The sequence below is a fragment of the Pinus tabuliformis genome, chromosome J (genome assembly GCF_031772625.1).
Source record: "Pinus tabuliformis cultivar Carrire ecotype Pingquan chromosome J, CPIR1, whole genome shotgun sequence".
Taxonomy (NCBI): domain Eukaryota; kingdom Viridiplantae; phylum Streptophyta; class Pinopsida; order Pinales; family Pinaceae; genus Pinus; species Pinus tabuliformis.
Window position 1 is genome coordinate 703082082 of NC_142295.1, and position 72089 is coordinate 703154170.

Sequence of the window (72089 nt, forward strand, 5' to 3'; positions counted from 1 at the left end):
AGTTATTGGTAAGGTATATGTGATGAAATAGGCTGTTGATACGGGATCTTGCCTGATCCAAATGGAATTGATGATCCACTAGGATAAGGTACATTGCCAACATTTTGACTAGCTCTGGTAGTGTGAGTTTGAGGCGCACTCTCATAAGCTCCACCCGAAATAGGAGGTACATAAGGTGGAGGTGGCTATTTCCCCCCATGTGGTGGGATAGGTGATGGAACATATTTTCCACTTAATGGAGGACTTGAGGAACTTATAGAGACATTAATTTACCCCAACTGTAACTATCGGTTGTACAAGAACTGACGAAATTGCAGATGGCACAGGAGTTTGAGAGGCCACGTTTGAAACAAACAGACCAAAAGTAAGCATGGTGTCCAATGACCAAATGGGATTGCGATAAAGTGAAGACACACTTAGAGTACCTGAAACCAATTGAGCCAAAGATGTATAACTAGTTGGAAACAAAAGCTCACTGATTTTAGGGGGTGGGGGAGGTGCAACACTTCCCACATATGGATAACCTTCAGGTGGAAAGTCATATTCATAATCATTGTCAACACCAGGAGTATGAGTAGATGAGACTTCCGGAGGACCTTGAGAGGAGGGTGGAAACTCAGGTTTTGAAGCCATGGGTGGAAATAGTTGGCGAGGAGGAATCCAAGACGGTTGTGGAGATAACTCCAAAGGTACACTAGGATTATCGTATGGACTATAAGGCTGTTGAGGAGATATAACCAATGGATCAAAAAGCGGATTTAGAGGGAATAAAACAAATCTTTATGGAATCTCAGGAGTTTCTGGATCAGATTCTTGAGATGATGATGAGTCTAGAGGGGGAAGATGAGAAGCAAGGGGTTGAATACCTGGTATAATTCCAAGTTCAAGACCTCGGGCTTCAAGTGACTGTGAAAACTCAGGATGAACTCCTTGTGATGACCCTTCAATGTTAGATGATGAAGGGAAAATGTAAGTTGAACCCGGTTGTTCATCCATGATGACCTTTTCTCAAAAACAAATAAGGGGTGGCTGATTTGAGCGTATAATTAAAATTTACTATTAATTAGGAAATATGAGGCCAAGGATAACTGCATAGGTAAGTCATGTTATCATGGGAAGTTAAATTTTAGAACTTAAAAACAAGAAATAAATAAAAAAGGGTGTACAACGCAAGAGGGTTTACCAAGTATCCATGAACCGTTATATACACCTTAGCTGAAACCAAGGACTTAACGTACGATGACCAATTTCCTCGAATGTTGTGTCAGTGTACCATGTCTATAAGGCGACTGACTCGGTTACTTGTGGGTAAAGGATAAAAACCTAGTGGGGTCTCCCAATATATACTCGATGGTATGGGGAGCACATGTTCGTGTTAGCGCTGTCTAATGCATAACTGTTCGATGAGAGCATTCTTATATACTTGCCATACTGGAGTGCCTCCCATATACCCTAGAGTACTGAAGAATCTTTGATATACTTCCATACTGGAACGAGATTTCACCCCCGGGATACAATGCAGACAGTTAATGACAACTGTTAGATTTATAGACATCATAACACATCTCTAGCCTAGACCTCCAAATGTTTGTGTTAAGTTCCAGATGCTCCTTAGGTTAATTCAGTAAATTTTAATGTTTTTCTTCAATTAAGTTTCAATTTTGGGCTCAAACGATGTCACCTGAATCCTAAAATGCAACTATATGAGAAAAAGAAAACCTTTAATTTCAATGAATTCTATATTAATGATGGAAGAAAGTTCAAGAAATTAATGCATCGAACCAGAGAATGCATCGAACAATATGCCTCCACTAGCTTTTCCAAATGCAAAATGCAAGAGAAAAACTAAATTTCACTTCCACTAATGAATATGTGATCTATTGAAAGAAAAAATGACCTTCACTTCACTAAGATGCACTTTACCTATATGATGTTCTCTTTTATTTTCAAATTCTTACATGCAACTAAGCTTCAACTAAAGCAAAAATAAGATTTTGATTCAAAGTAATCCTAATGCAAACAAGGAACCAATGAAAGTAACACCAAATTCAAAAGCACTCAATGAAAATGTCTTTCACTTTCTCTTTCGAATAGATAATCAAATATACTCATTTTAGTTTGCAAGCCAAACAATGTAATATGTGATTGATAAATGAAAACGATGGATTTCAAATGCAAGATGACCTAGTACACATGAAAAACAACTTTGCACAAGTCAAACTAAAACCAATGTAAGTCAATATTTCAAGTGATTTCACCAGATGAATAGACCTAATCATTTAGCAAAACAGAGACCTAAAGACACTCACAAGTGGCAAGTGACAATCAAACAACCTATAAACCCTAAAATCAATCCAATTGCACTCAAACACTTGAAAGTTAAAAGAAGTAAGAATTTGCTAATAAATGAGGTAATCAATCAAAACATCAACAAAATCCAGTCATGCAGGACAAAACAAGACCTCAAGGGCTCAGACACACTGGGGTTTGACAGAGAAACCCTAGGTTTTTGCCAATCTCAGGGATCAATGTGACTGTTATGGACAAATTGGTGCTGAACAGGGGATCAATGCGAATGTTTTAATAAAAAACGTGTTGGCAGTGTGACTGTTAGATCAAAAAGTGCATTGGGTGAGGAATGAGGCAACAAATAAAAAGAATTTCCAAAACACTTGTAGACTGAGCACTTTAAGATAAAAAACAATGATTGTGTAGACCTATACAAACCCAAACTAACTGAGAACATGATGGTCGGTCAAACTGATCAAGAGATCAATTGAGAAAGGAGAAGGGAAAGGCTATAACGTCCCCAATGGATTCACCATTTTTTTGTGAAGGAAAATCCCCTCTGCGGACAGAGGCGATCCCACTAGCTCAATGAGTGGGTCTAGCAACAAACTAAACAAACTAACATACACTTTCCTAGTTTATGTTTAAAAAATGTATAGAGAGGGAGAAACCTACCTCGTTCTGATGCTAATCGCTTGATCCTTGGAGATGACTTTGAATCTTTCACTCCAGGCCTCGCTTAGTTGTTCTTCATGTCAGGACACCTACAAGGAAGATAAAAATACTATGCAAGATACAAGAGCATATATGGCATACATCAAACATAAACTACTTAACAGATCAAGGAACATTAAGCTAATAGCATAAAAATTTACATAATTATGGAAAGTGAACATCAGATGTATATATTAAGAAGCTAAAAAGGGAAGCATATAACCTATGCCTTGATGTTGGAGACCTTGTTTTGGTGGATGTCCAAGTCCAAACAAAGACTCTTCAAGCACTCCTTCTCAAAGCTAGAAAGGGTAGCATGTAACCATAATCTCAACATAGGGATGCAACAATCAATGACCAACCATTTGGGGATGGAAGGGAGTGAATTTATAGGAAGGGAGAGGGAATTAGGGATCCACAAAAGAGGGAGTAAGGTCCACATCTCAAGGGGAAATCCCATGATGATAAGATCAATAGGCCCAAATGAGAGAGCTCGACCATGTCAACAACAACCAATATCCAACTCACTGTTTCCGAAGGTTCTAGTGAGCGAAGCTTCTCCTCCAGTTTGGGAAAACCTACCAAAATAAGCCTACCATTAGCATGGGTAGCTAGTGGAGGAAACACGCTAATGCCAAAAATCAGGTTTTTAGGAAACCTTTTCCGGAATGGGTTCAGGGCAGTTTTCCTTTGATTCTTCAAGGAGGCTTTGGTATGTATATCATGATGGATATACTGCACAATAGTAAATGTTTTGGAACTTCAAGATATGGAACGAGAAGTGAACAGGAGATATGACAAAATAAGGTGTAACAGAAGGCCATTCTTAAGAAGAGTAGGAAGAAGAGGAAAGTTGTTGAGACACAAGTCTTAACAACAACTACTATTTCACTAGCACCTACGTTGGAAGTAGTTTAGAAAGGAACATCAACGAAGGATAGAATGGATATCTTGATAATTGACTCAATATACAAGGGATTATGATTTTTCTAGTGTGGATAAGTCATATAAATTCAAATAATTCATGAGGAAGAAATATGAAAGAATACAACAACTGGAACAATATTCCTCACGGGCTCAAGCACAAACGTAACACAAGTTTCCTTGGTTACATACCAATATGAGTCTAAAATTAAGTAGAGGGATGAAAAGATAGGAAAATTACAAGATAAAATAAAACAAATTGAAGCAAATGCTTTGGATCTTGTTAAATTTAAGCATGAAGCTCATGAATTAAACTGACAACTTCAACATGAGAAACAACTCCTCTGCAACAAGTCAAGCATAATTTAGGCTCAAGAAAAATTGGTCAATTCTTTTGATGATGTTATTATTGATATCGAAATCCAATATGATGAAAAAAAAATAAACTCAATGAGCTTTTGTAATGGAAAGAAGATCCTAAGAGGTTCTATCCAAACTGGCATAGGATTGATGAAATGCAAAAGTCTACGATGCTTCATATTTGGAAAGATGAGATACATTTGGTTAAGAGATTGGTAAGAGACGTTGAAAGAATTTCTAATTCAAATTTTCAATCTATCATTCAATCAGTCAAGGGAGCAAAGATATTATCACATGATTTAAAAGAGACTCTCATTGAAACATAAATATTAAAAGTGAATTGGAAAAATGACAGCGTAGAGTCCAGTAAAAGGATTGAAAAATTGACAAAGGTAGATTTTAAGTTTACCTAGGAATTCATTATTAAACCACATGGCTACCTACTGGTAACCAAGGTTATTATTGAATAGGAAACTCAACTAATTCCATCATTGTGAACTCAAGTAATTAGCTATCAAGTGAGCATTAAACCTCACTCTCCTCCCAAGCTGACACATCTTCTTGAAGTCTATCATCAATGAAAAACACCCATTGGCTCCTCATCTACACCTATCCCTCTTAGTATAGCATTTCATTTCAAATTGTAACTAAATGTATATTTTCTTCTAGTTTGTTTTTTCTTTATTTGAGATAATACCAGACATGCAACTATTCTCTCCTTTTGTTTGGAAAAATATTTAAACCACTCCGGGGCTCAGGACTGGGGGTTTTGAAATTTTGCAAGAAAAGCCTTGTTACACTTTCATAATTTGCTATTTTTTCTATATAATCTCTGAACCACTTATGGATTCCACGTTTAAAAGGAGTAAGACATAATTGGTACTTTTATCAGCTTTGTTTTCTTTCAGTTTATATTTGGAATCTCATCTTATGTATTGTTATTTATGCTTATGATTGATTAATTGACATATTGTCACTTTTGATATATTGTTTTCTATTGATTACAAGTATAAGTGAAACGAAATCGTATGTGAATGTTCTTATGAATTATTTCAATTAACTATTTAATGAATTAATGAATTCATCTTTATGTCGCTTTAATTAATAATATAGCTTGGGAATCTATATTTTCAGTTATGAGTTATATTTATTTTTCACATATGTATATAAGCACCCGGGTTAATTAGCATATGTTATAATTTAGATTATATTATATTTTATTGTTTTCATTAAGTTCTACCAATTCACTTCCATTACTTCCCTTTAGTCTTTACATCTTTCAAGTCTCCATACGGGTAACTGGGCCCAATTTAAAACGAGTCAGAACCACCAGCCTAAACATAAAAGAGTTTAACATGGTACTTTGACTGGTTGGTCTCCCAAATGTTGATGAGGAAAATTTCAGCCATCAACATTTCTAGCGCTAGAAGGAGGGACATTATATTGTGAATGGCAAGAAGATATCATCAACAAACTACAAGCCATTCAAAGAGTTCATCTATTCCCTTAATCTCTCCATCAACTTCTATATCTCCTTCATGTTCACCTCCCCCACGATATGAAGTTGTAGAGCCTTCTCACACACTTCCTAGTATTGCTCATAGATATTCTAGTGAGCCTTCAGTTAATACACCCTTACCTCAAGGTCCTACTATATCCCTTGAAATTCAAAGAATTATTCAGAATATTGAAGTATTATCAATTTCGGGAGATCATCCCCAAGTGTCTGAAGCTTCTGAAGGAAGTGTCACATCATCACCAAAGAGTTTTGGCATCCTGACCAAAGCTCAAAGTGAGGAACTAGGATTCAAACCCTTTGACTTTTCACTAGACACTCATCATCGAAAGAAAACCTCTCATAGGTTCTGATTTGACATCTACTAAAACTATTACTCCTAGTTCACCTCCTACTGCACCTACCATCACTTCAACCACTTCTCATTCATCATAGACTCTTCCTCCCTAAACCTCATCCACATTCCTTTCTTCAACTCAACCTATAATATCCTCCATTGTCACCAATATAGTACGTCGTAAATCACCTATTATAGCATCATCACCCGCTGCCACTACTTATACATCTGTAATTTGTACAACCTCTACTAGTACTGTAATGTCACAAAGACCATGGGAAACCCCAAGAGCTATGGATATTAGGGGTCAACATCCTCCAATTCCTAAACTCTTTGAACCATGGCTACAAAAATTTAATCTTGATAATGGAGTTCCTCCCAAGGATCATATTATTAATTTTATGCTAGCTATCAATATTAATGATGTTTCAGAGGAAGATGTAGTCTATAGACTTTTCCAATATAATTTTAAAGGTAAATATGATTCCTGGTACTTCTTTCTACCTACTAACTCCATTACCAATTGGAATACTTTTGAAGAATTATTTTAAAGAAACTCGGTGATGATAAGACTCCAACCTCATTAATAGTTTAATTATCTAATATAAAGATGGGTCCTATTGAGAGAGTCAAAGATTTCAACTCAAGATTTAATAAAACTTTAAATAAGATACCAGGTACATCCAAACCAGGTGAATATGTGCAAGTTTATTGGTATATAATACCTCTTCCATCTTCGATAGATCCAGAAAGACTTCTCTTGCAGATAATATGAAAGAAGCGTTAAGTGTTGAGAAACAAATGCTCGCTCTTGCCAAAAAAGAACTTGTTAGAGGAGAAACTTGCCTCTTAATCAACTAAAAAGGTCACATTTAAGGAAGATGAGAAGAAGGAAAGAGAACTAAGGACATGTTTGATATGGAAGGACTTCAGAAAGTTATCAAAACCTTGTCAAACGAAGTCTTCGATCTCAATAAAAAAGTTGCAGAAGAATCTTCTTCCAGATGACCTTTCAGAAGGACACAACAAGATCCTCCTGTAAGTCAAATTTTTGTTGTAGAAGTAGAAGAGGAAGAAGTGTCTTATGTAAATACTTCCCAGGACTTCATTGGTTCACTTTCAAAAGATGAATATGAAGCTCTTCCTATAACTATGAGAAGAAAAATCTCTACAAGTACATCTACTGCCAATCAAAGGCCCGGTGCAAATGCTTCTTCATCCAATAAAGGTTCTCCTGCAACTTATTTTTTTACTCCAACAAAGAAAAATCCTTCTCCAACCCCTAACTCTCCACCTCCTGACACTAAGGGTGCCACTCCAGACGAGTCTTCTCCTAAAACTCTTGTAATTTATCATATCATAGAATATAATATCATAGAAGACATGAAGAAGACGTAGTCTAATATTTCACTATATGAGGTCAACAAACTTGAACAACAAAAAACATTTTTATTAAACACTTTGACTAATACTTCAAAGTCTCCTCTACCAACTACTGCTATGACCACTAAACCTACAAAGACAAAAACTAAGCCAAAGCCTCCTTCATCCTTTGATAAAATGAAACAAGCCGATGCAATTCTCATAGGCGATAGGTCTAATTATACCCCACCTTTTTTGTTGACGCTTTAAATATTTAATAAGAATGCACATAATTGTTTGGTCAATTTTAGTGCCTCTTCCAACATCATGCCATATTATGTCCGCTTAAAGTTAAATGTTAGGCCCCAAGAATAAGTTACTCAAATCATACAAATTGATAGATCGAAAGTCAAGGTTATGGGTTAAATAAAAGAGGTCCTAATTAGGTTAGCATCTCAACCTAAAGTCTTTCAGATCATTGATGTTATAATAGTTGATATCCTTGAGTCTTGTGGTTTTATCTTGAGTAGAGACCGGTCATAAATGTTAAAAGGTTATTTTACAACTGACTAGTCACACCTTTGGCTACCATATAATGGTAAGACTAATAAGATAAGAGTTGATCGGGAAAAACACATGAAGAATAATGTCACTGAGCTAGAAGAAGAAAATGAACCCATTTATTTTACCAATAATATCCTTTGAAATTATTGTACAAAATTGTATTTTGGTAATTTCACCGGTCAATTATCTCCTTTTCCATCTGCTTCTATATGCTCATAAATTGAGAACTTTTCACATAGTGATACTTCTTGTTGTGTAAATATTGTATACTCCCATGTAAATAAACCTGTAAATAATCAATTTTGGACAATGTATTTTGATGGCTCGAAGTCTAATGATGGTGTCGATGCATGATGTATTCTAATTAATCCTAATGGGGAGAAAACTATTCTCACCTACAAGTTATAATTCAAATGCACAAATAATGTTGCTGAGTGTTAGAGTCAGTATTTGCGTATTACCATTAGTGATCAAAACTCCTCTTTTATATCATATTAGGGTCCCATTTTGAATTTTTTTCATACCACCTAGAGCCTCATTCAAAAATTTACTCACTGATTGTAGTCCTAGGTCAAAATCCGTACTCTCTCTCAAAAATCAATATTCGCTGGCCCACCTTCATGTGTCTTACTGAGCATACATTGACCTTAAAGGCTCATTTCATCATGTTTTGTGTCAGTCAAGTCCACATGAAGTTTGCTTATTCAAGGTCCAATTAGGTCACTAGGTTTCATTATTTCAAGGTCCAATAATAGTCCATTTCACTGCATAAAGCCAGTGAAAAAGTATGAGAGTGAGAAAAATAATATCCTTTTGTGATTTAAAGAGGATTGGTAAACATGTGGCTATGTTTGCCCAAGTTCTAATTTTTATTTCAACTATCAATTCTATTTTAGATTGTAATTTTTTTTCAAAAACAAAGATGTAATATTTTTTTTCCAATTTATGTAATTTTATGTTCATTATATGTAATAAGTTACTATTCCTAAGTTGTCAACTAAGAAAAATATGTGCCAAATCCATCCAAAGAAAAACCAAATGTGAAGAGTGCCAACTCTCCAACATCATCCACCTGCAAAGAAGAAAGTCAGAAAGGAAATTAGCAACCATTTCAAAAAGGAGAAAAGAAACATTAGAAAGTGGGTTTTTAAAGCTAATGAACAATTTCACTCATGTATAAAGGCCTTCCTAACATCTAAACCAAGTCCATTTGCCTCCTATCATTGCTTGGGAAAACCCCAAAGCACCATTCCTCACGATTTTGGGTGAAATTAGCGAAAGAGAGGCAGGCACCGCGCACGGGCTACAGGCGTTGCGCATGGACTGAAGGCGTTGTGCACGGGCTTAAGGCGCCGCACACAGGCTTAAGGCGCTACGCACGCACTAAGGGCACTGCGCACAGGTCAAATTTTTCCCACAGGATCTCAAACTACATACAGAGGTTCTGAACCTTCAGTACATGGTTTCTAAGTCTATTATCAAGTAAGTACAACCTTTTTCATCCCTCCTTACACCTCTCAAAGTCATCATTCATGCTATGAAGTTTATTGCTTAAAATTGGGAATTCTAAAGCCTTGCAAACCTTAGCTTTTTTCCTACACCCCTAAAAACTATTCCTAAGACCCTACTACCCTTCCCACATCACAATAAACCCATCCCTGCCCCTGTGCTACTAAACCCCTATCCCAAGTGCATTTTTCCTTAAACCCTAAGTCGTATGCAACTAAATCCATAGGAAACCATACTACATACTTGTAATGAAATATAAAATCCTAAATCCCATACACTTTTCACTCCCCTATCACTTCCTTAAATTCCCTAATCCCTTCCTCCACTCCCTGAATTTTTCCTACCCCCATTTCCACTTTTATTTCCTAATCCCTAGTGTTTCAAGCAAGAGGAAAGAAAACACATAATGGAGGAAGAAAATAAATATTTTTTAGAGGAAGAAGACCAAGAAGAAATAAAACCACACAAATGAGGAAGAATCTTGAGGTTTGAACCTACCAACACCAGAGAGTTAATGGCCTCACCTATGACAGTCACTTCCTTCAAGAATTTGGGATGTTTTGATTTTTGTGTGATGGTACAAAGAGTCGAAAGCCATCCTGTTTTGACTAGAGTGTTCATTTCAAATCTTGAAGACAATGAAGTGACCCTTGCTAGGGTAACCTTCACCATATCCTCATACATTATTATTACTGCTACTGGAATACCTAATGTGGGTGAAAGGTAGTTTAAAGCTCAAAACCTAGATCATCAGTATTATGAGCCATGTTTGAAGCCTCGGTATAGAAATGAGAGAAAGAGATTCTTCCCTTTCAGCCACCTTCTTGGTACATACGCTCCCATGATCAAAATCATCATGAAGTACTTCACTTGTGAAGGCATATTTTCTAGACTTTATTCATACCATATCAAATTGCTCATGCACTTCACAAGAGTTAGAATGCTCAATATCCATTATTATTTGTGTAGTAGAATTGGGAAAATGGCATACACAGTTCAGGGAAAAAGGTATAAGCAACAAATTAACATTCTTTTCCATCACTCTCTAATCAAGATCATTGTCCTCCATCACCTTAACCAGCTAAACATTGCATGGGACACTTTCATTTCCAATCATATTTTCATTGCTCCAAAACCTCCACATGCTCAAGATATGCCATCTTCATCTCATCCCACTAATCATCATGATGAAGACACACCCCCTCCATCTATGCCAACTACATCTATCCCTCCATCATCTTAGGCTATTTCACCACCATCATCACCATTTCATAATCATACAGGGTTACCGAGTACAACTGAGGTCATCAAGCCTAAGAGGAAATATTTGAGCACATTGGCATATACTTATCAGAGAGGCCATAGGAAGGTGTTTTCCCCACAAATTGTGGGAGGTACCCTGCCTTCTTCATCAGAAAAATAGGTATAGAAGGGCAAGAAAAAGATGACAGAGGTAGAAATCTAGCAGGAGGAGGAACTCCATGAGACAGAACAATATTTTGAGCTTGTTGATCGAAGTGAGCAGGATGACTATGAGGACATGAGCCTAGCCCTCAAGGGGAAGGATTCCAAGATTAGAGAACTCCAAACTAATCTTGATAGGGCCAGATTTGTCATTAACTTCTACAAGGAGGAGAATATGCAGTTGAAGACAAAACACTTCATTAATGAAGTGAAATTCATAAAAGCACAAAGAGAGGCAGAAAAGGCTAAGGCCTTACTTGATGAAGCATATGGAGAATATGATGATGAGCTGGAAGAACAAGTGCCAAGAAAAAGGCCAAGGACCAGAGGCCTAAAAAGAGCATTGGAACTAGAAAAACAAAAAGACACTGAACTAGCAAATGAGCTTACCCTAAATGAGAAAATGGCCATAATGATCAATGTAAACAGGCAACATTGGATTGAGAGGGTTAACAACCATATTGAGAAGCTCCTAGACAAGGCCAAAAGAGACAATGACATACAGAGTGTTGAAATATGGCAACAAGAATATTCCAATTTAATTGTCCTTGAATTAAATTGTGAATTAAAATCGAATTTAGTCTTAACAGCTACTTGGAAATAATTAATTAATTTATTTTGAATTAATTAGTTGGAGAAATTCAAGTTAGAAATCTTTCTGAAGTCATGCAAGAGTTATCCCTTAAATTAAGGAGATAAGATTGAGTTATATTTGAGTTGTAATTAGTTAACTCAGTTTACTGAGTTAATTCCAGTTAAATTAGTTCCAAACTGTTTGAGAAAATAATAGTGAGTCAACAATCAGTTGATGAATTAATGCACTCAACTAGTGCTACTCTAGTTAACTGAAGATTCCCTCATCATAAACTCATGCATTTCTATTCTGAGAAAGACCCAGTTGAGATAAATGTTCAAGGAAAATGTACCATCAGTTGCATGTGCTTTCTCATGGAGAAAAATCATGCATGCAGTCAAGGATTTATCCTTGAGGATTGCGCAGTTTTGAGAGGAGATCATCCACTTGGTAAAAGGCTAATCATCCACAAGGAACAATGCAAGGTGTTACACAACAATTTGTCACCATCCCTGCTACCCGTCTCCCGCATCTTGGAGGACTCATTCCGGGACCTATCAGAAGCAACATGGCCTACAAACACTTGCATTGCATTCCCCTGAACATGAGCTTTGGTTTCCTTGAAGACATCTCCTTCTAAAAAACCCTAAAAATAGCCCTTTTTCCATTGGCGCGGTTCCATATTGCATCCCTCGTGCTAATGGGGGAAATCATCCAAAGAGGGTGCGCCAGTTGGTGCCCTGTCACAGAGTCGCACCCGCGCCAACCATAATCAGTGGTGTTTTTTAACAAACAAACGGTGAAGTTTCACCCTAACAAATTCCTGGACTGAATCTATCTTGGGTTGGGTGGGTTGGCTATGGATTTCCATAGAGAGGAAGTGGTTTTCCACCACTCATGGAAGCTTCCTTGATGATATGGCCAATCCCATGATTCTTGTGGATGATCCCAACTCCCCTTCCTCCATCTATAAAAGCTTGTCCATTTTCCTTGGCAAAGCTAGTTCCATAGTTCCAAAGATTGAGAATTGTCAAGTTTCCAAGAGCTTCATGCTGCAAGAGCCTTATTAATTCCCACAAGGCCAAATCCAAGCAAGGAGATTCTTGTCCAATAACCAAAGAGGGAGAGGCTTGTCCCTATTCCCAATGAGCTTTGTAAGACATGTGCTGCTGACTACCCAGCCAAAGGAGAATCTAGCGTCAGAACTTTGGTTGTATTCTTCTTTGATGAATTGTTAATGAACGACTATTGGTTATGGTTCCACTCTTATTGTTATTTATGATGATGAGTTATATCCTTTCTGACTGATATATAATTGCATATGTTGGATTTTATGTTTGTGTTTGTGTCGTTTCTTGTATGTGCAGGTGTCCATTTGTGAAAATCGTGGGGATTGTGATCTACCAGAGCGAAGGGACAAGAGCACCACCTCTTCTACAAGCACTAGCATTGGAATCTAGGTAGGCCTTCATCACTGGTCTATTAATTTGCAATTAGGAACTTGCACTGCATTGTATGATTGTTGCTAGACCCGGTCTGGGCTAGTAGGGATCACCTCTATCCGCAGAGGGGATTTACCTCTACAACAATTTGGCGACTTCGCTGGGGAGCTTGTCTTGCCTTTTTGGTTGTTTCTTGATTTTTACCTGCTTGGTCAACCTTCTGGGTTGAGTCCTTTTGCTGTTTTTTGCTTCTAGGTTTACCTAGTTATCGTTGGCCTAGTCTTGGATTGCTTCTTTTTTATTTTTGCATAGCAAACTCAACTGGTGCACTTTTTTAGGTAACAGTCGCACCAATTGGCGCTAGTTGCTAATATAGAACCCGCACCAATCCTTAAAAGGCGCTAGTTGCAGCCTGACAGTCGCACCAGGCCTGGGAACTTTTAAAGTTTGCTTGTTTTAAGCCTTCTGAGCTTGGTCTTTGTTTTTGGATACATTTTTTCGACTGCTTGAGTGTGTTGGAGTCTTGTTTGACTAGTTTTAACCTTTACTCTTTGGGTGTTTGCCATTTTCTATCGATTTCACATTTTAGCCCTAGGGCATCTAGTGGCTTTGTGTGTCGAGCCTTCCTTAGGAGTTTTTGGTCTTCTATTAGTACAGTCAACTTTCTGATTACTCCCTTGCACTCGTTTAGTGGTTGTTAAGCATTTTTTTGCGTTATTTGAGTGACTTACCCCTTTTTCACTTGGATTCCGCTTAGTTTCACTTTGGGCCTAGATTACACGACTCATTGGTGTCTTTGGGACTTTTCTTGGTTTTGAAGGACTGCTTTGGCATTTAGGGATCTAATTGTGTTTGCATTGAGTGAAATTTGTGTTTTTACTCTTTTATTATTGTTTCTCAAAGTTTGTTTAGTGCATCTTGCCATCAATTTAAAAAAAAAAAAAAAATCTCTTTTGCTTTTCATTAGTTAATGTGAATTAGAGCTTTTCGTTGTTATTAGTGATTAGTGACTTTGAAGAAAAGTTTGTTAATTTCCATTAGCTGCATTAGAGATATTGTTGATTGTTCTATGATCATTTTGTTTGTGTGAAAGCTCTCAACTCTCTCATAGTTAGCATTCATCGAATGAAATGATATATTGTGGCATATAGTTTGCATTTAGGAAATTTTGAGACATTACATACGATAAGGCCTGAAAACTGAAACATAATCCAAGATCAACTTTAAAATGTGTTAGCACTCGAATCTGCCTCAGGCTGAAGAAGGAAAAACTCGAGGCAACATCAAACCAAGCTCAGCCTCGTAGCTAGCCCTACGAGGACAAGAGAGGGCTCTCTCCGGGTCTATCTCGATAAAATGATCAATAGAGTCCGAGATGACTTAAAATGGGAACTGATTTTAGGCTAGTAAATGAATTTGAAAGAAATATTTGATTTTTAGGCTGGGTTTTCTGGGTTGTATGGGACCAAGGAACAACATGAACAGAGAAGTTAAATCAAAGACACAGATTATCTCCTGAGGCAATATAGGCAAGAGATTTAGCATAAAATTTGAAATACTGTGGAGTGGGTGGACTGTTGAGAGGTTGAAAAGGGCATAGAAGATGAATCCTTGTTAAACAGAAGAAAACATTAAATATGAACACTTTCCCAAGGCAGAGCAATAAATTGGATTCTGCCTTTCTCACTTTAAAAGCATTCAACTGGAAACGATTATGAATGAAATATGAAACAGAAACAAGAGACATATGAAACAGGAGAAGAAACACATGCTAAATTCATACCGCAAGAATCTCATGAAACAGAGCTATACCATTCAATTATTTCTCTGTCAAATCTGTACAATGAAGCGCTGGGTTTTTTCCTCCCACACTTTCCTCAGAAAATTCTATCCCCCTTTACAAATGATTTTTCATACAATAAATAAACTTTACTGTGGGAAATGGATCGACCCAAAGTGGGGGGTTATTTAATCATTGCTAACAGAAATGAAAAGCCAACCATCTGTTCTAAAGAAAAGGAGCGTTACACTTGAAAACTGTTTGATAGCCCACGAAGAGGCAACACTTGTAGCGTAGATACTTTGAATCATAACTGGAGTCCAAAAATAGACCGTCTGTTCCTATTTCTCTGCTGTGACAGATGTCTTTGTTTATTTTTGGCTTTTGGTAGGTGTCGATGTCTCTAAAAGCGTTTCATTTCTGGAAAATGCTTAACGTTTCTGGCATTATTCCTTGTCTGCGTATTGTTCAAAGGTGATGCCATCCGAAGGTCATATAGAACAATACTGCGATCACTGGCAGTTGTCACAAATATATCTTTCTCTACAGGATATATGTCGATATGAACAATGCTGGCATGACTTGAAAATGACTCCAATTTACCAGTTACTCTATCACCAAAACAAACACCAAAAGCGAGCAACAGATCAACTTTATCCACTGCATAATTGGCATAGACAGTCTCGTGCATGCCCAACATCCTCGAGCGTTTCTCATGAGAAGATGAAAAAAGATCCCAAGCCCATTAGAGTACTGGCCATCAGAATGCATCTATAAGTTTCCATAGATGCACCTCCTGGGTAGGCGAAGACATGCTCAACACGTGTTTTCGGTTTGAAGAAATTTACTTGTGTCACCACTGTTTTATTACACAGCGCACTTTTTTTCTTTTTTGGTTCAATTTGATGCGTTAAATTAAACATGACAATCCATTCGACTTATCGATAGATAGGGCTCAATTTGACAAGTTACTATTCCACTGAAACTGCGTAATAAGTTGGCTATCAAAGGAGTATAACACTTAGTAGCCCAATCTTGCATGCTTTACATTCTTTTCCCGGTTTGCTCTATTTCTGGTAAGGTCTAACTCAGTTGTTCGAGTGTGAGCCAGGTACCCAGTTTTTAATGAAATACCGGCAAGTGGAGGAGCAAATTTAGGTGTACTATGACTCTAGCATTGGCCTGGTTTCGAGGATATAGAAATTACTTGTAATCAGCCAAATTTTGCATGGAATTGTAGCTACAATTGGACCAATACTCCGCCACAAGCTTTGCAAATAATGATGATTTATTTTCCATAAGTTTTGCAGGTTCATCATATTTTGCAGGTTTTCCATCAGAGAGGGTCAAGACCATGTCACCGTCAATGACTGTGGGCACCCTGTGGGCAATTGTTATGACAGTGCAGTTGGAAAATTCATGTCTGATGACTTTCTGAACAAGTGCATCTGTGGCAGAATCGATGGAGGCAGTTGCTTCGTCCAGAACCAGAATTGGGTTACGTTTTAGGAGAACACGACCTAAGCACAAGAGTTTCCTTTGACCAGCACTCCAATTCTCCCCTTCGTCACTTACAGAAGAATCAAGTCGGTGCGGTAAATCTTCAAAGGACTTGCCCATTTGACATTTTTGTAACGCCTCCCAAATTTCATGATCTGAGTACAAGCCTAGGGGATCCAAATTACTTCTTATGGTCCCCTTGAATAGGGTTGGCTCTTGAGGAATGATACTAAGCTTTGACCTCAGATCACAAAGACCTATAGAGCAAATGTCCAGGTCATCGATCAGAATTCTTCCTCCAGCTGGTTCAATGAGTCGAAATAAGGCTGAAATAAGAGTCATTTTACCACTGCCTGTTCATCCTACATGTTCTCTTCTAACTAATTGTTTGCTTCAACATTCTGGACTATCATTTGATGCATTCCCCTCAGGAATATATGGTGGAGTAACTTGTCTAAGTTTTTCTTAGAAGAGCCTCCTTCACTAACTACTCGCTTGGCAGTTTCCTTCAGTTTTCCAATTCTTTTCCTCATTTCATCTCCTTCTTCACCTTTGATCAAATTCCTCACCAGTATGGCCAACTCTTCTCTCTTCACCATTTTCTTCACCTGCATTCCTATTCCCCACTCTTCACACACAAATTTAGCATTTGTTTCTTGCTCGGCAAAGAAGGGCCAGCCCATCATTGGCACACCCAACCGCTGTGAGTTAGAAATCCTCCCACAGATGGGTGCGACAGAACCTTTATCTGAGGCGCCCAACCCACCAGCATACCTCTATCCTTGGTTTCCTCAATGAACTCTTTGGGTAATATGGCAGATTCACCATGAACTATATCTGGCCTGACAACCCACAAGAAGGATTGGTTGCTGGAAGCCAATCCCCATGCAAATTCCAGGAGTTGTTCATTAGACAAAACTGCCATGCTTCCCAAACAAACGTACATGACAGAGCATGGTTTCCGAGTATCCAACCATGTGAGACAGCAACTTTCTTCTTTCCACAAACTCAATTCATCTGAGGATCCACCCTTATCCTTACAATGAAATGACTGAGAGAGCAGCAGAGGACCAATGGCATAGACAGGGAAGTGAAGTGAGAGTGCCTCCAAGACTGGGCCTTCGAGCTCATCGAATGTGTTGAGTATTAATCCATCAGCTGTTAACGTGCCTTGGACTTGATTTATTGCATTTTGAAAGAAAAAATCCGATGGATCAGTAACTAAGCAGAAACTGGGAAGCTCCTTCAACCGCAACGGTGGCATTCCCGGGATGCAAGTTATTCTCACTTCATCCAGATACTCACTGCTAAGGCAGCTCTCATCTTATCATCAAGGTTTCTAACTGTATTCTAACTTCACTTGGCCATGAGACAGGAGGTCTGCTGCTTTCTATAATTGCTGGTGGCTCGGCTGGCAAGTTCATGTACTGCTTTATACGCTCCACAGAAACAATAAAGTTGGAGAGATTGTATGGCCATTGCACCAGAAATACTTGACAAGATGTAAGTGAGAGTGCATATGAGAGAGCAAGACCCACAAATCCAGGAGTTATGCTACTCGAAGGCAATGAAACGAGTAGAAGAGCTGAAGTGAAAAGGATAATGTTTCCCAGTGATTCCAACCTTAGGATCAACCATTCCATAGTAGCGTTGGTGTGAAAGAAAAGACTTGCATCTATATCAATAAGATTCAAATTCTTTTCCTTGAATCTTTCTACCATGTTAAATGCTCTGATTGTCACTGCACCCAATGCTGTTTCAGCAGCATTGTTCGTTACTGGTGCTTTAGCAGCGCCATTGATCCTTGTTAATTCTCTGTCATATGTGTCAACTGATTTGTAAAATTTGCTGAATTACCAACTGGAAGAGGCTTTGCCTTAGGTTGATTTCAACAGATTGCCAGCCATCATCAAGAATCAGAGACCTTGGAGGGGAAAGATTATTTGAATTTGACAAATCAAAAAACGTTGATGAGTTTCGGGCTTGTGCGCCGCGTGGCAAACCCAGTGCGCCACGCCCTGGGTGTGTGTCACGCCCGTTATAATTTACACTAGGTGAAAACTCCCAGTGCGCCGCATGCCCTATATGCATCGCGCCACCTGTTATATGCGCCGCGCTGCCTCCAAGTCACACAATCGGCCTCTAAAACTTTGTTTTTTGCCCTTCACGGCTTTCCTCTTGGGTTTTGACAATTTCTTGCAATTCAAATGGATTTGATAACTATGGGAAATATCTCATGTATCAAAAGGATTTTAATTCTCGCTTCTATCTTTGTAATGTGTCAAGTGTGGCATTTTCATTTTTAATACCCACTCTGTTCTGCTTGCTTTCCATACTGATTTTCTGAGCTTTGAGCTGATGAACTTGATTATTTTTTTACAGGGATATTGGCGTTGATGTTTGGCAAAGGAAAACCAGAGCCTACTTTGAAGACTCCATGGTGGAAAAAATACATGATTATTACAAAAAATGAATTCGACAATTTCTTATTCAAAACAGAGTTTTGAACAAGAAATGTCCTCAAATGTGTTTGATGATGAACTTTTGAACTAAGAACCTCTTCGAAAACCATCCTCATGGCCTGCGGCCGTTATTTCAGATTTCTGGAGACAAAACCCTGGACTCAAGAATTAAAATGACTCTTTTGACCAAAATGGCATTTGATGACTACAAATGACGAGAAATGAACCTTGGTGAATTTGATTCTGATAGAGGACTGACAAGACTGAGTCTAACAAAATGAACTGAATGAATCTAACAACGCATTGGAACATAATGCACATTGTTTAGAGGTCTAGGCTAGAGACATGCTCTGGCATCATTAAACCTAGTCACTTTTGCTTCCATTCAAGGTTGGGTGATTCCTCATTTTGTGACTCAATAGTGGTCTAGTACGGAATTGTGCTCCTACGTACCGTCGAGTATATGGGGAGACCCCACTAGGTTATCATCCTTTATCCATAGGAAGCTGAGTCTACCGCCCTATACCTGTGATACACTGAACACAGCATTCGGGGAGATTTCCTGCACGTACTGAAAGTCCTTGGTTGATTTCTCTTTCATTTCTAAAACCAAGGTGTATATTGCAGTTCACGGTTATTTGGTACACCCTCTTTGCCTAGTATCCCTGAGCAGTCATTCGATCTTTTCTGACTCCCTAAATTTGAAAGGATCACCAAGTGCTTGTCCTTTCACGCTTGCTTCAAATCTGAAAGTGATAGAGTCACCTTTTATCCGTTTCTTGACTCTTAAAATATGAAACGGTGAAGTTTCTTAATTTCAATGTGGTAAAAATTAAATCACCCGCGATCACACGCCCTGTTAGATTCTGCTTGTTGGCCGTTTGATTGTGTGTCTTGACTCTTTTTCAGCCCCGTGTGTGGTTTTCAGTTCTTGATGGCAACTTTTCCAGAGTTCACCAACCCAGGATTCCCCTCAGACGGGAATCCTGGTCATTTTCCTCCTTTTGGGAATGTTGGTGCTCCTTACATGGAAACGTTGTCCCTTCCTGGGTTAACTGTTGGGTTGCCTGTTTGGTTGTTCTCAACCTCTCTGGTCCCTAATTTCTTAACTACTGGTCAATCAGTTCCTCCACCCGAACAACATCATGTTGATTCCAAGGTGGACCTCTCCCCTTCTTCACATGTTTCTATGTCCTCATCTTCCACTTCGCTTGGTGAAAGTCTTGATTCAAGTAACCAAGTGACTAAGAAGAAGAAGAAGTCTGATAAGTGTGAGGCCACCTGTGCAGCTACTGCTCTGAGTACATCTCATGTCGGACCTCCTTCCGCTCCTCGGCGGAAGGATAAGTTTCCTTGTAAATTGTGCAAGGGAGACCATCTTCTTCGTGATTGTCCTTGCATTCCTAGGGTCTTAGAAGCATGGTCTCACGATCCGGCTTGCCCCTCATCGTCCTCTGAAGCTCATGGCGATGCCACCCTCTCAACTGACAATATCCAAAAGAAAGGGAAGATTCGAATCCCTTGTAGACTATGTGAAGGAAATCATCCCCTTCACCTTTATCCGCTCATGGATAAAGCTTCCGCTGTTTTGGAAAGTCTTACAGCTCGCTTACCCCAACTTCCCGTTGGTTATCAAAGTCTCTCTTCAGATCGTCTCCCTGTCGACAAAGAGATTGACTTAGATTCTTCTCTTGTCTGGGCTCCTCTTCTCGAACTTGGCTGTGCTATGCCTGGTCCAGACCAATCGTTGGTCGGTGAGAGTGTCAACTTGGGTTCCCCACCCATTGATCACTCTGTTTCAGAAGAGCATCATGCTCATGTCCTTCTCGTCTCATCAGATTCTCCAGAGTCCGAAAACGACTCTCCTGTCTCAGCTGATCTAGAGAGTCCTTCTTCGGTTCTTGTAGAGCATGAGGGCAATCATACGATTCCCCCACCAAGTAGTTTGGCTGTCACCTTCGACTGGAGTCACTTGTCTACTTTTCGGCTCCTCGCCTATGTGCCTTTCGAGATCACGGTACATGCCTACAATAAAGCAGTACCGTGCATTGTTATGGATGAGGGTGCATTGGTCAGTCTTATGCCATCCACTACTTGGCAAGCTTTGGGTTCCCCACAGCTTGTGCCGGTCACGCAGAATCTGTTGGCCTTCGAAGGAGGAGCCTGTCAATCTGTAGGAGTCCTCCCCAAGCTTCCTATTACTTTGGGGGGCAAAACCATCTATATCAACATCATGGTTGTCCAAGGTGCGAATTTCAGTTTTCTCCTTGGCCGTGACTACATTTATGCCATGGGGGCCCTCGTTTCTTCCCTTTTCCATGTGGTCTGCTTTCCACACACTGGAAGAATCGTGACCATCGATCAGTTATCATTCTTTGGTCCCCCGGTGCCTCCTGCGCAGCTCGCATCCCCTCCCGATTTTTCTCCACCGGTTGTATCTGCCCCACCACAGGTCAACTACGTGGCTACTTATCTCGTGCCTGTATCCAGTGATGATGCCATCGTGCATGATGTCCTGGGGGCATTGGGCCCTGACTTCCAAGATGTTGTCCTTCCACCGGGAGTGGCACTCTTGGAAGCAATGACTTCCTGTTCATTATGATGAAGTTCGTGCGGAGCATAGTTCGCTTTCCTATGTCAAACTCCTTAAAAAATGAAACTAGGTTTGGTCGGAGCATAGTTCCTTTCCTATGTCAAGCTCCTTAAAAAAAGAAATTAGGTTTGGTCGGAGCATAGTTCGCTTTCCTATGTCAAGCTCCTTAAAAAATGAAATTAGGTCTGGTCAGAGCATAGTTCGCTTTCCTATGTCAAGCTCCTTAAAAAATGAAACTAGGTTTGGTTGGAGCATAGTTCCTTTCCTATGTCAAGCTCCTTAAAAAATGAAACTAAGTCTGGTCGGAGCATAGTTCGCTTTCCAATGTCAAGCTCCTTAAAAAATGAAACTAGGTCTGGTCGGAGCATAGTTCCTTTCCTGTGTCAAGCCCCTTAACAAATGAAACTAGGTGTCACGAGGATAGTTCTTTTAAGTGTGCCAACCTTGTTAAAATAATGAAACATGAGCTCGTGCAATTCGAGTGCAATCACAATATTGTCAACCTTCACTCCATTTTCAATGGACTAAAGTTTGGGGGGAATGTACCTTGAATTGAGACATCATGCTGGGGGCATGCCCATTTCCCTTGTTTTCAAGCATAGTTTGCATATGTATGCTTTTAAGCTTGCATAAAAAATAAAATTCATTTCCAAGCATAGTTTGCATATGTGTTGTCATGTGTGCTTTTAAGCTTGTGTAAATATAAAATATGTGATTAAATACATTTCGCATTGGGTCATTTGTTATGCAACTGATACATTAGATTACATTTGTTTTAGACATCTGCATGGCATAAAAAAAACATCATCACATGTAAAAGATCCATCCAACCATAAGCATATGTATATATATATATGTCAAAATGTTTGCACAACGTGCATCACATAGATCAAAAAATAATACATGTTCATCTTAATACATCCGGAGACGACATGTCTCTCAAAAAATATGCAAAAAAATAAACCTAGGTGTCTAATCCCTATGGTGCTCATGATAGCATGTCACCGCACGCACTAGGCATCTCAAGAGACGGTGGATGCGACTGGGCACTCCCACTGTATGCCTCTGATACGCTAGTGGGACATTCGCCAGCTGGGCATAATCTGGAATCCCCTGAGCAATTCCCTCGAGGTTCTGGATCAGCTCCCCTCCCTCGGCACCCTCTTCCTGAGGGTCAGCTGTAGGCTGGTTTCTCCGTGAAATAGGGGACATGCCGGCTGGTCTCTCTAGGCCAACATCTGCATACACATATGACTGTTGTTAGAACGAGCATGTATTAACAAAAAAATCATAAAACATAAAATCAAAAAAGAGATCATACCCAACTCCTCACCCCACTCATCTCCCTCTGGTAGTGGGAGATTTGGGTCACCTGTGAAGTCAGTCCCTGCATACGGCCAATCCTTGACCACGATCAGCTGGCGACGGAGCCACCCAAAGAACTCTGGCCTCCAAGACATCTGTTGGCCTCCTCCCCCTCTGGGCATCAACGCTGCCCAGTGAGCCATTCTCAGCTCGCGTGGCACCGGATTAGATATGATGGCCCCCTGGCCCTGAAAGATTGGTAATCGTTCCAGAATGAACGTTACCAGAATAGAACCGTAGCCAAACTACTTTAGTTTTCCTCGCTTACATTTTGTAAGCTGTCTCTTCATGTTTGTAGTCACTGCTGTGGCCCAATAAAAAATAGTGGGATTCAGACACTCTGTGGCCAATATGAGTTGGTTTTTTGTTGCCTCGTGGGGTGCCTGCACCCTCGTAGCCCGTGTGATGGTAAATAACACCGCCTTGAGTGTTAGATCCCGAATGGTGGCAATATCCACCTTTGCACTCCCGGATCTGAATTGTGCCCTTGGGCACACCCGTTCCATCACCTTGCCCATCTTCTCACCAGATGGTCTACTCACTATCAATATGGGCACCAACCCTCTGCGTGACAATCTCGTGATGAAATAGATGTCAGAAACATCCAGTTCCAATACTTGGTCTCGTAATCGGAACACTTTCTCGTTTTCATCCCAAAGATTGATCAAGTACTGTAAGAGCTCAGGTTGAGCTCGTACGTAATACATTAGGAAGAATTTTTTCAGCCCGCAATTCTTGAGGGCATCCATTCAAGCATCGTCTTCCATGGCCAATTCGTCCACACGGTCATGCTCCCTTTCTTTCCATTGGACCACCATTTTGTTCGGTTGCCTGCATCCACATGGTCAAACAAAACTTGATTAGGTCACTGGTAGGCTCAAAATGCATTTAAATCACTTGCAAATTTGAAATTAAAAAGAAAAAATGCACTTCTGCCATTGGCGTGGGCCTTTGGAGTATAAAGGCCCATTGGCACGGGTCCGTGCCCGATACTCGCACCAATGGGCGTGGCCCTAATTTTTCAAAGTCCTCCCACAGAGATCAAATGAGGACAAGAAAACCATTAAAAAATGCACTAAAATGGAGTATGAGGAAGCGCCTCTTACCTGGAACTGACGGAGCTCTAAATAGTCGCACGGATCTGTCACAATCGCCACCCGAAGTTTGCCACCAAATAGACCACTGCTGCTCTTCAATGAGGTAAAAAGTAAAAAGTAATTTTGCTTTTACCATTTTGACATACTTATAGCTTTTTCAACTCAAAATAGGTTTTAAAAGTCACTTTTTATGAATATTTTAATATATTTTTGTCGAAAATGGGTTTTACACTTGTTTTTGTGCAGCGACAGGTTTTTATGCGACTTAGACGGTGAAATGAGTTGTATTTTATACTTTTTCGGACTTGGTAAATACACGAAAAAGTCATTCTGGAGTCATCTTTCAGCTCTTTTCTGACTCTCTAAATGTGAAAAGATCACCGAGTTATTCCTCTTGACTCGCTAAATGTAAATAAGAGGCGGTCATCTTTAAACTCTTTTCTGACCGTGTAAAGATGAAACGATTGTCGGGCCCTTGTCGTTTGAGGCTCGTTAACGGTTATGAAATGACGTGATTTCGATCGCTTTTTTACTTTTTCAGGTTGAAGTCACTAACCATGAAAAGTACTCCTCGATCGTAATGGTCGGGCGGTTCTTTCGAGCATTGTTTTCTACTTTTTCGGGCTCGAGAGACACAACTTTACAAAAAAGGACACCCCTGGAGTTTATTTTTATGCTATCTTTTCAAACTCTCTAAACATGAAAAGACGCCGAGTTCTTCCTCTGTCAGACTCGTTAAAACTTGATGACATTGGATTCCGTCGAAATGACGCTTTACAAGCATATGCTATCCCCGTCAAGCTTGTTGATAAAAATAATTGGGGTACTCGCCAGAAATGGTGGGGAAAATAGAACCAAAATCATTGTCGTGTCAGCAGTATGTCGCTCTTGAACATGGCATTTGTTTGCATTCGTGTCTGGGTGGGGACATCTCATCTCATTTTTCACTTGCCACCGTGGGTTTGGGTGATCCCGTTTGACCTCTCATCTACTCTTTTCCTTGTCGCCATGACCTCTGATCGATTGATGTCAAATACTGCCAAGTCCACTGTCGTGCCACCGATATGTTCAAGAGAAGTTGACCTCTATGAAATAACAACCTCCCTCTGATAACTCACATAATCCTGATTCACAACAACCTTATCTTCCTTTGTCTCGTGTCGATGATGTGGGAAACACTATGGCCCACCTTCGATCAAGGTCACTTCCTGTCGACTTCAGCTCATTATCCAGGAAGTTGATCTAGAGACTCCCTTCTGGTGCATTGGAGCTTGCATGCCTCAATGGAAGGTTCTTCGCGTTTGACGCGAGGTTTTCATCATTGGCCTCCGATTGAATGATTCTACGGGTGTTCGACGCTAGCTCACTAATTCGCACGCCGTAGATTGTACCTATAGTACCTTGAGGGCCATTGTCATTATTGGTGGTACCTCTCGTGTCTGTTAACAACTTTCACCATTGGCTGGTAATCAAATGATGTTCTTGCATGTTTGACTTCGACTCCTATATTCGCATGCTTGAACTTGTACTTTGTTCGGATTGAGATGGAGTGCAAGACCCTGGATTTTGTCTGTTGGGGTCCAGGCTGCGATTTTGTGGATTATTATGATTATTACATGACTCATTCATTGGATGGCTGCGACCATGCTTGAGTCTATTTATCGATCCTCACTGGATGGCTGCGCCCATACCTTGGATCTAGATTATTGTGTACTCTGCTATGGATGGCTGCGCCCATACCATATATATCATGTATTTGAGATATCAGTTGTACTTCTCCATGCAGGTTTTCCAGCGGCAGTGTTTTTGGTTGGACATGTTCTCGTAAAGCATTTCACCCCTCTCTCTCTCTCTCTCTCGGGCCTCATGCTTTAGGGGGCATCTGTTACACAGAAATTTGTCACCGTCCCTGCTACCCCTCTCCCGCATCTTGGAGGACTCATTCCGGGACCTATGAGAAGTGACATGGCCTACAAACACTTGCATTGCATTCCCCTGAACATGAGCTTTGTTTGTCTTGAAGACATCTCCTGCTAAAAAACCCTAAAAATAGCCATTTTTCCATTGGCGTGGTTCCATATTGCATCCCTTGTGCCAATGGGGGAAATCCTCCAAAGAGAGCGCGCTAGTTGGCACTCTGTCATAGAGTCGCACCCGCGCCAACCATAATCAGTGGTGTTTTTTAATAAACAAACGGTGGAAGTTTCATCCTAACAAATTCCTGGACTGAATCTATCTTGGGTTGGGTGGGTTGGCTACGGATTTCCATAGAGAGGAAGTGGTTTTCCACCTTTCATGGAAGCTTTCTTGATGATATGGCCAATCCCATGATTCTTGTGGATGATCCCAACTCCCCTTCCTCCATCTATAAAAGCTTGTCCATTTTCCTTGGCAAAGCTAGTTCCATAGTTCCAGAGATTGAGAATTTTCAAGTTTCCAAGAGCTTCATGCTGCAAGAGCCTTCTTAATTCCCACAAGGCCAAATCCAAGCAAGGAGATTCTTGTCCAATAACCAAAGAGGGAGAGGCTTGTCCCTATTCCCAATGAGCTTTGCAAGACATGTGCTGCTGACTACCCAGCCAAAGGAGAATCTAGCGTCAGAACTTTGGTTGTATTCTTCTTTGATGAATTGTTAATGAACGACTATTGGTTATGGTTCCAATCTTATTGTTATTTATGATGATGAGTTATATCCTTTCTGACTGATATATAGTTTCATATGCTGGATTTTATGTTTGTGTTTGTGTTGTTTCTTGTATGTGCAGGTGTCCATTCACGGAGATCATGGGGATTGTGATCTGCCGGAGCAAAGGAACGAGAGCACCACCTCTTCTACAAGCACTAGCGTTGGAATCCAGGTAGGCCTTCATCACTGGTCTATTAATTTGCAATTAGGAACTTACGCTGTAGTGTTGTATGATTGTTGTTAGACTCGGTCTAGGCTAGTAGGGATCGCCTTTGTCCGCAGAGGGGATTTACCTCTACAACACAAGGAAATAGGAGCTTGGAGGGCAAAGAGGAAGGCTAGAGAGAAGCCAAGATTGCCTGTGAGAATCTATGAGGATTGTACTGAGAGTTGGCTAGCTGTGAGAGCTAAGGCTTTGTATAATTCCTATGTATTTCCACCATGTATGATAATACAATAGTGTGGGGTTTTTAGCTGAGGTTTTCCCCAAAGTATTTTCATGTGTATTGTGCCATTGATCCATCTTCTTCTAGTTATATTGTTTATCTTGATCTTTAAGCTTCCACAAATTGATAGTAGAATTAGGTTATCGTATTCTGCTTTGATTTATATTGCATTATCAGGTTAACCTACGTCATATTTTTTACATGGTATCAAATTTGGATTTGTAGAAATTTTCTACATGGTATCAGAGCTGTGAACAATATACTAAGAAGAGAATTCGAAGTTTGAAGTTCAAGGTTGCATGTGCAAATCGAATTCATATCGTACTTCAAGGTTGGCTAATGGAATTCTATGGCTTGAGACTTGAGTATGCCTTGGAAGGTAGCTCGACTTACATAGCATGGAAAGATAGAATGGAGGCTGTATTAGAAGACAATGGCTTGAACGAATTCATTTATCGAGAAATCCCAAAGCCAACTTCAACTAATGCACAAGAGTTGGCTGAGTGGAAAAAGTGTGTGTCGAAGGCAAGACATATCATCCTTGAGGGAGTTCAAGACCATATTGTCTCGAGTCTCCATGGGAAGGTTACTCCATTTTCAATGTGGAAGACATTGAAGGACCTCTCTTCCATTGAAGGACCTCTACCAGAATAGTAGCAACCAGAGGAAATTGGCGCTCAAGGATAAGCTTCGAAGAATCAAGATGGAGAAGGGAAATACTATTTCCACATATCTGAACAAGCTCACCACCTACAGAGATGAGCTTGGCAGTGTGGGAATAACTACTGCCGATGATGATATGGTGAGCCTTGCTCTCCTTGGCCTTCCAAAGAGTCGGAATAGCTACCAGGACTTTGTGAATGGAAGGGAGAAATTGCCAAATTGGGAACGAATGTGGTCGGTTCTGTTGGCATTATGACACAGATGTGGCACTATGGCATAAGTGTTGTCCTTGATGGCAACTCACTCAAGTGGCAAATCACTGTTCAGGCTCTCAAAATGATAGAAAATGAGATACCCGCAGGTGCGCCTAACAAAAGCTACGGACCTGCAGGTGCTCTGAATAAGAAGTGCAGACATACCTGTAGGTTCTCCGAACAAAAGGTGCGGACGTCAAATTCACTCACTTTCATGCAGAGAAGCATGCGCACATGGGAAATTTTATGATTGATACATGGTATTTAGTCTGACGTTTTTGATCCTATGGTTTTGGTCCTTGGTATTGCATCTAAAATATTAAACCCCAGTTTTGGGTCCCTTGTATTGGCTTTCTATGGTTTTGATCCATGGTTTGAGTAAGGGCTTGCCTATAAAAAGGAAAGGAGATCAATTGGCTAGACACTGATGTGTTGAATATCTTAAGACAAACAAGATCTGAAATACTTGTAATCGGTTGGTGAGTTATAGTTGAACCTGAGCATGAGAAGACAGATCAATTGAGGGGTCGTGATCTCTTTGGTGCATGATCAGATCTGTGAATCTGACAATTGAGGGTATATATGAGGACTGATAAACTATCTTTATTCGGAGGTCCGCAGGCCAGAAACAGTTCAGGTGCAAAGGTACGCAGATCAGAAGACGCCCCAACCGCGGAGGTGCATGGAGAAGCTGACAGGGCAGGTGCAGAGGTGCGTGGAGCAGCCGAGAGTGTAGGTGCGGGGGTGCGCGAAGCAGCCGACAGTGCAGGTGCGGAGGTGCGGAAATCACAGCCAGCACAGGTGCGGAGGTATGCAGATCAGGAGACACCTCAGGTGCAGAGGTCTGTAAGGCAGAGACAATACAAGTGCGAAGTTGTGCAGGCCATAGACAACGCAGGAGCGAAGCTACGCAGGCCACTGACAGAGAAAGTGTAGACATCTGCAGGTTACTATTGGTGAAGTTGTGAACTTTTCTCTTGATATATATGTTCAGGGTTCTGAATTGGTGTCTGATTACTAGTACTGGGTTCTGAGAAGTTCTTAATTCAATATTTGCACAAGGAAGTTGGTTGATTGTAGATCTAATTGATGTTTGACTGAGATCCTTGGATCCAGTTTAAAAATTAATGAAATGTGGTCCCTGGAAGAAAAGAGAAGGTTGAAGCCTTCAGTAGGTGAGCACCTACATACTAGTAGCTCAGCTAGTGCAAGAGCTAAGGGGGTTGTAGCTCCCTTCCAGGAGTGTCTGGAAAACGAGAGAGGGTTATAGCTCTCTGCAGGTTGTAGCCTGCGTACTGGTAAAGGACTGCACTAGTACAGAATCATTGTAAAAAGAAGTTTCTAATTGAAAGAAGATAGAGACACATTGCATCAGGTGGTTTTCACCCACATTGGGTTTCAACCTTATATCTGGTGTTCTTTGGTGTGACTGTCTGTTTTTCTTGTTCCTGTTCATTATTATTCAAATTAATGGTCAACATCTGAAGAATAAATTAAATTATAAATCTAGAGGGTATATTGAAAAGAATTTGATAATACTGATTCACCCCCCCTCTCAATATTATTTCCAACAATTGGTATCAGAGCAGGTCCTTCAGAAGAAGCTTGATCGCTTGAAGGAAGATCTATCATCATGAGCAACTACGAGAGAGAAGCATCGATCAGGCCACCAATTTTTGATGGGACAAACTTCGTATATTGGAAGGTAAGAGTCACTGCCTATCTTCAATCTCTTGGTACAGAATTTTGGGATATCATAGATACAGGGTACACTTTTCCGTCAGAAACACCTACAGATCCAGCTGGTAAGAAGCAATATGAAACAAATGCAAAGGCTATCAATACTCTATTAGGATGTCTATCTCAATCAGAGTTCGTCAAGGTTATGCAGTACAAATCCGCAAAAGAAATATGGGATAAGATTGTTCTGAGCTATGAAGGAGATGAATAGGTAAAACGAGAAAAACTTCAAACCCTCAGAATTCAGTATGAAAATCTCAAAATGTACAATGATGAAAGTGTGGCTAACTATTTTCTACATATAGATGAGATTGTTAATTGTATGAAAAAATTGGGTGAAGAAATAAAAGAGGCTGTTGTGGTTGAAAAGGTACTAAGATCTTTGTCCTCTAAGTTTGAATCAAAAGTTTCTGCAATAGAAGAAAAATAGAATCTACAACAACTTACCATGTCACAGCTACACAGGATTCTAACTACTTACGAAATGAGGAAAGGAGGACCATCAGACAGGAGAGAAGCTGCATTCAAGGCTATAGGCAAAGGAGATTACTATGAGTCAGGAAATATGTCCGAAGAAGAGGAAGAATCAAATTTTGTCAAGAACCTTCAACGGGGTGCTGGAAGATTCAGAGGTAAGTTACCTTTCAAATGCTTTGCTTGTGGAAGAGTTGGTCACTATGCTGCCAAGCGTCCTCATAAGGATAAGCTTGACAAAGGTAAGGAACCTGTTAGATGGAACAAGAAACAGAATGTAAATAAGAAAATCTATTACACTCATGAAGACAGTGATGGACTTTCAAATAGTGATGAAGATGAACAAGGTAATAATTGTAGACTTTTAATGGCCTTTGAAGATGATGATTTCATGGATGCTATAGATGAAGAAGGTCTGTATGAAGAAATTTCTAAACTCAAAATTTGTTTAAAAGAGAAAAATATGATTATTGATACTCTACAATTCCAACTGGCTGAAAGGGAAAAACATCATGAAGTTGGAATGTGAAATTGTGGGTCTTAGAAAAGAGATTGAGAAAACAAAAGCGCTTAATCTTAGATTTGTTAAAGGATCTGAAACTCTAGATGAGATTATCAATGTGCAGCATTCTCCTCTAATCAAGACGGGTCTGGGATATAATGAAGAAGCATCTCAAGCGCAGAACCCATCCACCTCCAAAAATTATCTTGATGCAGCGAGGAGGAGTGAACAAATTGACAATCCACAGCAAAGGCACTATGGAGATCACCAGGTAAATCAGGGAAAATTTACCTCAAGAATGAACAAAGACTACCAAGTAAATCGGGGGCAATCTACTTTAAGGATGAACAGAAGCTACAACCAGCCATAGGTAAAACATTCTCAATTTGCCTCAAGAATGGATGTCAATAGAAACTACAATCATTCAGTTGGTAGATTTGATAATCGCAGGATTTTTTCAATGGCCAATGTTTCTCTTGTCATAGCTTTGGTCACAAAGCAGCTCAATGTGTTGCCTATAAGACAATCATGACTAGAGAAGCTCAAAAACAAAGAAGTATGACTGGTATCACGAAAAGAACCTACAATAACTTTTCTGCCCTTGAGAATGAAATTGAATGTTCTATTTGTAACAACTTCGATCATGAAGATTCTGAATGCAGGAGCAGGTTTCGGCAAACAAAGGAACAAGCCTCAAATGCCAAAACATGGAGAATGAAAGAACCGCAACTAGAAAGATGTGTTATAGCCTTATATGCAGAAGGACAAGAAAATCAATGGTACATCAACAGTGGATGTTCGCAACATATGACGAGTGATAAAGGAAAACTTCCGTCATATAGTGCCTTAGAGAAGGAGAAGAAGGTCTCATTTGGAAATGACACCCCTGCGCTCATAAAAGGTAAAGGTTCTGTTCAGTTGAAAGAAAAGGTCAAAGCTGGAAATGTTATGTATGTTGATGGCTTAAAGCATAATCTATTGAGTGTCAGTCAGATGTGTGATCAAGGAACGGAGGTAATATTTCGATCAAATGGATGTAGTGTTCATGATCTTGATACAGGAAAAACAGTGATCAAAGGCATAAGGACTCCAAATAATTTATACATATTCAAAGAAGGACAACATCAATGCTATCTAATCAAGAACGATGAACACTGGTTATGGCATAGAAGATTGGGGCATCTTAGCTTCTCACAGATAAGGAAAGCATGCAAATACCATGCAGTTCGTGGTCTTCCAGACATCAGAATTCTAGACAATACAATATGCAAATCGTGTTAGTTTGGTAAGCAAACCAGAACTAACTTCACTGAGAGGGAAGGATCAGCTAGCAGGCCACTTGAACTTGTCCATACTGATGTATGTGGTCCATCTAGGAAAAGGTCACCTCGAGGAGAAGAATATTTTATATTATTCAATGACGACTTTTCCATGATGTGTTGGATAGGACTTATGAAGCACAAAGATGAAGCCTTTGAAAAGTTCAAATCATTCAAAGCCTTGGGGGAGAACGATTCAGATCACAAAATCAAATGCCTCAGGTCTGATAGAGGTGGGGAGTTTACCTCGAATGAATTTTTTGATTTTTGTGAAGAACATGGAATAAGAAGGGAATTCTCTACAACTAGGACTCCTCAGCACAATGGAGTAGTGGAAAGGATGAACAGAATGGTTCAACAAATGGCTTGTGCTATGCTTGATGAGTATGGAACTCCCGCAACCTTCTGGGGTGAAGCGCATTTGCTGCATTTTTTATTCTCAACAAGACAAATATCCGGGTGAATAGCACTCAAACTCCTCATGAGCTCTCGTATGGTGAGACTCCTTAAGTAAAACATTTCAAAATTTTTGGAAGCAAATGCTATATTAAAAATAATGATGAAAATATTGGCAAGTTTGAACCTAGAGAAGATGAAGGCATTCTCCTTGGTTATTATCCTCACAGCAAAGCATACAAATGTTACAATAAAAGGCTTGGAACAATTGTCGACAGCATTGATGTAGTGGTGGATGAAGAAGAAATCACTCCCAAACATGTAAGATCTGAAGACTTCAAAGATGATGAGGACTATCCATCAACATCAAATCAGATTCATGATGAAGAAGAAACCCATGAGGCACCAGAGGAACATATAAGGATAGAAGAAAAGACTCCATCCAGGTATGTTCAAAAGAATCATCCAGAATCTCAAATTTTGGGGCAAAAGGAGGCAGGTATGCAAAAAAGAAGAACAATTGCAGAAGCTTCAAGCTATTTGGCATTACTCTCCTCCGCTGAACCAAAAAATGTAAAAGAGGCATGCAAAGATGAATGTTGGGTTAAGGCAATGGATGAAGAACTTGAGCAGATCGAAAAGAATAACACTTGGGAGTTGGTTCCTAGACCAAAAGATAAGAATGTCATAGGGACAAAATGGATCTTCAAAAACAAGTTGAATGAAAATGGGGAAGTAATTAGAAACAAGGCCAGAATTGTTTGTAAAGGGTATGCTCAACAAGAAGGAATAGACTTTGAAGAAACTTTTGCTCCCGTTGCTAGACTTGAGGCCATCAGAATGTTCCTTGCTCTCTCTAGCTTTCAGAAGTTCAAAGTATTTCAAATGGATGTGAAATCAACCTTTCTGAATGGAGACTTAGAAAAAGAAGTGTACATTGAGCAACTAGATGGTTTCATCCTTGGGAATGATCCAAATCTTGTATGCAGACTAAAAAAGGCTCTCTATGGTCTTAAACAGGATCCAAGGGCTTGGTACTATCGTTTGGACAAATACCTTCATCAACAAGGTTTTTCAAAAGGATCACCAGATAACAATCTTTATACAAAAATTGAAAATGAAAAATTGCTAATACTTGTTGTGTATGTAGATGATATTATCTTTGGCAGCAATGAAGAAGCTATGAGTCAAAACTTTGCCTTGGTAATGCAGAAAGAATTCAAAATGTCATTGCTTGGAGAGCTGACATATTTTCTTGGTCTACAAATCCAACAAAATGAAGGCGGTATCTTTTTATCTCAAACCAAGTACCTCAAGCAGATCTTGAAGAAATATGGTATGGAAGATTCGAAACCAGTATGTACCCCTATGGTTACAGGATGCAGCCTCAGTGCAAATGATGAATCAGCAGCATTGCATCAACCAACCTATAGATCCATGATTGGAAGTCTGCTTTATTTGACAGGTACCCGACCAGATATCATTCATGCAGTGGGAATAGTTGGAAGATTTCAGGAAAATCCAAAGGAAACTCATCTTCAGGCAGTTAAGAGAATCTTCAAGTATCTTCAAGGAACTCAAAACTATGGCTTATGGTATTCTAGAGATACAGATCTCACACTTCATGCTTATACAGATGCAGATTGGGCCGGAAGCATGGATGATAGAAAAAGCACTAGTGGTGGTGCATTCTTCATGGGTTCTAGATTAGTATCTTGGTTAAGCAAGAAACAGAGTTCAATAGCATTATCTACAGCTGAAGAAGAGTATGTGGCTACTGCATCTTGTTGCACACAACTTCTTTGGATGATGCAAACTTTGCAGGATTTTCAAATCACTTGTACTCCACCTATCGCCATCCTATGTGATAATACAAGTTCTATCAGCATTTCAAAGAACCCAGTCATGCATTCAAAGACCAAGCTTATACCTATCAAATATCATTTTCTTCGGGAACAAGTGCTTGAACAAAAGGTCAAGTTGGAGTATGTTCCCTCTAAGGAACAAGTTTCTGATATACTCACCAAAACACTGCCCAGGGAGACCTTTGAATACCTCAGACAAAAGTTGGGGGTAGTTGACGCATCATCTTACTGTTGAATCTTGTTTGTTTCAGAGAGTTGTTGGTTGTACGCGAGTTTCATATGGGGCATACACGTACATTCGCTGGTTTATGGATTGGTCAAAGACCAACTGGAATAGGTTCAGGGGGAGAATATATTCTTCTAATAATGCATTGTTGGAATTATTGTAGAATATCTTGGAAGAGAAAGTACAGAAGGAGAACATGGATGCTGATCTAAATAATGCTACTAATATTTTGTCTCTATGTCTTATATTTCTTTTGTCAAGGTCATGTAACGGCCTATTTTGGTTTCCCCTCTATGCCTGGGATGAATGATATAATGTACTTGGTTTTCATATGTAAATTTCTGATGTAACCCCACTTGGTTGGGTAGATGATCCCCACTTGGTTGGGTGATGAATGTATGTATAGAGTCTTTTGGTGATAGGAAGGTCATTTATGGTGTTTGGTGGATTATGGTTCTTCTTGAAGAAAATTTCTTTTGCAGATCTGGCCTACAGTCAGGGGGAGCACGATCAGCACAGCAGAGTAGAGTTTTCAGCATGTTCTCAAGGGGAGCATAACCCTTTGCCCTTGATGACAAAGGGGGAGAATGACTTTGAGGATCTTGGGGTTGCCATCAAGTCCAAAGGGGGAGATTGTTGGCATTATGACACAGATGTGGCGCTATGGCATAAGTTTTTTCCTTGATGGAAACTCGCTCAAGTGGTAAATCACTGTTCAGGCTCTTAAAATGATAGAAAATGAGATACCTGCAGGTGCACCTAACAAAATCTACGAACCCGCAGGTGCTCCGAACAAGAAGTGCAAACATACTCGCAGGTTCTCCGAACAAAAGGTGCGGACGTCAAATTCACTCACTTTCATGTAGAGAAGTGCGCGCACGTGGGAAATTTTATAATTAATCCATGGTATTTAGTCCAACGTTTTTGATCCTATGGTTTTGGTCCATGGTATTGCATCTAAAATATTAAACCCTAGTTTTGGGTCCCTTGTATTGGATTTCTATGGTTTTGATCCATGGTTTGAGTAAGGGCTTGCCTATAAAAAGGAAAGGAGATCAATTGGCTAGGCACTGGTGTGTTGAATATCTTACTATGAACAAGATCTGAAATACTTGTAATCGGTTGGTGAGTTATAGTTGAACCTGAGTATGAGAAGACAGATCAATTGAGGGGTCGTGATCTCTTTGGCACATGATCATATCTGTGAATCTGATAGTCGAGGGTATATCTGAGGACTGATAAACTGTCTTTATCCAGAGGTCCGCAGGCCAAAAATAGTTCAAGTGTGAAGGTACGCAGATCAGAAGATTCCCGAGCCGCAGAGGTGCGCAGAGAAGCCGACAGTACAGGTGCGGAGGTGCGCAGAGCAGCCGAGAGTGCAGGTGCGGGGGTGCACGGAGTAGCTGACAGTGCAGGTGCAGAGGTGCGCAAGTCACAGACATCACAGGTGCGGAGGTACGCAGATCAGGAGACGCCTCAAGTGCGGAGGTCCGCAGGGCAGAGACAATACAAGTGCGAAGTTGCGCAGGCCATAGAGCGCAGGAGCGAAGCTACGCAGGCCACTGACAGAGAAAGTGCGGACATCTGCAGGTTACTATTAGTGAAGTTGCAGACTTTTCTCTTGATATATGTGTTCAGGGTTCTAAATTGGTGTCTGATTACTGGTACTGTGTTCTGAGAAGTTCTTAATTCAATATTTGCATAAGGAAGTTGGTTGATTGCAGATCTAATTGATGTTTGACTGAGATCCTTGGATCCAGTTTGAAAATTAATGAAACGTGGTCCCTGGAAGAAAAGAGAAGGTTGAAGCCTTCAGTAGGTGAGCACCTACATACTAGTAGCTCAGCTAGTACAAGAGCTAAGGGGGTTGTAGCTCCCTTCCAGGTGAGTCTGGAAAACGAGAGAGTGTTGTAGCTCTCTACAGGTTGCAGCCTGCGTACTGGTAAAGGACTGCACCAGTACAAAATCATTGTAAAAAGAAGTTTCTAATTGAAAGAAGATAGAGACACATTGCAGCAGGTGGTTTTCCCCACATTGGGTTTCAACCTTATATCTGGTGTTCTTTGGTGTGACTGTCTGTTTTTCTTGTTCCTATTCATTATTATTCAAATTAATGGTCAACATCTGAAGAATAAATTAAATTATAAATCTAGAGGGTATATTGAAAATAATTTGATAATACTGATTCACCCCCCCATGTCAATATTATTTCCAACAGGATCTTATGTAGGAGGAGATCAGGAGGAGCACATGAGATGGTTCTTCATCCAAGAATAATGATGAAGAAAATTTGGCCTTAGCAAGTAAGGCAAGGAAAGGGAACGAGAACGCTTCTCATTTCAAATCAAATTCTTCTCATGGAGGGAAGAAGGGTGACATGTCTAAAGTAAGATGCTTTACTTGTCACAAGATGGGACACTATGTGACTAATTTCCCATCGAAGAAGTCCAAGAAGGGATCCTTGAAAGGATTGGAAGGTGAGGCATTAGCCTCTCAGTTCGAAATGGACTTTACCCTCATCACATGCATGGTATCATTGATGATGGGTTGCATCTGGTATGTTGAGAATAGCCTCATTCTACATGACCGATGATAAAAATTTATCTAGTGCCTTGGAGGAGAAAGACCTCAAGATGCGCATAGAGATGGGTGAAGAAGGAAGGTATAGTGTTTCAGGAGTGGGCACGGTTGCTTTTCAAAGGGAGCATGGAGCTCCTCTCACCTTGACAGATGTGATGTATGTGCTTGGACTGAAGAAGAACTTGGTATCAGTCGCGATGTTGGAGGAAAAAGGCTATGATGTTGTCTTCAATAAAGTAAAGGCATTCCTAAGACACATAGCCACAGGTCAGACCAAGAGGATAGGGATTTAGGTGAAGAATCTCTATAAACTAGAAGTAGATGATTGTGCAACATTGAGTATGAAAGAAGAATTGGTGCAAAGCCAAGACATTGGCGAGTTGTGGCACAGGCGGTTGGGCCATTTGCATCATGGGGCTTTGAAGATAATACATCAGATATCTATGGGACTTCCCAAATGTAAATTTGAGAAAGTTGACACATGTAAAGGTTGTACCTTGGGAAAGTACACCAAGTCTTCCTTTCATGATCGAGACAGTCGAGCAGAGGCTATCTTAGAGTGAGTTCATACTAATTTGTGTGGACCATTCTCAACGGCATCCATAATGAAGAAAAGGTATTATGTGTTTTTCATTGATGACTATTCTTGTAAATGCTGGATTTATTTCATGCAGAAGAAGGACCAAACTTTGGCAAAGTTTTGTGAGTTCAAAGCTTTGGTCGAGAAAGAGTCAGGGAAGAAGATCAAGGCCTTGAGAAGTGACAACGGTGGAGAACATATTTCTCAAGAGTTTAAGGACTTCTATGTAGCAGAAGGAATTAAATGAGAGTTGATGGTACCTCATAACCCACAGCAGAATGGGGTGGCCAAGAGGAAGAACAGAAATATTGTAGGGGCAACACGGGTAATGCTGCATGACCAAGGCCTACCACTTCACTTGTGGGATGAGGCATGCAACACAGTGGTCTATTTGTAGAATATAAGCCTGCATCACATACTTGGGATGAAGACACCATAGGAAGCTTTCTCTAGTAAGAGACCAGATGTGGGTCACTTCAGGATCTTTGGCTCATCAGTATAATGCCATGTGACAAAGGATGCACGGAAGAAGCTTGAGCCAACAACAGAGTTGGGGATATTTGTGGGGTACACTAATACACCTCACAACTATCGGGTGTACTTGCCTACTAGTCAGAGGACAGTAGTTCGCATATATCTCAAGTTTAATGAGCAGAAGGCCACACAAGTTTCCCTTGAGAGGGATCTCCAACCACACGCTATGGAGGAACTATTGATTCCTAAGGAGGAGGAGCCTTAGACTGATGCAGAGCACCTGCATGCAGAGGTTCCAGGAGTGGAGACATCCACTCAAGCAGAGTCTTCCAAAGAGGGACGGAAGCGAACAAGAGAAGCTGACAAATTGTTGGAGGATGCGAGAGAGAATGTGGGAGCACCATCTTCTCAGCGTAGACAAAGGAGGTCACCTAAGAGGTACATTGGATACATGGCCCTTGCTGGGGAATGTGTTGAGACCGAGCCATCTTCCTTTGAGGAAGCAGTGCAACAACTGATTTGGGTTGATGTTATGGTGGAGGAGTATGACTCCATAGTTTGTAACAGTGTTTGGGACGTGGTTCTGAGACCAGAGAATAAGTCAGTTGTGAGTTCTCGTTGGCTTTACAAGGTAAAGCAAGTTGCTAATGGTAGTGTGGAGAAGCATAAGGCAATAATTGTTGCCTGTGGCTTTTTAGAGGTCGAGAGGCTCATGTTGTTGTAGTATATTTCGACAGAGGAGCAAGATGCTGACATTTTGACAAAGGCATTTTCAAAGTGTAAATTCGAGTTCCCTTGAGACATGATCGGGGTGGCAAATAATCCCTTTCTTGTTGAGAGGGAGTGTTAAAATATGGCAACAAGAATATTCCAATTTAATTTTTCCTTCAATTAAATTGTGAATTAAAATCGAATTTATTCTTAACAACTACTTGGAAATAATTAATTAATTTATTTTGAATTAATTAGTTGGAGAAATTCAAGCTAGAAGTCTTTCTGAAGTCATGCAAGAGTTATCCCTTAAATTAAGGAGATAAGATTGAGTTATAATTAGTTAACTCAGTTTACTGAGTTAAGTCCAATTAAATTAGTTCCAAACTATTTGAGGAACTAATAGTGAGTTAAGAGTCAGTTGATGCATTAATGCACTCAACTAGTGCTACTCCAGTTAACTGAAGATTCCTACATCAAACTCATGCATGTCTATTATGAGAAAGAACAAGTTGAGATAAATGTTCAAGGACAATGTACTATCAGTTGCATGTGTTTTATCATGGAGAAAACTCATGCATGCAATTAAGGATTTATCCTTGAGGATTGCACAGTTTTGAGAGGAGATCATCCACTTGGTAAAAGGCTAATCATCCACATGGAACAACGCAAGGAAATATGAGCTTGGAGGGTAGAGAGGAAGGTTGAAGAGAAGCCAATATTGTTTGTGAGAATCTGTGAGTATTGTACTGAGAGCTGGCTATTTGTGGGAGCTAAGGCTTTGTATAACTCCTATGTATTTCCACCATGTATGATAATACAATAGTGTGGGGTTTTTAGCTGAGGCTTTTCCAAAATTATTTTCATGTGTATTGTGCCATTGATTCTTCTTCTTCTGGTTATATTGTTTAGCTTGATCTTTAATCTTCCACAAATTGATAGTAGAAGTAGGTTGTAGTATTCTGCTTTGATTTATATTGCATTATCAGGTTAACCCACATTAGATTTTCTACATGGTATCAGAGCTGGATTTGTAGAAATTTTCTACATGGTATCGGAGCTGTGAACAATATACTGAGAAGAGAATTCGAAGTTTGAAGTTCAGGGTTGTTGGTGCCAATCGAATCCATATCGAGGTTAAGTTAGTGATGAGTGTAGGGTGGTCAAAGTGACTCATCCCTAACTCAGGACAATTACATACAGAGGAAGATGGAAAATTACTATTGCCAAAGAAGCAAAATAGAAAGGTCCAAGCTCAAGAAAATGAAGTCAAAGCTTGAAACCCTAAAGGTGCAAGAGGAGAAAGGAAAGTTGGATATCCTTGGTGAGGCTTATTTCCATGCCTAGCACACTTGATCAACGACTTATACACCAATTTTGACAATATTTTGGGCACTTTTGACATTTTTGGGTTTTTTTTGTGCAACATTAGACAATTTTGGTATAGGTGAACTGTCCTATGTGCAATGCCCTAGGTGCTGTGCATCTTCTAAAGGCCTCTAAATGGAAAACCATGACTACCATTGGATTCAAAAGGCCAAGAACATACACTTTTTACTATGGGAACACCAAATTTGGACCATTGGATAGGGAGAAATGGCCAAAAACACCTCAAAATTCACCTTTCTACCCTCTTTTTCAGCTAGGCGCTTTGCACAGAATAAGTCTTGGGAGATTGAACTTTTGGAGGGAAAAATCTTATTATTTTTGGGAACCAACGGTATTTCTAGAAATTAGATAGGATAAGATTTCCAATGAGTTATCCTGAGCTCAATTTGGACATCAGCAACCCCTTCAAAAATCAGCTTGAAGTTGGTGTTGCGCACATGCTTAAGGCACTGTGCATAGGACAAATTCCTTGATTTTTTCAATGTTTTGCTCCAGTTTTTATTTTCACCTCTGGAAATCAATTTTCAATTATGTAATTGATGAAGTAAATGTAATTATCATGTTTTTACTGCTACGTAGGGTAAATACATTAGGCAAATGGACTCAATGAGGTGTAATGAATCAATTCACTTAAGTTAGGGATGAGTCACTTTGACCACCCTACACTCTAGCTATCAGTTCAGTTTTTGATGGAACTACTCCTCCTCTCATGGATTCGACCCCTGAGGTTGGGAGGAGTTTGTTTGAGGCCTATATCATGTAATTTTTCAGTCATTCTATAGGTTGGACTCCATTGGACGTTTTACTAGTGATTTCGACTTTGTCCTGGAATATATTGGATGAGTTATAGCTATTTTGGTGGGATTCCAGTGGCATGGTATTTTGACATTGTTTCTTCTTTAGTTACATGTGTGTGAATGTTTTGTATTTTCCATGATCCATTTCACTTCTAAATATGTTTGATTTTCAAATTGTTATAAGCAGAATTCATCTCCTATGCATTGTTTTGGGAAAGTCATCATAATTTGTTTCATTTATTCACTTTAAAAAGAATTCATGATTTCCATGCTCTTTTTAGCACCTCATCAATCTAAACCATTCCATCAATATATTATAAAGTTTTAAAGTACTTGCCTACCTTGCCCCATCAGATGTCTGCAATTCTGATTTTCTTTTTCCCTCACCTAGTTCACTCTCTGACCTAGTTCTCTCATCTAGTGACTACCCCAATCAAATCAAATCGAAACCCTGAGCTACTATATATAGCCTAAAAACCTAATCCATCCAGCCCTCTTGGCTATGATCCTTTGGAGAGAGCCCTCTCCAGCTTGGTAGGGATAGCTACCAAGTCAAAAGATTGGTTTGTGGTTATCTCAGTTGGACTCTTCCTCAGCTTTGGAGATCCAGAGGAGTGATAACATTGAGCATGAAGCACTTGTGAAAGGAATAAGAAAAGCAATAAGAATTTATGTCAAATACCTAAAAGTGTTTGGTGACTCATAAATTGTTATCAAACAGGTAATAAACATTATTCACTATCTTTCTAGTCACTTATAAGATTATCAATCACATGAACAAGAATTGACTTATCATTTTCTCGTACTCAATATTACTCCTATCCCAAGGTTGTGAAACATAGGTGCAAATATTTTAGCGAACATTGCTTCTAGGCTCATACCACTTGAAGACTTTAGCCCATGCCATTTTTCATTCGAGTTAATATTTCGATCATCTATACTTGATAATGTCTCCAACTGGAGAGTTTTCAATGATTATGAATACATCATAAATTTCATCACCTCAGAGGGGACATATGATGATCTAATCATCGATGAAGGCTCTCATGATAAAAAAATTAAACAAATCATCCAATGAAAGAAAATCTCGGAATTCCATTCCGAAATCTATAGTCAATTTAGAATACTTTTATGATGATCTCAAAGACAGGTTAAAGAGAACTACTAATTGAAAAAATTCTAGATCTTCTTTGAGATATGAAGTTATCAATCTTGGATTAGACAAAAATCCTCAAAATGTAAATCTAGGCCTTTGACTTTCACCAGACGAAATACTCAGTTTTATCCATTTATTTAGAAGATATAAGGATGTTTTTTCCTAGAATTATGATGATCTTAAGATGTATGATACCTTGATCATCCAACATACCATTCCAATGCTACCCAATGAAAATCCTATCCAACATAATTTAGGAAAATTCATCCCAATCTTGAGTCTCAAATTAAAGACGAATTAAACAAACCATTGAAATCCAATATTATCATTCTAGTTAGGCATTCTAAGTGGGTGTCCAACCTAGTTCTAGTTAGGAAGAAAAATGGAGATATAAGAATATGTATTGATTTAAAAAACCTTAACAAATGTTCTGGAAAAGATAATTTCACATTTCCTCCCATGGAACAGATCTTGTAATCCATTACTAGAACATAATTAATGTCCTTTCTTGATGGGTTTTAAGGATACAATCAAATCCGTGTTCACCCCAATGGTACGTAAGAAACAACTTTTAGGACTACATGGGGAACTTACCCATGCTTACCAAAAGATGTTATTTGGTATTATCAATGCTATGGAAAAATTCCAGAGAATGATGGATATTGTTTTTATAGGATTGATAAATAAAAACGTTTTCATTTATCTTGACGATATTACCTTATTTTCCAAAAGATGAAAAGATCATATTAATGATTTGAAACAATTTTTTTAATGATGTAGTAGATATGATATTCCTTTGAATCCTAAAAATTCATTCTTTGCTCCTCTAGAGGGTAAAATTTTTGGATTCATTGTCTCTAAAAATGGAATAATAATAGATCCTAGGAGAGTTAAAGCCATTTCATAAATTTCACTCCCACATAATAAAAAGTCAATGCAGTCATTTTTAGGAAAAATCAATTTTGTGAAGCATTTCATTCCTCACTTTGCAAAAATAATGTTGCCTTTGTAGAACATGATCAAGAAGAATGAAAATTTTAAGTGGAGTGAAATAGAAAATAAAGCATTTGAATCTATAAAACAAGCCATTATACAAGCTCCCTCCTTTTTCTCTCCAAACTAGAATAAATAATTTGTTTTGTACACATTTTCTTCTGATTAGTGTTATGTAGTTGTTTTAATGCAAAAAAATGATCAAGATACATAAGTATCCATAACATTTAATAGTTTGGGATTTCAAGCAGAAAAATTACAATATTCAGACGTTGAAAAGAAGACATATGCAATGTTCAAATCAATTAAGCATTTCAGACCCTTTCTGATTAAATCACACACCAAGGTAATTGTGCCCTACTCTGTTGTAAGGACTTTATTAGTTTAGAAAGACCTTGGTGAAAAATTAGCTCATTGGGTTATTGCGTTACAAGAATATGATTTGGAAATTAAGCCTCCAAATAATGTTCGAGGTCAAGGATTTTGTAAGTTGGTCACACAAACTATATTTTCACAATCAGAAACTAGCTTTGAGGATTAGGAACAAGAACATATAAAATAGATATGTGTTATCCTTGACACTTAAAACTCACAATATGTTGTTCTAATCTATTTTATGACTCATGGAACAACTCATTTACATTTAGAAGCTAAGAAAAAACATGCTTTGATGCTAAAAGCAAATCAATACCAACTTATCAACGCAATTTGTTTTGGAAAGAATTATGGTTCCATGCTACTTAGGTGTTGGGAAAAACTTGAGGCTGATAAAGTGGTGCAGGAATTACATGATGGTCTAGTTGGTGGTCACTTTAGAGGCGATACAACTACTGATAAAATTTATCATGCATGATATTACTATCCTATGGTTTTCAAGGATGCACATGCATATTCCCGAAGATGAAAAATTTACCAAAATTTTGTTGGGAGAGAAAAGAGAGAAGTTTTTCCTTTACAACCTATTGTCATTGACCAACCATTTGGGCAATGGGGCCTTGACGTAATGAATGAGATTGTTCCTCATTCTTCTAAAAAACATAGATTTCTTCCCACTGCAAATGACTATTTTACAAAATGGGTGGAGGCCATTCCTCTTAAAAATGTTATTGTTGAATAAGTGGTATCTTTTATTGATCAACATATAATCACTAGGTTTGGTCTCCTAAGCATGTTAATTTTCGATAACACCACTTATTTCTTTTCAAATGAACTTACTGATTTTTATATTTGTTGTAGTACACAACAACCCTTGATTTAAGTTTATTTTAGCTATATAATAAATAATGGGGACCCTTTTGAACTTTAATAAAAATTCCTTAGTCCTAATAAAGATAAGACTATTTTTAAGATTTTGTAAAAAACCCTCTTTTATAAAGGTTTCATATATTGGAGGACTTAAATCATGCAAATATTATTAAAACTTGATAGGCCTTTTGTTGTTTAAAAAAATGCATTATCGAATTGATTATATCAGATCATTCAAATATCGTAAGATTCCTTATAGGAAAGTTATGATAAAACAATCCCCGATCAAATTTCCCCGATAGCTAAAGCATAAAGTGGGTGCTTCCTTTATATTTAAAACTTCAAAGTGACACCGGCCCCACAACATTTCCACCTAACATATCGAAGCTCTCAAATATTGTAACTTTCAACCAAGAACTGTCTTAAAAACTTTGATGTCACAAACCTCCGATACCCGATACTTCGATACCAAACACTTCCACTATTATCAAACTCCCGATATCATAATGCTCTGATGTCACAAACCTCCAATACGCAATATTCCGATGTCACACACTCTTGATACACAATATTCCTGATGTTCCTCCCCTCCAATATTTCAACCCTCTGGTATTCCAGTCTCTTCTCATATCGGGACTTTTCATATCAAGTGGCACTCTTTAAAATCCCTGATATTCCAAAATGCCAATATCAAGCTCCCATATATTTGCCCACCTACACTTATAACCGTTTGATCTTCGAATAATATATATTGGAAGCCCCGAATATCATAATATTTAGAGTTCAACCATGGGATTTCTCTGATAAAATTTCTCCAATATGCTGATGTGTCCATCGCCCAAGAGAATCCAAGTTCTTCATTTAAATTCCAAGAGTGGAAAATTTATGGTTTTTGAAGTTCTAAAACAACTTTATTCATTTCAAATTAATATTGTGAGGATTCACCCTTTAAAGACATAAATCGTTATGGAAATTTGTTATTTGCATAAAGAGCTTTCTGGCGAGAGAATTATCACTTAGTATTGGGTTTTCCATTACAGGCCGATCCTGATAAATGAAATTTAGAAGATATGTTGAGGGTAACTAAAGCAAGAAACAAACCAATTGATCAACAAAAGTCAACAACTCTACTAGCCAAAAATCTTGATCCACAAGGGATGTTTTCAGATACATTTTGTTTAGATACTAGTATCACCTCATGTGAATCTATTTATTAGTTGTTCAAAGAAGAGGGACAAAGGGTTACTCAACGAACTGTCACAACTAAAGATTCTGCTCTGGTTTATAATACCACTTACAACAACGTTGAAAACTCATTTCTACACAGAATTGCTACTTGGCCCAAGCTCCTACCCTACACAAATATGATCTGGTGGGTTATGGAACATTTAAACATTGCAGAAAAGAAATTCATAACAAATAACAATGCAATCATCGACTCTTTCAGTGGTAATGATTTCAGTGCTATGTATCATTTTCCTACTCCTCAGAGTAAATATGACAATCATTTTGTTGAGAAGTTCATGAGTGGCATTGATCATCCATCAGAACCCATCAAGGATTGGAGTAGATATCCCAATAAGCACAAACGTGAGGAAAAGGGCATATATTCAGTAGAATCCCTTATAGAACCTTATTGCCAAATTGCTATCATGGTATGTAGACTTTTATCCTATCCTAATACTCAAAATTTCCCAGATCAATGGCCTCCTTTAATCGATGCTTCTTTTAGAGGATATATATTGGACTTCGGAAATATTTTTCTGATAACTTGGCCACTCGCATTTTGGATTTTAGAAGAAAGCATACAATTTCAGAAGGTATAATTCCCTCTTTTTATATGAGTATGGTATGGATACTTTGTGCTATAATATGAATTTTACCACCATGGGATGGAAATGGAATTTAAATGATCCTACTCCTATTCACATATACCATAATATCCTCTGGGATTCTAAGTACCAACCCCATTTCTATAAGATCTGCTAGGGTGTCATGCTACCGATTCATCAAATTATCTTTAACAAAAGGGCTCCTAGGATTTCCCTGGAAGAAGAGACAAATTTTCTCAGAGTTGGGAATTGGTTTGGTGAAGAGTGGTTTACCTACATTTGGATCTATGGCAGTATGGCTAATCCACATGTTTTTCCCCTGTATATTCCTGATAAACTGCTAGCCTGTGAAATAACCTACCAAACAGTAGGTAATGGAATTTCTAAAGTGCTCAAAGAATCCAATAAGAATGTATGGCCTACCTTTCCTTTCCATTGTGGTATGTTCACATTAAATAATTTCAAACATGCAACTATTGAGGTGAACTCTATTTTAGAGTTAAAGTTTCCTACTATCCCTAACATGCAATATGATCCTAATGGAACTACTAAAAGGTTACTGCTCAATCAAGTGTAAGGAAATTATCTCGTGAACTTGATTAGTTTGATGATGTTTTTGAAAAAGGTGCCACCTATGCCATAGTTTCCAAACAGATATCAGAGAAACTAGATCCACAAGAAATTAACTAGTTTTCACAATACAAGGAAGCAAGGCTATCCCATTTACCCTTGGATTTATTTAAACTTCCATAGGAAAGTATAGTTCAGGAAGAGGTTACAATTATTTCTTTTAAAAAGATTATAGATGTCCTTGATCCAAAAGAGAAAGGGGCTTCTTCTTCTACCCAGATTGAGGGACAACTACCAAGTGCTATTCTTGAGGAGATTTGGGAACAATGTAGCTAGGCTCTAAAAGGAAATAAACATGATACTTTGAAGACTCCATCACAAGATAAGATCTTTGACATTTCCAAGACTGCAGAGAAAACCCTGCTTACTATTGGGGATTCTAAGAAGCCTTTAGAGGTTGAAGATGTAGAGATTATACCAGTATTACCGACCTTCGAGTTCATCTTAAGGGTTGAAGAGATTCCTCCTCTTGACATATTCTACAATCCCCAACATAAGGCTGTGGTCAAAATACAAAGAAAGAAAATAACTATTGATCAATCCTAGGCCTTAGTCCTTGGAAACACTGCTTTTGAAGTACTATGGAAAGGTCCACAAACTACCCTTGCAGAGGAACTCAACAAACTCACATATTTCATAGGAGCATATGCTTCTATCATTATGTACAAAGCTACCAAGATTCAACAACTTCTAAAGGAAAAGGATAACAGGATAATGAAATTGGAACAAGGCCTTGAGAATGAGAAGCAAATGATTGCTCAACAATGGAAAGGACAACTTATAGAGCTTCAAAACAATTTCAATACCCTTAAAGTTCAATATGACTCTGATTTAAAGGCTCGAGATGCCCAGATTCAAGAATTACAGTAGAAGATTGAAAAATTGAAAGTCAATCCTGAGTTGGTAGAATTTAAAAAAGAAGCAGGAGAATTAAATACTCTCCTTGCTCAACAACAGGTCATTTTCTGTCAGAAGTTAGCTATGATTCACAATTTGTGTCAAACAACTAATTCATTGGTAGACCAACTGTCCGACCTGAGGACATACTTTGATGATATTGAGGAGAATATTGCAGGATATATAACATGGCAAGAAAGTGCTGAAGGGATATCAACCAACCTCCCAAGGATTGAAGAATTACATAAGGATATAGTCTTCAGAGAATGGGAAATTTGCCTGAAACAGATAGAAACAATGGTATTCAATGCAAGGAACATCTCCAATGACCTTATTGAAGCTGTAAGTGATAATTTATTTCAAGAAAATCCTATTTCAAGCTGCCTCGAGGGGACTTTTCCATATCAAATTGTTAACTAATATATGGTAGGATTTGTCAAAGAGAAGGGTTAAGAAGATTGAAAGCTAAACCAATATTGTTTTTCTCATGAGAAAAGTTACAATATATCAAGTACTATTATCTGTCTATTTTTCCTTTGCTTAAGAGTTAAATGGTTGTTTGATTATGTTTATCATATGTATGTTGTAAGCAGCCATACATATTTCACTATTGTATGCGTGATTGAAATAATATGTTATATGCATAAACAATGATATCATATATGTGTATCGATTTAATCAACCAATTTAAATAACTATTTAATTAAATTAGTTATCACAAATTTATTTAACCTCATATTAACTTGATAAACTATATTGTCATGTTGTATGTGAGATTCCCTTAAATCACATATATATATAAGCTTTCCAGGGTTATAGATATATAGATAAGTAGTTAATTCAAATACTTCTTTATTCTTAGCTTTAATCACATGATAAGTCTCACATCTATATACTTCATTCATTTTCTTATTTTATATTAAGGCAAACTGGTCCCATGAAACCCAATAAGAGCCACCATCCCAAACATAAAATGATATACATTGAGGTCCCAATTGGGTTGGTTTCCTCGATGTTGAGGTAGACATTTCATGCCTTCAACATTTTTGGTGCTAGAAGGAGGGACATTAGACTATGAATGGAAACAAGGTTAAACCCCAAATTAAAAGGTCATTATAAGAGGCAGTCTCCCTCAAAATCACCCCCAACTTCCAGATCATATTCTAAATCTCCTAACCCAAGATATGAATTTGTTCAAACAACCACCAAAACTCCTAACACACTTTCAAAGTTAGTTGGCCAAACTTGTACTCAAGCACTTACAAAGCCCCCTTAAGTTCAGAATTTGATTAAAAAATTGGAGCATATTTCCATTTCTGGAGAAAAATATGTTTAAATCGATATATCAAAAGGAAGTGTTACTTCATCTTTACAGTCTTCTGGTGTATTAACTAGATCCCAAAGTGAAAAACTTGGATTTAAACCTTTTGAATTTCCATTACCCACTCATTGGAAAAAGAAAATTACTCTGATAATCATACTTCTACTAGCGAGATCACATCATCATTTCCACCTCATACTCCTTCTATTGGTCTTACTTCTTCCTCTACTTCTTTACCTTCCTCTTATCATCCTCTCATCCCATCCATCCACATTCCTCAGCCACAATCAACCGATGCTATTATAATCAGTAGCACTACAGGAGAAACTTCTTCAACTGCTCAATCTTCATCATCCTCCACATCTTCTGCTACTTCCTCTGCTCCTAGTACTCCTAGAATGGCCCAAAGGCCATGGAACAACCCAAGAGTAGTACATATGACTCCCCCATTACACCCTCTTCCCAAATATCCAAAGAGATGGATTCCTAACTTTAATCCTGATGATGGCCTTCCAGCAGAGGAACATACTCACAATTTCATGTTAGCCATCAATCTGAATGGAGTCACAAAAGAAGATTGTGTTGTCAGACTTTTCCCTTACACATTTGAAGGATCTATAGGATCTTGGTATTTTTCTCTTCCTGTTAGGTCAATAACAAATTCGGATATGTTCGAAGAACATTTTTTGTTAAAATTTGGTGATGACCAAACAACTGCCACTTTGATTAATGATTTATCAAATCTTAGGGCCAACCCAAATGAAAAATTAAAGATTTTAATTCTAGATTCAACAAATTGCTAAATAAAATCCTAGACACTTCTAGACCAGGAACAAATGTACATATTGAATGGTATATTTCTGCTCTTCCTTCAAATATTGCTATGTTCATAGATAGAGCTAATAAAACAGTATTGCTTGATAACATGAAGGAAGCTCTATCTATGGAAAAAATAATTCTTGCTCTTGAGAAGAAAACTTCCCTTGAGGAAAGAAAATAGACCAAGAGGGTCTCTTTTAAAGATGAATCCAAGAAGAAAGCCCCCAAATATCATTTCAACTTGGAAGGATTACAAAAGGTTATGAAGACAATGTCTAATGAAATGGTAGAGATTAAGAAGCAAGTTGTTGAATCTTCAAAAAATTCCTTTTGGCCTTTTAAAAGGAATCAACCATCACAGTCACAACCTCCTTCCATCATATCAAATGCAGAATCTGACCAATATGACAAAGAAGAAGAATTAACCTTATCTGTTGAAGAGTACCAAAAAGAAGAATTAGCAGAGGCTCATGGTTTATGGGATTTCATTCTAACTACCTCAAAAAATGAAGAAGAAGAGGAAGACTTACTAGTAAGTACTAGAAGTAAGGGACCTACTGATACCTCTTTAACAAATCAAAAGCATAAGTCCCCTGATCCTCCTACTAAAGACAAAGGTACAGCTAAGAAGTCTTCTTCTAGCTCCCAATTATCATTTCAACTTGGAAGGATTACAAAAGGTTATGAAGACACTGTCTAATGAAATGGTAGAGATTGAGAAACAAGTTGATGAATCTTTAAAAAAATCATTTTAGCCTTTTAAAATGAATCAACCATCACAGTCACAACCTCCTTCCATCATATCGAATGCAGAATTTGAAGAGTACCGAGAAGAAGAATTAACCTTATCTATTGAAGAGTACCGAGAAGAAGAATTGGCGAAGGCTCATGGTTTATGGGATTTCATTCTAGCTACCTCAAAAAATGAAGAAGGAGAGGAAGACTTACCAGTAAGTACTAGAAGTAAGGGACCTATTGATACCTCTTCAGCAAATCACAAGCATAAGTACCTTGATCCTCCTACTAAAGACAAAGGTACAGTTAAGAAGTCTTCTTCTCCTTCTTCAGATTTTGTTCCAACTTCTTCCAAATATCCTTCTTCATCTAAGACTTTGATAATCTCTAATACCATGGAGTATAATATTGTGGAAGACATGAAAAAGGTAAAAGCCAACATTTCCCTTTATGAGGTTAGTAAATTAAATCAACAACAAAGTCTTTTACTTAAAGAATTGAAAGCAGTTCCTGCATCCACATTACCTACTACTGTCACTGCAAAGGCCTCAAAAGGGAAATGAAAACCTCCTAATGTCTCTTTAAATAAAATTGAACCATCTGATGCTATTCTAATTGGAGATAGATCAAATTCTCATACTCCTCCCATTTGATTGACTTTTGAATTTTTTAGCAAGAACGTTCACAACCGTTTAATGGATTCCGGCGCATCATCAAATGTCATGCCTTATGCGGTGTGTCTTAAATTAAACATTTCACCTTTGAAATTTTTTGTTCTGATTATTTAATTAGACCCACAAAAGTCAAAGTTTTAGGGGAAATGAATTCAATTTTAATAAGATTATCTTCTAATTCGAAGGTTTGTACAATAATAGATATATTAGTTGTAGACATTCCCGAATTCTATGGTCTTATTTTAAGTAGAGACTGGTGTGAAAAACTACATGATTACTTTGCCACTGATTGGTCACATATGTGGCTTCCCTACAATGGAAAACCTAATCAAATTTGCGTTGACAGGGAAAAACATATGAAATATACAACGACTAATTTCGAAAATGAACCAATAATTTTTACAAATAACATTCTTAGAAGTTATTCTTTTGAATCTTTCTTTGGCAATTTCCCAGCACAGAATTACCCATTTTTAGTTGACTCTATTTCATCTCAAACTGAATTTTTTCTCAAACAAAGTCATTCAGATGCATCAATATTGTAAAAATTCCTGTAAATAATCATGATAGCTTGTTTTGGACTATTTATTTTGATGGGTCAAAATCTAATGATAGTACAGGAGCTTGTTGCATCCTAGTAAACCCTGAGGGTGAAAAAAATATGCTTGCATGCAGATTGGAATTTGATTGTACCAACAATATTGCTGAATATGAAGCATTGGTAGAAGGCTTACAAAAGGCCATTAGTCTTGACGTCAAGTACCTCACAATTTTTGGTGAATCATAGATTGTAATTAAACAAGTTAGAAATAACATTCATTGTGTTTCCAGTCACCTCAGGCACTATCAATCTTTGATCCAAGACCTAACTTCCCGTTTTACTGCATTCAACATAGCTCCAATCCCAAGATTACAAAATGCTAGTGTTGATATCCTAGCCAACGTTTGTTCCAAACTCATTCCACCTGAAGATTTCAGCCCCAATATATTTTATATTTAATTGATTTTTTGCCCCTCCATTGTAGACAACGTAACTAATTGGTGCGTGTTTAACGATGACAATGACATCACAAGTCTTTTGACATTTGAAGGGTCTTACTCTCACCAGATTATTCATGAAGATGAGGATGAAAAGATTCAAAACAAATCTTCTGAGGAAAATAACTTACCTAAACCTATAGTAGAATTGGAAGACTTATATGATCTGAAAGATAGATTTAAAAGGGTTACCAATTACAAAATCCATAGCTCTACTTTGAGGTTTGAATTGAATAATTTACGATCTGATCATAAGCCTCAGAACATCAATTTAGGCCTTGGACTTTCACTTGATGACATATATGCTTTCATTCATATGTTGAAAAGATACAAGGAGGTATTTTCTTGGAATTATGATGATATTAAAACTTATGATACATCTATCATTCATCACACCATCCCTATGCTTCCAGATGTGAAGCCAGTTCAAAAAAAACTTAGGAAGATTCACCCTAACTTGGAAGCCCAGATTAAGATTGAATTGAATAAGCTTCTCAAATCCAAAATCATTTTCCCGGTTAGACATTCCAAGTGGGTCTCAAATCTTGTGCCAGTTAGGAAAAAGAATGGAGATATCTGCATTTGTATATATTTTAGAAATTTAAACAAAGAATGAGAAAAGGATAACTTTCCTTTACCTCCAACGGATTTTTTTTTACAATCTGTTGTTGGTTCTGAGCTAATGTCTTTCTTATATGGTTTTTTAGGTTACAATCAGGTCCTTGTACATCCAAAAGATAGATTGAAAACCACATTCAAGACCAAGTGGGGAACACATGCATATCAAAAAATGCCTTTTGGACCAATTAATGCTAGAGCTACTTTCCAAAGACCCATAAACATTTCTTTCAGAAGTTTGATTAATAAGACAGTTGTAGTGTATTTAGATGAAATTGCAATTTATTCTAAATAGAGAAGTAATCATTTACATGATTTAAAACAAATCTTTGAAAGATGTAAAAAAATTGGAATCTCCTTAAATCCTAAAAAGTCATTTTTTTCCCTTAGCGAAGGTAAGATTCTAGGCTTTATTGTGTCTAAAGAAGGAATATGCATAGATCCAGATAGAATCAAGGCGATATCTAAAATCCCCTTACCACACAACAAAAAATCCATGCAATCATTTCTTGGGAAGATTAATTTTGTTAAAATATTTGTCCCATATTTCTCTCAAATTGTCTTACCCTTACAAACTATGATTAAAAAGAAGTCAATTTTCAAATGGGGACTGATCAAAAGAAAATAATTTGAGTCAATAAAACAGGCAATCATAGATGCCCCTTCGTTATCAACTCCTAATTTTGCTAAAGAATTTGTTCTTTATACTTTTTCTTCTGAACAATCCTATGCAGCTGTATTGACACAACCCAATGAACAATAAGTTGAGGCTCCTATTTCCTTATTTAGTTCCAATTTATAAGGAGTTGAGCATAATTTTTCAAAGGTTGAGAAACTAGCCTTTACAGTTTTTAAGTCCATAAATTTTTTTAGGCCTTTCCTCCTTAATTCACATACAAAAGTAATTTCTCCTTTCCTTGCGGTCAGACAATTTCTCATCCCGAAGGAAGTAGGAGAGAAAAGAGAAAATTGGGTTACTTCCATGCAAGAATACGACCTAGAGATTAAACCAACTAAAATAGTAAGGGGTCAAGGTTTTTTCAAATTAATCACTGGAGCTTATGAAACCTTAGATAATGAGGATTCACACAATAATGTTCAAATTACAGAGGTATGCCCTGTTGACATTGAATCTCAATATGCTGATTTAATATTTTATTTAAAAAATGGTTATGCTCCACTAGAACTCAATTACAAAAGAAAGATAGATTTGAGACTTAAATATAATTAGTACCAACTTGTTAATAATGTCTTATTTAGAAGAAATTATCATGCTCTTTTATCAAGATGTCTAGAAAAATTTGAAGCAGAGGAAGTTTTGCAGGAACTACATGATGGACCAACTGGTGGAAATTAGAGTGGGGACACCACTACTCATAATATTTTTCATGCTAAATACTATTGGCCGATTCTATTTAAGGACACCCATGCCTATCTCATAAAATGAAAAGTCCACTAGACTGCTTCAAGAAGACAAAAGAAGCTAGCCTTACCCTTGTAGCCAATTAACATTGAGCAACCCTTTGAGCAATGGGGACTGGATATCATAGGTGAGATCGTTCCTAACTCATATAAGAAACATAAATACATCTTGACTGCTATAGGTTACTTTATCAAATGGGTGGAAGCAATACCTCTAAAGGTGGCCAATTCTGAAAACATTATTGAATTTATTGATCAATTTATTGTTACCAGGTTTGGTCTTCCTTATGCCCTTATGTTTGATAATGCATCTTATTTTTCTAGTAATACCATAACTGAATTTTATCTTAAAAGAGGTTTTAAACTCAAATATTTTGCAAATTATTATCCTTAAGGAAATGGATTAGTAGATTCTACCAATAAAATCCTCATTAGGATAATCAAGCAAACACTTGACCAAAATCAAAGAAATTGGCACAAAGCTCTAGTTTTTGCTTTATGGGCTGACATAATCAATCAGAAGGTCTCTATAAACACTTCTCCTTTTCAATTAGTGTATGGAAAAGAGGTTATCCTACCTCCTAATCTATATTTTCCTTCATTAGCCCTAATGAAATCTATTGAAGAAAAACCTTCTTCTTCTTTGCAATTAAGGATGTCCCAAATGCTTCAGTTAGAAGAAGAGAGAGATAGAGTCAAACAAGTTCTTGCTCACCATCAACAATTGGTCAAATCCTCTTTTTATGCAGGTTCAATTAATAATATTTTTTTTTAATTCAGTGACTTAGTTTTGAAATGGGAGAAGGTCCATGAAGAAAAAGGAAAACACAAGGAGTTCCAAAAATTGTGGCTAGGCCCATTTCAGATCATTGAGAAACTAGGCCCATCAACCTTTATTCTTCAAGATTTACAGGGAAAGAGGGATGTTCTTCCCGTTAATGGGATATGTAAAAATAAATATGTTTCTTAAAGGATTTTTATCCTCCTATAAATATGTAAATAATCATATGTACATATCGTTATCTTTAGCCTTCGTAATGTTAGGTAATACACTTATGACTTCACATTGGGGTATCTCATCATTTACATGAAATTTGACTAATTAAAGAAGAAATATTAGAAAACAAATTATAACATTGAAGTTTAGTATTTCATCTATTACAAATCTTTGAAATCTTTATATCCATTAAATTGTAAATATTTCATAACTTGAAACTTTAAAAAATCTTGTTGTCCTATGATTGGTCATGAAAAGTTTTCTTTAAAAAGTAAAGACTATTTTGAAGTTTTAATATCTTTTGGCTTCAATTGTCATCCATAACTCTTAAGGAGTTAATTTACCTCCCCATCCACTAATTTTACATTTTTTAGAGTGTAATTCAAAAATATATAAAACTTGAAAGATAAGAGGTCTCATCATGAGCCGACTTACCATGATCATAAGAAACTAATGATATTGAAATTATCATGGCTTATCACCAAACCAGGATAATGGCTTGTGGATGCATAACTATAAGACAAGAGGTCTCATCAGAAGCCGATTTGTTCAATATCATTATAACTTGTGAATAACATTGTCATCAACTGGTTACCAAGCCAGGGCAATGACTTTCATGTAAGCTTTAAAAGAAATTTTAAAAGAAAAAATAATACCTCTAAGAATATTACTATAAGTGGATGGGATATTGGTATGTTTTTGGTTAAATGGTAACCCTGTCGAGGTTACGGATGCTTGTTGGCAACAGTGGCTCTACCAGTGATAGCTCTTAACTTTATCTTTACAGCTGATGAAATGACCAACAAAGGTAATAAAGGTTTTCACCAATAACAGGTTGTGAGACAATTTACAAAATAATGAGTTCTTTTATTTAGAGTAATCTTTATCAATCAAAACTTTAAATATTTTTACCTTTCTAATTTTTTTTCTCCTTTAATAGTTAAAATTTCATTTATTTTTATAGAGATAATTGTTTTTCCCAGTATGTTGCCAATTGTTTTAGTACTCAACAACCCCCCATTTAAATTTATTTTAGATATATAATAAATAATGGGGACCCTTTTTAAATTTAATAAAAAATCTTTAGTCCTAATAAAGATAAGGCTATTTTTAAAGATTTTGTAAAAAACCCTCTTTTATAAAGGTTTCATATATTGGAGGACTTAAACCATGCAAATATTATTAAAACATGATAGGCCTTTCATTGTTTAAAATAATGCATTATCGGATTGGTTATATCGGATCATTCAAATATCATAACATTCCTTATTGGAAAATTACGATAAAATAATCCCTAATCGAATTTCCCCAATAGCTAAAGCATAAAGTGGGTGCTTTATTTATATTTAAAACTTCAAAGTAACACCGGCCCCACATCATTGCCACCTGGAATACTAGAGCTCCTAAATATTGTAACTTTCAACCAAGCGCCATCTCAAAAACTCTGATGTCACAAACCTCTGATACCCTATACTTCGATACCAAATCCTTCCACTATTATCAAACTCCCAATATCATAATGCTTCGATGTCACAAACCTCCATTACCTTATATTCTGATGTCACACACTCCTGATACCCAATATCCTTGATAATCCTCCCCTCTGATATCTCAACCCTTTGGTATTCCCGTCTTTGCTCATATTGAGACTTTTCATATCGAGTGGCACTCTTTAAAATCCTTGATATTCCAAAACGCGAATATTAAACTCCTGGTATATCTGCCCGCCTACACTTATAACCGTTTGATATTCAAATAATATATATCAGAAGTCTTGAATATCGTAACTTTTAGATTGCAACCATGGGATTTCTCCGATATGCTGATGTGTCCATCACCCATGTGAGTCCACGTTCTTCATTTAAATGCCAAGAGTGGCGAATTTTTGGTTTTCGCAGTTCTAAAACAACTTTATTAATTTCAAATTAATATTGTCATGATTCTCCCATTAAAGAGATAAATCATTATGGAAATTTGTTATTTGCATAAAGAGTTTTCTGGCAAGAGAATTATCACTTAGTATTATGCTTTCCATTACAGGCTAGTCCTGATAAACACAATTCAAAAGATATGTCGAGGGCTACTAAAGAAAGAAAGAAACCTGTTGCTTAGCAATAGCCAGCCGCTCCACCAGCCGAAAATCTTGACACACTAGGGCTATTTTCAGATACATTTTGTTCTTTAGACACTAGAAGCACCTCATGGGAATCTATTTATCCATTATTCAAAGAAGAGGGCCCAAGGGTTACTCAAAGAACTATCACAACTAAAGATTCCACTCCGGTTTCTAATACCACTTACAATGATGTTGCAAACTCATTTCTATAGAGAATTCCTACTCGGCCCAAGCTCCTACCCTTTACAGATATGATCCAGTGGGTTGTGGAACATTTAAATGTAGGTTTTAACCCCATACAGAAATTACCTACATATGAATTCTAAAAATAGAAAATAAGCAATGGCGAGAGCATAACACATAAAACAAATATACACAAAGATTTTCCCCTGGATCCCAAAACTGGGACTACCAGCTTGATTTTTTATTATGTTCCTTTCAATGTTACAATACATATAAATTCATACTGAAGCATCCAAAATCCCCAATCCATTAACCCTATATTAGAACATAACTGTAGTTCCCTTGACCGGATCTACAAAATACCATGGACAGAAAACCATCGCGCCCAAAACCATGTGTGAAATCCATGCAAAAAACCATAGGTAGGTTCGCCCTCCTAATATAGGGTCCAAATTTTTTTCCCCGAGGCACTGTCCCGGACCCCGTATAGGGGGGCTATCGCCCCCCTCAAACTCCCTAATGGGGGGGGTTTCCACCCCCCTGTGACCCACCTACTGTGCCCGGTGCAACAAAGGGAGGGCAGAGGCCCCCCTCTATCCTCCTGACTTAACTACTGGGGCTAATCGTAGAAATAATATAACACAACCCAACATTAAACATTGCGAACAAGAAATTCATAACAAAGAATGATACAATCATCATCCCTTTCAGTGGTAGTGATTTTAGCGCTATGTATCATTTTCCTTCTTCTCATTGTAAATATGACAAACAGTTCATTGAGAAGTTCACGAGTGGCATTGATCATCCATTAGAACCCATCAAGGATTGGAGGAGAGCTCCCAATAAGAACAAGTGTGAGGAAAAGGGCATATTCAGTAAACTCCCTTGCAGGACCTTATTGCCAAATTCTGCCATGGTATGAACACTTTTCTCCTATCCTAATACTCAGAAGTTCCTAGATCAATGGACTCCTTTAATAGATGCTATTTTTGAAGGATATATATTGGATTGGGGAAATATTTTATTTGATAACTTGGCCACTCACATTATGGATTTTAGAAGAAAGCATATAGTTTCAGAAGGTATAATTCCCCCTTTTTATATGAGTGCATATGTTATGGACACCTTGTGCTATAATATGAATTTACAACCATGGGATGGAAATGGACTTTAGATGATCCTACTCCTATTCACATATACCATAATATCTTTTTGGGTTCTAAGTAACAACCCCATTTCTATAGGATCTGCCAGGTTTTCATGTTGTCGATCTATCAAATTATCTTTAACAAAAGTGCTCCTAGGATTTCCCCAGAAGCAGAGACAGATTTTCTCAAAGTTGGGAATTGGTTTGGTGAAGATTGGTTTAGCTACATTCAGGTCTATGGAAGTTTAGCTAATCCACATGTTTTGCCCCTGCATATTCCTGATAAATTTCTATCCCATGAAATAACCTACTAAATGGTAGGTAATGGAATTTCTAAATTTCTCAAAGAATCCAATAAGAAAGTATGACCTACCTTTCCTTTTTGTTGTGGTATGTTCACATTAGATAATTTCAAACATGTAGCTATTGAGGTGAAATCTATTTTAGAGTTTAAGTTTCCTACTATCCCTAACATGCAGTATGATCCTCATGGAACTGTTAAAAGGTTACTTCTCAATCAAGTGTAAGGCAATTCTCTCACGAACCTGATCAGTTTGATGATGTTTTTGAAAAATCTACCACCTATGCCATAGTTTCAAAATAGATTTCAGATAAGCTAGCTCCATAAGAAATCAATTAGTTTTCACAATATAGGGAAGTAAGGCTATGTCGTTTACCCTTGGCTTTGTTTAAACTTCCAAAGGAAAGAACATTTCAAAAAGAGGTTACAGTTATTTCTTCTGAAACAACTATATATATCCCTAATCCAAAAGAGATAGGGGCTTCTTCTTCTACCCATATTGAGGGGCAACTGCCAAGTTCTAATCTTGAGGAGATTTGGGAACAATGTATCTAGGCAATAAAATGAAATAAACCTTAGGTTTTGAAGACTCCCTCATAGGATAAGATCTTAGACATTTCCAAGACTACAAACAAAACCTTGCTTACTATTGGGGCTACTGACAAGCCTTTAGAGGTTGAATATGTAGAGATTATACCAGTATTCACAACCTCTGAGGTTGTCTTAAGGGTAAAATATATTCACCCTCTCGACATATTGTACAATCCCCAATATAAGGCTGTGGTCAAAAGGCAAAGAAATAAAAGAAATATTGATCAATCCCAAGCCTTAGTTCCTAGAAACACTGCTTTTGAAGTACTATGGAAAGGTTCACAGACTACCCATGCAGAGGAACTCGAAAAACTCACACAATTCACAGGAGCTTATGCTTCTACCACTATGGACAAAGCTACCAAGATTCAACAACTTCTAAAGGAAAAGGATAATAAGATAATGAAATTGGAACAAGGCCTTGAGAATGAGAAGCAAAGAATTGCTCAACAATGGCAAGGACAACTTATAGAGCTTCAAAATGATTTCAACACCCTTAAATTTTAGTATGATTCTGATTTAAAGGTGTGAGATGCCCAGATTTAATAATTAAAGCAGAAGATTGAACAAATTAAATTCAATCATGAGTTAGCATAATTTAAAACGGAAGTAGGAGAATTAAATACTCTCCTTGCTCAACAACGGTCATTTTTTGTTAGACGTTAGCTATGTTTCACAATTTGTGTCAAACAACCAGTTCATTGGTAGAACAACTATTCCACTTGAGGACATACTTTGATGATATTGAGGAGCAGATTACGGGATGTATAACATGGCAAGAAATTATTGAAGGAGTATTAGCCAAAATCCCAAGGATTGAAGAATGACATAAGGACATAGTCTTCAGAGAATGGGAAATTCGCCTGAAACAGATAGAAAAACAATATTCAATGCAAGGGACATCTCCATTGACCTTGTTGAAGCTATTAGTGATAATTTATTTCAGGCAAATCTTATTTCGAATTGCCTTGAGGGGACTCTTCTTGATATCAAATTGTTAACTAATACATGACAGGATTTTTCAAAGAAAAGAGCCGAGAAGATTGAAAATCTCTCTAAGATAGAGTTAGAATGCCATTGACATTTCTTAGTCAAACCTCATAGCCAATGGTTAATTCTTAGATGTTTATTTAACACAACCACTCATATGCTGCCAACACTCAAGGATGGTATATTTACTAGTCAAATGCTCATTCAACCATGCTCTCCACCTGAATTGAAGCCTATGAAAGATATCTATGAAATGAGACAACGTTTGGGAGGGCAGTCGTCTTCACAATATTAGCTTGGTTGTTGTAACAAAATCTATAATTGTCTTATAGTTTTATTTTATATGTTATTTGTTAAAGCCACTTAATAATTTTATTCTGCTTTGCTATATTTATATTTTATTTGAAAACTATAAATCCCCTTCATTTGAATGAAGAAATGGTTCTGAATTTTGGAGAGAATTTTTTTGTTTCAATAGTGTAGCTCAAGTTATCTTAATAGAAAGCTAAACCAATATTATTTTTCTCATGAGCATGTTACAATATATCGGGTACTATTATCTGTCTGTTTTTCCTTTGCTTAAGAGTTAAATAGTTGTTTGATTATGTTTATCATATATATGTTGTAAGAAATCATACATCTTTTACTACTGATATGCGTGATTGTAATCATATGTTATATGCATAAACAACGATATCATATATGTGTAACGATTTAATCAACTAATTTAATTAATTATTTAATTAAATTAGTTATCATAAATTGCTTTAACCTCATATTAACTTGATAATCTATATTTCCATGTTGTATGTGAGATTCTCTTAAATCACATATATAGATAATATTTCTCAAGATAGATAGATATATTGATAAATAGTTAATTCAAATACTTCTTTATTCTCAGCTTTAATCACATCATAAGTTTCACATCTATAGACTTCATTCATTTTCTTATTTTATATTAAGGGAAACTCGTCCCATAAAACCAAATCGAAGCCACCATCCCAAATGGAAAAGGATCTGCTCTAAGGTCTTGATCGGGTGGTTTTCCTCGATGTTGAGGCAGACATTTCGTGCCTTCAACATTGTCCAAAAGAATTTCAAATTAAAAGATTCATCTAACTATTATCCTCAAGGTAATGGCTTAGCTGAATCAACCAATAAAAACATTTTAAGGATCATTAAAAGAACCATTGATGATAACCATAAAAGTTGGCATAAAGCTCTCATATACGCTTTATGGGTTGATAGAATTACATACAAAGCATAAATAAACACTTCTCCCTACTTTCTAGTATATGGGAAGGAATCCATTTTAGCTCCAAATATTTATTTACCCTCATTGACCTTAGTCAAGTCTATTTAAGAACAACATTGCTCTATCTTACAACCACATTTAGCACAAATATTTAAGCTGGAGGAAATGCAAGAAAAATCCAAACAAACTTATGACAATCATTATAAGGTCATGAAATAGTGGTTTGATAACACTTTAGTAGGTGGTAAAGATTTCAATATTGGTGACTTAGTTTTTAAATGGGACAAGGCACATGAAGATAAAGGTAAACACTCTAAATTCCATAAAATCTGGGTCAAAACTTTTCAAATCTCCAAGAAGATTGGCCCATCCACATTTATTTTGCAAACTCTTGAGGGGGTTGAAGAAAATCATCCAGTGAATAGGAATTTTTTTCTTTGTTAAGAATTCATTTTTTCTATAATTATGTAAATAATTATTTGCAAATTCAATTTTCTATTTGTTCATTTATCGATAACAATCTGCAACATGCTGCATTTTTATACCATGTTTATATACACATATCTTTGACAATAGAGAATTATCATTCAAATATTGCATACGAGTTTGAAAACTTATATTATATTTGATATCATGGCTAAATTCTATGGTTAATTCATGTTATGTAAGAAAGTGTTCTTTGGAAAATACTTTGTAGTATATCCTTTTCCAGAAGTATAAAATTCCTTTTACATGATTAATGTGCAATAATAATGGAATATTATTAGATGAATGGCTAACTAAATACCATGATATGCATTGAATTTTAATAACTTTCTTAAGACCCAACTTCTTATAATCCATTACAAAATTGCAATTTCTAATACTATAATAAAAAGGTGATTATCAAAATAAAGATAAGAAGTCATGGGAAATGTATGTAAACCCACTAGGGTATTGAACAATCTCATTGGCAATAGGTAAATGCATACATGATACAAAGCTAACTTCGTTGAGGTATTGAACATGCATGCTGGCAGTGAAGTGATGCCAAGTACAAAAGGTTGAACTAAATAGAATGCATAAATTGGTACTAAATTATGCTTACTAATCAAAGTAAAATCATATATTCTTATTTAAATAAATAAATCGAGATACCCCTTCCCTTCTGGATAAAGCTGTTGGAAAATGCAAAGTGGAAACTTATTAAATCTTATTTTCATTTAACTGAATATTTTCTTGTGACCTTTGTTAATATTTTTCATTTCTTTAGTTAGATATTTTCGTCAAAAAAATATCAAGAACAAAATAGTAACAATAGAGGACACATACATTAGGCTCTCAATCAAGGCAAAACCCCTCCAAGGGGAAAACCCGGTAAACTCTTCTCTTCTTATAGAATTTTCTTCAAAGTGAGATACAAAGGCCCAAACCTTTAACCAAGTCCTTCTCCAAGTACCAAGTCAGCCCTCCAACAAGTTTTTCCATAATTATGCACCAACCAACTTCAATACTGCAAATTCGACCTACTAGCTTTAATACTCCAATTCATTCTACAACATTGATCCTACAATTTTGGCCTTGTAACTTCTATGGAAACCCTAATCCAACTTCCTCCTTAGACCTTCCTAGGGAAAAGAATATTCCCAAGGTCAACGAGGTCAAGGTAAGGTATTCTTCCTTCTAGCTACGAGGTTCTGCGCTTTGTCCTCCTATAACTAATACTTGCAACTTCAACCTCCTTCTGCAACACCAGAAACCCTAGAACTTCACATGTGTGAGAGAGATAAAGCCCAAAAAAAAATTTCATCCTTCTTTCTTATCTTCTACCTTTGCTCTTCTTTTTCTACTTCTCTCAGCTTCAGATTGAACTTCTTTCTTGATAGATCGAACTTTTGGATGAGTGAATGCTAAATGAGGTCGAGCTGGTTCTTTATATAACCTTTCCAAAGGGTCAAATTTCATCCTTTAAACCGACTTGTAATTGTTATGGCCGACTTGTACTTTTTGAGTTTCCAAGACTTTCTAGAATAAAAAATAATTCTTTTTAAAATTACATTTTTTCTAGAAGGGTATTATAAACATTATGTCGACTCCTTTGAGTCACGAAAATAAATCCTAAGACTTAACAAACCCTAGAAGCATGAATAACATGCTTTTACCTAGAAGACCATCAATAAAGAGCATGAAACCCATGCTTTAATAATAATAAATTTTTCTTTTGTTCTCTTGTTTGTTACTATCTAAAGCCAGGAGAAGTAAGAGGATAAACACGGGCAAGCCGCAGCCTCCACCCAGCAGCCAAACCATTTTAGGGGATGTCCCTACTTCACCCAGTGCAAGAACCCCCTCTAAAACATCAGCCACCCCCGAGAGGGGAAGCCCAAAAATAACTTCCTGGACACGAAAAATAGGCCAATCGCCTTCCGAAGCCCGGCTCAAGGAAATGGAAAAGGGGGAAGAAGCGCCACCCTCGTCACCACCAGGGGCAGAAAAGGCAGGGCCACCAAAAACAGGAAAGGAAGAGCATGCTCCGGGCTCTAGTTCTCGGCCAAAGACGAGGAGCCAGAGCAAAGTTGCTCAAGGATGAGCAAATAGTTTAGCTGGGGGGTGATGATGAGCCCCAATTTTTGGTACAATTTGGGCTCATATTGGCCTACTTACCTTGTTCAACCATTCATCTTTTATTGCATATGCATTCATTTCTTGGTTTATTCGTGTTGTTTGTAGGAAGAAGGGTAGGCATTCTATCTACGTGACTAATACATGATGATTTCAGGTTTTTGGCATTAAAAGGGAGCAAAGACCACAAAAAAGGAGACAAGGAGACAGTAAGGTGGCACTGCTGGTTTTTAGGAGAGGATGTCCACAGTCTTGGGGACCTTCCTCGTGATTCCCACCATAGCTCCGAGCTCCAACCAATCTCCCCACCGAGCTTAGAGGCAGCCAACCGTTCTACAGGAACAACAGTTACAACTGTTCTACAGGATCAGCAGTTTAACCTTCAGTTGGACAGCCGAGCTCCACAAATCAAGGAAACCTGTTGGATTATCATTTTGCATAAATACTGAGGCCATAGCCTTTGATAGGAGCTTTTTGAACTTTTGCATTACTATTGTAATTTCGAAGTACGAGCTACAGCTCGGTGTTGGTTCTTTTTGTAAGCCAGTTTTGGCATGACATCAGATTTTTGGTTATGAATAAAGGCAGGCAGATTTTGATCTCATTCTGAGTTTCTAAGGGAGCTATAGCTCTCAGGTTAGGGCCCAGCCTGAGAGCAATAGACCTCCTCTGTGTTGTAATGTTATTTGCCTTTCGTTCCAGCACTTCGTTTCTTTACTTTGACATGCAATTCGAATTTACAGTCTGGTGATTTAGTTTTTATGAGATTGAATAGGATTAGTTTATGGTGAATTTTCTTCCAGTTGCTTAGGTTATAAGAGGATAGTTATAATTCATTGGAGCTCCAGAAAAAGGTTGAAAGGACCTCACTGCCATCTCTGTTAGGGATTGGGGTGTAGTCTGAACCAACCACCAAAACCAAACGCAGTTCTTTTCACGTCCATGCAAGCTGCAACAGTTACTTTAGTCGTAGATCCATCCATGCACTTTGGTCTTGATCATTACTTCTTCATTCCACTTCCATGCACGAGTTTCTTTCACAAATTGCACTGCTGTTCATTGGTTCAAAATAGCACAGTTAACATAGGTTAAAGAGTTCTCGTTTTTGGTGACATTCATAGACAATTTGTTTCATCTACACTGCTCCACACCATTCCATTACCTTCCTCTTCTTGTCAACCACACCTAAAGCCACTCAACCGACCTCTGTTCAGCTCGTTTACCTTCCAGCTCTTCCATTACTCACGTAGCTCCATTTACTTAACCTTTCGTTGATCCCATCCTTCCAGCCATCAACCCACTACATGCACTCTTTCTCCATCTGACTTCTTTGCTCCTGAGCCATCACCAGTTCCATCTCCATCTCACCTATCCTCCCATACCACTCCATCACTTCACCATCTCCCAAAACTCCCACGGTCGAACATCCTGTAGAATTTCACAGACTTCCTGTAGAACCCCTGAGTTTCCTGTAGGATCCCCTGTAGACTTCCTGTAGAAGCCTGCAAACTCGGTTGCTGAGCATCCGAACGTGGTAGAATTCTGTGGCCTGATACTAGAGATCCTCTAGGGCCTCTCCTAGCCCCCCTGACCTTGCCCATGCTTTCCTTCCATTCGAACCGCTCCTGCACAGTCAAACCCTAATCAAAAGCATCATCACAATAAATCCAACCACTTAATGAAAAAATACAAAAACATGTCTTTTCAGATGCAAGTAGCTTAGATGCATGTATTTCAGCTCACTGCAAGTAATGGCATCATTGGTAGGATTTTCATTCACAGTTTTGCATTGTAAGGGCCTAGCTAGTCAAATTAGGGTTTACTAGGGTTTTCATGCTTTGTTGGCTTTCAGTTTCTTTCTGCAAGTAGATTAGCCTCCTTTGAGTTAGCTTTCGTCCATCACTCATAAAGCTTCTTCTGAGAGCATATAGAAGTTGGCTTGAGCCCTAGCGGACTTGTGCCAGCTGACCAAGTGACAGCTGCGACAAGAGCTAGTACTTGTGCATACAGCACCGTCGCTTCCAAGTTTGTACGAACTATCGGGTTGATAAAATTAGAGATAGGAAGCTCCAAGAGTTGTAGCATTATTGCTACAATACTGGAGCCCACCATCTTTTTGGCGCCATTGCCGGGGAAGCGTCAGAGTATTAGTAATTGTTGCTTTTCTTCTATTTTCTTACTCTTGCCTTCTGCTAAGTAGTTTATTTCATTTCCATTCTGCAAAAGTAGCATAGACATTTCATGCTATCATAGATTAGCATTTCCTGCTTTCATAGATTAGCATTTCTTGCTTTCATAGATTAGCATTTCCTGCTTTCATAGATTAGCATTTCCTGCTTTCATAGATTAGCATTTCCTTTCTGCAAGCGTAGACTAGCATTTCCATTCTTGCAATTTCATTTGAGCAAAGTAGATTAGTTCTTTCCTGCTTTCAGTTTAATTCTGCATCTTTCATAGTTAGTTGTAGATCAATCTGTTTCAGTTTTGCAGGTACCAAAGGAAAAAAAAAAAGCAAAAACAATCAAAAGAAAAAGAAAGTCTTTTCCATTTCATGCCTCGTAGGAACCGAGATAGATCAGGCAAATTCCTACCAAACACCCCCACCACATCACTGAGTCACCCTTCTCTCTTCTTTGGTGACAGTGACCCAGAAGAACCTATAGGTGAACATCCAGAGATATACAAAGATCCTATAGTAGAAGAAGAGTTAGAGACCACTCCATCTGAAGCTATGGCTGACAATAGAAGAGAAGATGAGAGAATAGAAGGTGCCTTCCCCATCCAAGAGACCAATGGAGAGATGAAAATGAAGAACATTAGCCCCTCCGCCTTACCTCACTTCCATGGGCTGACTACTGAAGATCCTGATACCTTCCTGTTTGAGTTTGCTGTCCTTTGTAGAACCTATGACTATACTGAAGATGAGCAAAAGCTGAAACTTTTCCCTTCAACTCTTAAGGATGCAACATTACGCTGGTTCATGGGCTTACCTGGGAATAGTATCACCACTTGGGCTTAGATGCAGCAAGCTTTAAATACCAAGTATAGGGATTATTGTAGGTCTAAGGAAACCAAGGGAGAAATCTTTAGGATGACCATGGGAAATGATGAGTCCTTAGAGGATTATGAGGAGAGGTTCCAACTAAGCTATAAGCGGGCCAGGTGCACACTTGACCCTGAATCCCTCAAGTTAGTCCTGCTCCGAGGAGTCCCTGAAGACCTCTTAGATACCCTTCACATGTTAGCTGGGGGGGACATTTACCAACTGCCTTATGAGGACATCAAGACTGTGTTTAGAAACCACTCCAGGGCAGCCAGGAAACGAGGTAGGGGAAACCTCCTCTCAACTAGTGTCCCTTTCTCCAAACATGAGCTTGCAAATCAATTAGAAGATCTCAAGAGTGAGGTGAGACAGACCATTGCCATGCAGCTGGACACATTCAGAATCCAAGCAGAAGAAAGAAGAAGCTGAGAGAGCCTTGGCTGTCTTCTGCCCTAGGTGCACAAGGAGACACCCTAAGAACGAATGCCCATTGCATTCGGTTGAAGTATGTTTCGTTTGTGAGGAGGACCATCCCACAAATCAGTGTCCAACCTTACCTGGGTTTAAAGCCATGTACCAAGGGACAGAAGCTCCCACTGAACCTCTCTATTACCTCAACCAAAGGAGGCCACAAGGATCTAGACCTTATCAGTAGGGGATGCAAGGGGCATCTCAAGCTTATTACAGCCCCAACCAATCGACTCCTATGCCTTCCTGGGGTCCCCCTGCTCATCCTTCATGGTCCATGCCTCCTCCATGGTCTTATCCACCTCAGTACCCCGCTCAACCTACTTCTCATTCATATCATTCAATTGCCCAGCCACAGCCTCAGTGGAATGCACCTCAGTCGGGGTGGAGGCCCCAATACAACACTCCTCCTGCCATCTTGCCTCCACCACCAGTTCAACCTCAGCCATTACCTCCTGCTCCTCCAAGGCAACCTCAAATGCCTGCTCAACCGAACCCAAACCCCAACAATAGACAGGCCCAGATGGAAGTCAACCTCTCTAAATCAAAAATCTTCTTCTTCAGCACCAACATTGAGATACAAAGAAACATCTCGAGAATTCTTGGATTTCAAAGGGATTCCCTCCCCTCTAAATATTTAGGAATACCTCTCACTACCATACCCATACGTAAGAGTATTTGGGAAACAGTTCTCAATAAGATGCAGGATAGAGTTAATAAGTGGACCTTCCATGCCCTGAACCTGGCTGGTAGGTTAGTTCTGACTAAGGCTATTCTTCAATCCATCCCAGTTTTTATGTTATCAGCTCTCCGAGCTCCAAAAGGTGTTCTATATGAAATCAGAGACATTCAAAGATATTTCTTGTGGGGAAAGGAGGAAACTAGAAAGAAATGGGCCCTGGTTTCCTAGGAAAAAATATGCAAACTCAAGACTCATGGGGGCTTGGGCCTTGACAATCAAGAGATTCTTTGTAAAGCACTTAGAGCAAAACTCTGGTGGAGATGGGTGAAGGAGCCAAAAGCTCAGTGGGCAAGGATATGGAAAGAGAAGTATTCCAGCTCGTCGCACAATAATGATCTCATAAGTATGGCTGGAACTATAAAAGGCTCCTGCATATGGAACAGAGCCTAGGAGAACATATTTCTAGTTCAAAAGAATAGTTTCTGGGAAATTAGAGCAGGTGATCTGGCTCTGTTCTGGGAGGACAAATGGCCGCAGGAACCAATTCTGTTAACTGAGAACTTTGTTAACCTAAAGCAGGAAACATATGCACAAGGCTTAATCAGAGTTAAGGATTTTTGGGATCTTTCACAAACCTCGGAAAAATGGAGAAGCTGGAGAAACATTGAATGTGGGGAGGACCACCCCCTTAAAATCGAAGCAGACGCTCTGGAGGACCTGCTCAAGAAAAGGATGATCCTAAAAACAGAAGGGCAGGATCAATTGAGATGGGGTAATAACAAGCAAGGAGCCTTTAGTCTTAAGGAAGCTAAAGGTTGTCTACTAGGGCTAAATTATAGTGTTCCTGATAAGACCTAGACTCAGCTTTGGAGGCAGCAAGGTTGGATGAAGATCAAGACTTTTATGTGGCTGGTTCATCACAAGAAAATATTAACTTGGGAGAATATTAGGAAAAGGGGAATTATGGGGCCCTCTAGATGCCAGCTCTGTGAGGAGCAAGAGGAGACAACAGAGCACATTCTCAATAGTTTCTCTTATACCACCTGGCTATGGGATTCGTTCTTTACGTTTTTCCAACAGTTTGATAGGGACAGAGGAAGTATCTTAAACACCCTAAACCATTGGAGAACGAACTTCAAGGAGAATGAAGTCCTAAATTTGGCCTGGACCTTCACACCCTGCTTTATTATCTGGAATGTTTGGAAAGAGAGAAATAAAAGAATTTTCAAGAATGGTAAGTCTTCAGCACAACATCTTCTTGATCTTATCTTGAAACAGATCAGAGAGATAGTCAGCTCTACTGTTAAGAATATCCCCTTGAATCCCCCTTTAGATGGTGAGCTTAGAATTCTCAGGCAATTGGGATTGCAGGGGATAACTCCTCAAGGTAGAAACAAAAAGAAGAATACCATGGTAACAGAAAAGGACTACTGGCAACCCCCACCTAAAATCTTTCTAAAATTCAACATTGGCGATGCCTCCAAAGGAAATCCGAGAACTGTAGGTTATGGAGGAGCTTTAAGAGATGACGAGGGAAATATTTTATTTATCTTCCACTACCATTTAGGTAGGGCTACCAACAACATGGCGGAAGTGATGGTGCTGGAGAAGTGTCTTGAGATCCTAGCTCATGATCAGTGCTCTAATACCATTGTGGAAGCAGACTTGGAGATCACTATCAATGCAGCGAAAAGAATCAGCGGGGGTTCTAGGCCAGAAAGAGTCTCGAGTCATTGGTAACTTATCCAAGTTTTTCAAAGAATCCAAATAAATCTTCAGGGTCTTCGTACCATAAGTTTCAACCACGTTCGACATAAGGCCAACAAGCTGGCTGACTTACTGGTCAATCAAGGGGCAAGCAGTGCAGAGTGTGGATAGGGGATAAAGTGGCAAGAGATTCCTCCAAGTCATCTAAAGGCTATCTGTGAGGATCAAGTTGCTGAGGACAAGGAGGTTTTCCGATATCGATCGGGGTTGAATTCAACAAATTGATGTCGCTGGAGGATTCCTTCTCAGCCCACTCAGATGTTCCTCTGAGGCTGAGTGTCTGGTTTGGGTGCAACTATTCCCGATTCATCTCGACAAGGTTTCCCAAGTCTTTGGGTTACACTTTGTGGTTCTATTTCCTTAATAAACTCGGGAGTAGTTCCAGGGTTTACGGAATGAGTTGGTTGAATGATCATTTTTTGGGGTGCCACAGTAGGCAGCTCCTTCCCGCTTTCGGGATTGCGGTCATGGAGAAGGACAGATTGCTGGTGATCACTCAGCTTCTCAATGGTAAGTGGTTTTGTTATTCTAAGAGCGATCCCATAGATTGCATGACACGTGCCAGGGGGTAGTTTTGGAAACAACCCTTCATTGCATGTTATAGTGTGGTCAGGTTCGGCGTTGCGATTTTGTTCTTGGCCGTCGATTCTAGCCTTCGGGGTGGATGTTGGAGATTGCCCGTGTGGTTTGGTGGGGCCCACTAAGTCTTCTCTTCGTTTTTCGTTGGCACGCTCCATCCTTCCCTCCTTTTTGTGCTTTGGCAGTCGATGCTGACGGCGGTCACAGGTTGACATTAGATTACCGGTTGGAGGATGGTTTTCTGGAGATCGCAGGCAGGAAACAATTTTTCAATTTTTGTAGCGAACACCTTCAGAGCGCGACACGCGGCGGAGGGGTCGGTTTGAAAACCTCCTTTATCGCATGCTATTGTTCAGTCATGTTGGTCGGCATGATTTTATCGTTGACCGTTGGATCATCCACTGCAGTTCGACAGCCATGATTGAATGTGCTTGTTGGTGGTCGGGTTGGGCAAGGGTCACGCTTCTTACCGTTGTGTTTTTTTTCCTCCACTATTGGTTTGGTTTTGCGGGCTCTTTGATGATGATCTTTGTTTCTGGTTGCTCTGGATCTACTGGATAAGTTTTTGCTTTCTCTTCTTTCCTGATGTTGACTTCAGCTTTGTTCATGGTTTTTGGAACCACTTCCGGCCTTTGGCCTCTTTTTGTTCGAATTTAGTAGTTGGGTAGTCTACCCGTTTTCGGTTGGGCTTTTTGGTCCCTCCCGTCTTCTACATCTCTAGGTGGATCATTGTAATTTATGTATTTTATTAATGAATTAGAAGGACCTACTCTTGCTTAGCAAAAAAAAATTTAATATATAGATTTAGGGCTTGATTAATTGTATTATAAAATAAATCGTTATAAAAAAGGTCATAGGTCAGAACCACAACAACAGAGCACTTTAAAAAAGAAAAAAGAATTATTATGTGCATTAATAAAACTTTTATTAAACCCTCATGTCCCTTGTTCTTATTGCTTGACACATTGCCCGAAGGTTCCTCCCGAGAGAATTCACAAGTTCCTCTTTTCAATCCTCCGAGGGATCACCTTC

At 38.3% G+C, this 72089-nt stretch overlaps 2 pseudogenes; both read right to left on the bottom strand.

The window, feature by feature from the left end:
* Positions 1–16038: 16038 nt before the first annotated feature.
* On the bottom strand, positions 16039–16677 carry LOC149228735 (ABC transporter C family member 8 pseudogene; annotated as a pseudogene).
* Positions 16678–17017: 340 nt separating this feature from the next.
* LOC149228736 (7-deoxyloganetin glucosyltransferase pseudogene) lies at positions 17018–17599 on the bottom strand (annotated as a pseudogene).
* Positions 17600–72089: the final 54490 nt, after the last annotated feature.